We start from the raw sequence: 72,089 nt of genomic DNA on the forward strand, positions 1-72,089 counted from the left end.
TTTTCTGCTAGAATCATGATAGACACATTGTCTAACTTTGTTGTGACCTGCATTTGATATAAGGCTCCTATCCAGATTCTAATAGACTCTCCAGGATTGGATGAGTTATCTAGATCTAGAATGTAACCACTAGAATTTGTAGCAAATAGATCTTCTTCGATTCTAGGATACTTAACAACTTCTTTCAGGATGTGGGATTTATTTTGATTTTTTATTGATGGCATAATAAAGGATGGAAACTTTATTGCAGCTTGTTCTAAAGTCATGACTTCCTTCTTAGATTCAAAAGGTTTTTCTGCCTTGAACGTTCTAGATGATCCACTGGTTAATTTTCCAGTGTCTCTGGAAGTCCCTTCTCTAGCACTTGTTTCTGGTGCTTCTTCTTCTTGTTCTTCTTCTAAATCCTAGTAGTTCGGGGTTGACATATCTACATGAAATTTAGGGATTTTCTTGGCCTTTTTCTTAATTTTTCTTTTTCTTTTCTCTTCTCGTTCTCTCTTTTCTTCCTGTTGCTCTTCATATAACAATTTTAGATTTGCATTTATCAATTCTGCTTGTTGTCCTAAATTATCTAGAAGATCTTCGGCATGAGAACACCAAGTAGTCAAATAATTTCCTACTTGATAGACCTGCTCCAAGTCATTGGGATCTTGAGATTCATGTTCTAGTAAAGGTGCACAGTCTGCTCTTGTAGCGGGTTTTTTTGACAATGATGAAGAGACACAAAATTTTGTTTTTGGTGGCCATTTTCCCCCTCTAACAAACATTTTGTTAGCATACTTATATTCTTCCATAGGTGGAAAAGTATGTACATGAGTTCTAAACATTTTATTTACAGGTAAAAATGGTTTTTCTTCAGGTATATACAACTGTTTTTCAGACCAGGGTGTACTTGTGGAAGTAGAAGGTTGTTCCTCTGGTATGGTTAACTGTCTGTAAAAAGACTTTCTTCCACTTTGGACTGGACTTTCTACTGGTAATACATGTTTCTCTGGCAAGACTATTGGCTTAGGAATTCTTGGGTAAATAGACTGATTTGGAATAATTTTTACCCCTCCATCTTCAAGAGCCAATCTTTTAATTTTACTGCTTGCATTATCTGAAGCCAAAGACTTATATTGGATGTACCAGTGATCGGGTAGTGTTTCCTTATCATAATGCACACCTTCAATCTGTGCATTTCCTATCCCGACTGTCACACAATCTTTCAACACCGGCTGTTTTAGTTTAGGATGTACTGTATTTGTTAACTGAAAGGAAGTTTGAACAATTACAGACAAGAATTCACTTTCATCTGCCATAGACAATCCTTGTACTCCTATCAAGGCTTTCCAACATTCTTTAAGATGAATATCTATCAGACTAATAACATAATCAGGATAAATTGTTCCATACTGACAACCAGACATCAGATTTCCAAGTATTGTTCCTATTCTGGCATGATCATATTCGTCGTGCCTTGAATCAAACAATTCTGCTATGCAGGGAGTATTTAATCCATGTCTAAATAGAGGAGCCAAACCAATCCTTATTGCTCCAAAATGTAAATAATGAAATCTTCCTTCCTTAGCATATTTTCTAAACTTTTTTATTTCATCTTCTGAGAATATATTTAACCCTATTATCTGTACATGTGGACCTTTAATTCTGATCTTAACTTCAACTTCTTTGAAGTAATATTTCTTTGAAAGCTTAAACATCATTGGAACCAGATAGACTTCTTTAGTATCTAAGGTAGGAGGGTTCCAGCTTTCGGGATCTTCAACTTGTTCATGTTCATTTATATCTGTCTCAACAGATCTATTTTCTACTTCTGATATCGATCTTTTATCTATGGTAGAAAAGGATCTCAAAAATCTAGCCATAATGGACTGATACAATCTATTCCAGAAATCGACTGAAGGAGCTTTTATCTACTCAGCACAATGTAAAACAAAGATGCTTTTCAAAGGCTTCCTGGCTTTCTTCAGATTCTGTCTATAGAATGTATTTCGTCACAGAAATGTTTTCCTAGGAACGAGATATGGCTCTGATACCAAAATAGGGGGTGACCGTTCAACAAAGCAATTCAACAGAATATAAACAAGATGAAGCTATCCGAATCTTGGGGGGGAAGGCCCCCAATATCTAAAAAAATTGAAATGCCAAAAAAAGATGAGACTAATCCGGATCTTGGGGGGATCCCCCAAGATCTGAAAAAATGAAATGTTAGAAAAAGAGAGGAGAACACACACTAAACAAAATCGCAAAAAACTTTTCATTAAAATGGAGAATTGTAAAGGCTACAGTTGGTGGACAATATCTACTCTTACAAAATGTGACTTGTTACTTCTAGCCTTTTTTAGTTACAATACAAGGGTAAATTTCATGGGTGGGTAAATACCATGGGTGAATGAATACCATGGGTAGATGCCACTTCCAATACCATGGGTAAATTCTATAGGTGGACGAATATCATGGGTGAATGAATATTATGGGTGGATGCCACTTATAATGCTTTGGGTGGATAAATACCATGGGTGAATGAATACCATGGGTGAATGAATACCATGGGTAGATGCCACTTACAATATCATGGGTAAATACCATTGGTGGATGCCACTTTCCATTCGGATTAAAAACAACGCATAAAGAAAAATTACATTTAAATGTGCTCTTAATTTGACACATTGTAACTTTTCATTTATTTTTAGAAGGCGACAAAATCTATCATGACTAAGTGTCAAACACTAGTGAGGGCAACCATCACTAGGTGTTATCTATGTCTAGATAAAAACCACTTTCCCTGTAAATGACTAGCTAGTGCTTCTTAAGGTGACAAACTTCTACTCCTTATACATGTTTCCTTTTGTTCGAGGAAGATGACTTCTTAGCTAATTTAAATAAATTTTAGGTCTTCTTCGAGGATCAAAAAGTAGCTTTAACTTAGATAATATCCATAATAAAGCCAATATTCGTTGTGGTCATTGCTTAAGTTATCTTTAGTGGAGTTATGTACTTTCTAGTATCTTTTAGCCTTAGTCCCATATATGTGACTACTGACCACCTTTGGTTGCAATTCAATTTCTCATCCAAAAAATTTATCTATATTATCTTTTACATTTTTTGTTTTTAAGGGAAATGTATATCCCTAAAAAAATTATAAAACACTTCCCCTTATTTTATATGATACTTAAAGTAAACAATATTTTGCAAAAACTCAGAACTTTATTGAATCGAGAGGCGCTCTACAACCCAGTATGGGGTAGATGTGAAGCATAAATGTTTAACATTTAACGAATTTAATCTATTGAATTAAGACTTTTGTGATCCATACCAAGTTTTTGAGACATGTTTTTGGTGATAATGACATCAAAATTCATTTATCGACGTGTTTCAAACCAACAAGTGTGGTTCATCGTCAGGACAAGATGAAGAATCAGATCAAGACAACAAATTAAATAGAGAGATTGATCACTCGAACACCTAGAAAGAAACAACTACTTTTGACCAAAAAGAAACGACTACATTTGACTTGACTAATGTAGCCATTTCTTTTGGTCAAATGTAGCTATTTCTTTCTAGCCGTTGGAGTGATCGATCTCTCTATTTAACTTGTTGACTTCATCTGATTCTTCATCTTGTCCTAACGATGAACCACACTTGTTGGTTCGAAACGCATCGGCAAATGAATTTTGATGTGATTATTGCCAAAAACATGTCTCAAAAATTTAAACTAATGTTAATGTCGACCTAGTATAGGTAGATGTGTAATGTAAATGTTTAACATTTAACATTTATATGTCGGCTAATTTATTAAAAAAAACATTAAAAAAAATAAATAAAAAGTTAAAAGTAATATAAAGCCCATGTAAACATTTAAATGTTTGCTCAATTAATTATAAAAAGTTAAAGTTAAAGTCATTTTGTTATATTTTGATTTTGTTATTATATTGTGTATAGGCTTTGTTACTATACCATGAATCAATACCATGACTTATCAATACCACATGCCAAAAAACCATAACTTATTTCACAATCAAAATATTTTACAGCAATATGACACGATTATTTACCATGAATATTTACCCTCACTTTATCGTGGATATTATTTATATGCAAATAGGCTTTGTTACAATACCATGGACCAATACCACATGCCCAAAAAACACAACTTATTTCACAATCAAAATATTTGATAAATATTTAATTTCAATTCAATTTTATAACATTTTTTAATTAACTATAAAAGGAAAAAGGTTATCATTAGTTTTGAGATAACTTCTATCCTCATGACTACTAAAATTCCCATAGAAATTAAATCAAGGTTTCAATAAAATTAATAATGAGAATATTTTTATATTTAAAAATGTGAAATATATAATATAAATAATATTACTAAGAACCAACATAGATCCATCTTAATTATGGATCCACCCATGAGAGCAAACAAATTGAGTAACAAGAATAAAGGAAAAATAGTGCATGATTGTTTAAGGTTTTTTATTATTGTATTTTCTTTGACACGATTGATCCAAAATATAGGTCTAATATTTTGCAACCAATTGAGTTTTTTTTATAGATATTTTCTTAAATGCAATATCGTAAAATCAAATTTGAGAAAGAGGAGGAGAGAGAGGTAGGGAGAGAGAGATGGAGTTGGAGGGGGTGAGAGAGGGAAGAAAGAACAAAGACAAAGAGAGATGGAGGAGAAAGACATGGAGGGACAAGGGAGAGATGTGGAGAGAGCGAGGGAGAGAGGAGGGAAGAGAGAGGGAAGAGAGAGAGAGAGTGATGAAGGGGAGAGGTAGAGGGAGGTGGGAGAGAATGATAAAGAGAGGAATGAAGAGAGAGAGGACTCAATAGAGAGAAGGAGAGAGAGAGAGAGAGGGAGAGTAAGAGAGGGGGAGAGTAAGAGAGAAGGGGGGAGAGATAGATAGATATTGAGAGAGAGTGTGCATGTTTGAGCGTGAGATAGAGAAAGGGAATAAGAAAGAGACACATAAATACAAATATAGATATTATATAATATTATATAACTAGCATAGATCCATCTTAACCCCGAATCTATCAAGCACTAAGAGTGATCAAATCTCTCGAGGTGCAGTCATTTCCTCAAGTTTCGTATAAAAAAAGAGGTTTGCACCTCGAGAAATTTGATTCCTCTTGGCGCTTGATAAATCCGACATTAAGATGGATCTATGTTGGTTATATGGTACTATATAATATCTGCATTTGTATCTATGAGCCTCTTTCTTATTCCCTCTCTCTATTTCAACCTCAAATATACACACTCTCTCTTCATATCCATCTCTTTATCTCCCCCTCTCTTCATCTCCCTCTCTCTTAACTCTAAATCTATCAAGCGTCGAGAGAGATCAAATCTCTCGAGGTGCAAACCTCTTTTTTGAGTGCAAAACTTGAGGAAAGGTTTCCATCTCAAGAGATTTGATAGCTCTCGGCGCTTGATAAATCCGAGGTTAAGATGGATATAGGCTGGTTAAAAACTCATAGACTATTTCTACTAATATTATCATTAAAAATTCCACATGCCACTTAAATGAATGAATTTGAGATTAATGGAGAAAATAATTGCCCTCAAAGGTAAAGTTGTTGTAATGTTTAACATTTTGACTCCAGATAACATAATAATAATAATAAAAACTTTCTAGTCCATGGTTTTTCCCACAATATTCTTAATCCATTATTTTTTCTATAGTATTTTTTTTGATATGATTTATTTAAAGGCTAATAATTAAACCAACCTAGATTCATTGCGGAGAGATCAAATCTCTTCCCTTTCCACATTTCATAAATCCATAATTAAAATAAATCTAACTCATAACCAATTTTCCCACCGCTCTTTAAACCTAATTGAAAATCATGTATATAATTAAACCAACCTAAATTCATTACCGAAAAATCAAATCTCTTCCCTTTCCACATTTCATAAATCCATAATTAAAATAAATCTAACTCATAACCAATTTTCCCACCACACTATAAACCTAATTGAAAATCATATATATTACCTACATTCAACAAGGATACATTCGGGCCAGACATATATATATCAACTCAGAAACTTCTCTTCCTATCACTTCCCCCTCCTACTCCCATTCGCCACGGCAATGGTATGGTAGTTACCTTCCTATTCTTTACATAATTTTTGCTTGAGTAGGGTTTCATATCGTGATGCCAATCATTCTTGTTTTTGCTTGGCTAGGTTTTAATGTTGTATCACCAATCAGTCTGGTCTACCGCTCGAATCTGCTTCTACTTAGAACCCTGAGAACCAATGGAGGTAGGCTATGAAAAGCGGATCAAAGAGAACTCCCACTGGTTGATGGGTGCGGATTCGTTCAAAACAATAGGGTTTATAGCAGAGCAGAACAATGCTTCAAACCCACGGTGTTTGATATAGTGGTATCGTCCCGTAAGTGACAGTGGTTGCTCCAACAACATCCATGAGGTCATTTTCTCTTCGAATTTTTCCATATATTCTGAATTCAAATTTGGAGAGAGGCTTAAAGTTTGGAGAAAAGATGGCCACATAGATGTTGTTCGGAATAGTTCAGTTGAAGAGGAATCTTAATCAGGTGTTACGGAGAGCGACAAGGGTTTACAAAATCGACAGGAGTATCGTCCATAGGCTCTGGAAAAATGGTTGGAAGACCCAGAGGTTAGAAAGAAAGATCTAGGGTTTACAGGGAGTAGAAACGTTGGTCATGAAGGTTAACAAACTGGAGGAAGGTGAAGCTGATTAGCCGAATCCTATTTGGAACAGAGAAGGATGAGGAGGAAGAAACGTAGGCGTAGGAGGTCAAAGGAGCTACAGTGTGTTTCTTCGGATGGGGCCGACGGTGTATCTGCTGATCCTGATGATTGGAAGAGCAGACACGAGAGTATGGAGGAGGACTCTCTGATATCGACTCTGAGAAAACAAGGAGGATGATTAAGAGCAGGATGCAGTCAGAAAAAAGAGCTATCGGATGCATGATAGGAACCTAAGTCTCCTTGTTTTGAGATAGCAGGCATCATAAGCATGGCTGTAAGCATTTTTTCACGAGAAATATTTGAGTAAAACTGGATGGTGTCAGCACAAGAAAGCACAGGAAGCCGGGACTCCATTATAGAGGCATCCTATTCCAGGTATGAATTCTTAAACTGTGTTTAAATTCAACATTATTTAAGGTTCTGCATGATATCATAAACCATTCAACTTAAGTGCATGGTTGTCTAATCTTACATGTTCGAAAGTGTCTCTTTCAAGGTAGCAGCTGATTCATCTACATCGAAATATCTTGATAGGTATTTTATGCAATTGATATCAACTTGACTGCCTTACCTTATCATAGTTCAATATTAAATTTGCTTATAGTAATACATTGGTTGTAAGTACAGTCTAATCATTGTAAAGCTTTGAAGTTGATCATGAAGGAATGCTGGGCTGTTGAGACTAGCTCGTTCGATGTAATTTGCTTATACTTTTGTTTTGGTGTTTTTTTCCTTCTAGTTCGTTTTTTTGCGCAGCTAGAAAGATCTATATCTATATCAGGCCGACAATCTGGTACCAGTCTAGTACATACATTAATCCATCAGGATTTTGTTCAGGTTGTGTCCATGTCTGGGGTTTTCCCTACGTTTTATACACTTCAAATTCCTGGCTTCAGAATTGGAGAACTTCCTTGATCCTGAAACAGAACTTCCATGACAAGCAAAAGCATTTGAAGCAGAGGGTGAGAGACTGGTTTTGTGTTCTGATCTCCTAACAGGCTTTGATCCTATATTTATCATCATAAAAGCTACCAGTAAATAAATAGTGCAGATATTAGACCATACAGTAAACTGGCACTCCATGCAAGCTATAGTAGACAAGACTTGTAATCGTTTTGTTAATAGATGCACAGCTTCTCTCATCCGTTTTGTTTTTCATTGAGCACACGAGGTTTTCAGGGCAAATATCCTCATGTTTCAGTTGCAGCACTGGGCATTTCTGATCCCACAAGTCGTCAAGCTCCTGAGTCTCTGAATGGGGCTGCAGACAATCAATGTTACCCTTGTCAGCTGAGGGGTATGTTCGTTTACTGCACTGGTTTTCCTATCCAGTTTAGAACTTACTAGAGCAGACTTTAGTTCTGTTGCTTGGTTTGCAAATGAAGTGGTAATCTTTCTACTCCTTCTGTAGAGAAGTCTATTTCTATTGCTAGACCTTTGATCCAGTTTACTTTATTTCAGAGGAAGCAATCTTTACTGGATGCTACTTCATTCAATATATAAACTATAGTTTCAGACTCTCTTTCAATTACTATTGAACGGTGAATATTGGATCTGCAAAAATTAATTCCCTTAACCATGCAATCCTTTCTGCTTGGTTATTTGTTGCCTTCCCATTTGAATTTCAGATAATTGAAAATAAAATTTGGCCTTTATTATTTCTGTTGATAGCACCGCCAGTACCCTAACATGAGTTTGCCCTAGAAGCATTGTCAAATTTAAATTTATACCTCTTTGACACAGGTGGGTTCGAAGGAGACTCTGGACTGCTTGTACCCAAATCTGTCCATTCATGCAAAACAGAATCCGATCTTCTTGGAGTGGGAGATAATATTCTGTTCAAAAGGAGAAAGACACTCGAGGATATCTTGGGTATCGTGGGGGATGTGCTCCTGTGATTCTTGGATGGGTCTCATCTGATTTTAGTTCAAATTTGGACTGGATCCTATAGCTGTGCGTTAATTATTTTTGGGTTTGGTTTTTATTCTCTTATAGTTTTTAAATAGGTCATAAGTTAAATGACATGAAAAAACTCGTCTTTGCATCTGGAGATGGAACTTAGATAATTTATGGTCCATGGACCTTTTGGCCTTTTGCTCGAGGTTTCTTTAATTAGCCTATGGAAAAGTGCAATTTCACTAAAATTGGCTGTTCATTTTGACCATTCAAGTGCTGTTGGATGTTGAAACAAGATATATAGCTACTCTCTTTTGCTTTTCAATATCTCTTGGAAACCTGAGTTTTTCAATGATAACCAGATGAATGTTGCAATGTTGGGTCTAGACCTCCTTCCACAAAAATGCGAAATTCTTCTTTGAAAAGGTGTAGGTATGCTTGCTTGCTTGCCTTCTACTCTCCTCCTTTGTGTGGCCCAAAAGTAATAATACTAAATTCGTTTCTATCGTATCCTTTCCCATGCTATCCCTACATGGTTCCATGGAATTGTTTCTATGACTATATCGTATGCCACATATGTCACATTGTTTGTGAGGATTTGTCTATGATAAGCTATAAGCCCGAATATACTATGCTCTTTATATCAATGGGGTGTTCAGATGGGTAATGGCTCTCTTGCTAACTGTAATAGTTGATTGCTTGTGGGGCAAGTATGTTTACATAATTGACCTTCCCCTCTACTTTGTGGTGGAAAAACATTTAATTGGCAATAGTCTGTGCTATACCTTTCACATGTTATCCTAACATATTGTTGAAGAATTAATTGTTATTGATGTCAAAGGGATGTCTAGTTGAAAAAGAAAATTGCATAGGCTTAAAGAGGAGTTTAAGCCCTTTCCAACAAGTATTTGCATGCCTCCTAACTCCTCATTGAAGAGAAATTAAATTTTCAAGTTGAAATATATCTATTTCTGGAAGATAGGTTCATATCTCATGAACCTTGTGAAGTGAAGAAGCACTGGTTTTGATTTCTGGTTTCTTTGGGTTTTGGGTTATGGTTTTTAGTGACACCTTTGATCAGATTTTGAGGTTTCTTTTCGAGCTATCCTTGGAGGACATAAATTGTGTTAACTCTAGCACATGTCTAGTCCTAAATTTGGCTAGGCATTGGAGGAATTTTGGCCTATCTACAACTCAGAATTTTGGTCTCTTTTAGGCCTATAGCAGACTAGAGTTGGGCCCCTTTATGTGAATTTCAGCCCTGTGGAAAAACAAATTCTAAGGCATGCAAAATTTGACCCCGAGGCCAGAATTTTGGCCCCATTTTGTAGCCTTTGGTATCTCAATTTGAGACAGAGTTTCAGCCTCCTGTCACAGTTTGGTTCGTGAAGCAAAGAGGTATATTTGAACCTGGTTTTTAAACCTTATTTGGAGTAGGCTTTGGATAATTTTTTGAGGAGACCTTGGGTTAGTTTTTGGACAAACATTGGATCAGTTTTGAAGACCTTTGAAGCAGCCCTAGATGCGGTCTCTTGAATCAAAGTTGAAGAATCTTTGTGAAGTAGACTTGGAGTGTTTTAGAGCAGAGTTTTAAGTAGACTTGAAGAACCCTTTTGAACAGACTTTGGATCCTCTCTTGGAACAGATTTTGAACAGATCTTGGAGCAGAGTTTGAACAAACCTTGAAGATTTATTGTAGCAGCCTTGTTGGAGCTTTCTCGACCATTTGTTGGAGGAGACTTGAAGGTGTTTTTGGATAGAACTTGGTGACTTGTTGAAGCAAACTAGAAGACATCTTTGTGTAGCAGACTTTGGAAGAATTCCATCTTTGTGTAGCAGGCTTTGGAAGAATTCTTTGAAGGATTTCGTGCAAACCTTAGAAAAGGACTTGAAGGCATCCTTGGGAAAGTTTTGAAGCATCTTTGAAGCAAAATTTGGAAACCATTTTGGAGCATTTTTTTTCCATGGATGTCCTTTACCACATGAATTGTTTAAAGATGCTCTCCATATCATTGATCACTCTCTTTTGTGCGAAAACAATGGAACTTTGATAAACAAGCATGGTCGAGATGTTAGATTTAATGAATAACATTCTAAATTTCTGCCTCCTATAGGTAGTGATTTGTTTGCCCCATTGCTGATTCATTCCTTATTTTATTAGAAGCATTTATTTAGTTCTTTGCAGTATGTCTTTTATCTGATAGAGGAAATCTTAGGTAAAACGTATGCATAATATCTTCTTTTAAGTCTCAACGTCATCAGTATTTGTCTTTTTAGTCCCAACATTGTCAGGATTTGCCTTTTAAGTCCCAAGCTTACATTCAAGAAAGAAAATTGATTTATCTTTGTTAATGGTAGACGATTTGGCCTATGGGTCTCTTAAATATTTTGATGGCATTGTTTATTGCTTCAGGTTCTTTTGGATTGGGAGATCCTAGAAGTAGTGTATAATTCAATGTTATCAAAACCAGGCCGGTCATTGAATCGGTAGACCCCTCGAACTGGGAATCGGTAAACAAAACCAGACAAAAAAATAGATTGACCAAGCATACTTAAACTAATAAAAATAAACCATATATTTTCGTGTGCATCCATATAAATTGAAGCGATTTATATGCAAATATGATTTTTTTGTTTTGTTTATATAGCAAGATTGCATAATACTAAAATAGCACCAGTGTAATGAATCTTTGAAACAAAATACATCAAGATACAGGCTCTAAATGGCCTTTGGAGTCCAAAATTAAGCACAGTACTCAACCCCTATTTGCATAACCACTTCGTTCACAAGACGAAATAGTAATTGCGCATCCTTCACCTGATTAGATGCTTCTACAAATTTAAAAAACATGATGTATTTTAAGAGATTTAAAATGGTGCAGGTACTTGCATCAATCCATCCACCAGACATAATTGTGCAATGTGCACCTTATTTTGGTCCATGAGTGCTTGAACTCTATAAGGTACTCTTCTATTATTTGAATCTCGTTTTGTAGAAGTGACCCCCTAATATCATGAAAACTAGGGCCTTTGAAGCCTCAATTACATGTAGCCATAACATTAATTAGAGGTTGATAATATGGAAATTTAGCAACATTGAAAGGTATTATTGCATCATACCACCATATAGCAATGCATTCCCAATCAACTTCCATCTCCATTTTCTTCCGTTTGGCATCAATGGTGGGTTGGGCACCAGGGGTGGTGTGAGGTACGAAGAAATAGTCAAGATTCTTTGCACATGTCGTTCTCAAAGTAAATGAACTAAGGCCATAAGTTCATCTCCAAGTCTAATAGGGAAACAAGAGCAATCTTCAAAACCTGGGATATGTGTTTCAAGATCATGGTCTATGAAAGGAGCATCGTCTTTTTTACTTTTGCCGATGTCCTTTTTAACTTTATTGTTTTTGCTCTTGCTCTTTTCAGCCAGGTAGGCTTCCATAAAACCCATCTTATGATTCTTTAGGTCATCAAAGACTTTTTCACAATGTTCTACTTGGCCTCTGCAATGAGCTATGTGTTCCTTAATCCTATGGATCCCCCTACCTTTAATGACCTTGCCACAATAGTTGCAAATGTTTTTGAATTTCCCATCGTAATTCAAATGGCAATGTAACTATGTTGAATCATTCTTGCGTTTAGGGGCAATGACAACCTAAACAACAAAAAAAAAATCTGCATGCAAAAGCCTAACAAATCTTAATTTTTAGCGAAAAAATTAATAGGAATACAAGAAAAAATAAAATAGAAATTTGCATAAAAATCCCTAGCTTTCTAGGTTGAGAAAAACAATGTTCTAAGAGATACAAATAAAAATTTAAATAGAGATCTGCATAGAAAACCCTAATTTTTTTTAATTCATAAGGAAACAAACAACAATTTTTAACAAAAAAATAGAAGATGATTAGGTGCCTTGACATACTTGGAGAAGCCTTCCAAAAATTGAGAACAATAGTTGCTCCAAACAACAACAAAAAGTTGCTCTAAAAATCTACCCAAAACCCCCCTTCAGTCGCCTCCAAAAATAGCTAAAAGTCAGCCCACAATCTTTGAAATTTTTTTTGAAGCAACTTTTAATTTCTTCAACAAACTTTTCTAGCTTAGCCCTTCAACCAACTCTCCAATCTGCACAAAATCCTCCTAAGAACAACCCTACAAAATAGCAAATATCTCTCTAAAACCCACTCAAAAATCTCAACTCAAGATATACAAGAAACTTGAATGAATAGTGTGAGTGAAATAGATGGGGCGAGGGACTTCAAATAAGTTTGAGAGGGGCCGGAGTTTCCAGTTTTGTGGGCCAGTATCCAAGTAAGAGAAAAATTAAAAAAAGAAGCAAAACAAGCCCCTCATGTTGTGTTGTATGTTGCCTTATTGAACCAATTGGTTCAGTGAAAATGGCTAGTTTGGTACCAGATTTGCCAAGAATAGTTTGTGAGGCCAGTCCGAATCAATTTTGCCCTCCAACCAGTGGCACTAGTCAGTTTAGACCAGCTCGGTCCGGTTTTGATAACATTAGTATCATCTTCAAATTGAAAATTGGAAATAGGGCCAGAATTAGATGGCATTTTTGAACCTCCAATTGTTGTGATGATGGGGCATGAGAGATTATTTTGCTGAGTGTGTTAATTTTATTAACCTTGACGACTGGCAATTTATTACGTTGCAAATCACTTGTTGTAAATTTATAATTGTGGATTTGTTGAATAACAACATTGTTGGAATTTTAATAGGTAAATAAAAGATAAAAGCAACGGAAGCAAAATTTTACATTCTCATACACATGCACATACAAAATTATGCCTTTCACATCTTTTGTTCGTTAACATTAGTTTTATAGCATACAAGGGCTTTCCTTTTTGGGAAATTGTTAAATTTGGCAACTAGGGTCAAACTTCACATTGGACAACTCATATGAGGCAACTCATATTTTTCTTGGATTCCTCTCTCTGAGAGGTGTAGGATTGATCTAAAGATCATGCCATTCTGACATGTACAAATGAAGTTATGAATTTATTTTGATTATGGACAAATTGTCAAGGTCGGCCAGCCATCAAATTAGGCTTATTCCAGTGTTCAACCATGCATATAAATACAAGGAGCCTCCTCCTCATTTTGGCATCACTCTCATTCATCTTTCTCTCTCTCATCTTGATTGGGTACGGGTTTCTGGTGCGAAGGGAAGACTAGTTTTTCTAGTTGTTACGTTGACCAAATTCGACCGAAATTTCAAGAGGCTGACTTTGACTAGCATTGGCTAGCATGGAGCCTATTTGACTGTGGATTTGTGAGGGGACTTCTGTTTCGGCAGGCCGAAATTCTGGGCACGAAAATCGAGGTTGTTTGACTGGTTATTTTCAGATTGTTTTGGGCTGCATTATCTTGCTGTTGGAGGCCGAGTTGACCAAGGTTGACAAAGGTTGATTGAGCTATTTTGGAGGTTTATTTCAGCCCTGTTGACTAACGCTGACTTTCTGGTTAGGGCTTTTTGTTTCTATTGTTTTGACTGATCAGATTGGGCAAGTGAATATTGTAAATTGTACTCTCTCTTTCTGTTGAAGTTTTGAAGAATTATAAGAAGAATTGATCAAGGGTTTTCCCACATTGGGTTTTGTCTCTCGCTGGTGCCATATCTTGTGTCCTCTTGTGTTGGCTTGTCTTCTACTGCTATTGTTTATGTTCTATCTGCATTTTACCTAAGTCACCTGACATGGGGATTTGGGATTCGTAGGATACAAGGATTCGAGTGTCGGGTTCGGACACGTTGAGCCCCCGGAACGTGACACTTAAGATTCGTTATATATATATATTAAAAATTAGATAATTCTTACACAAATTCTCATTAAAGATACAAATTCATTGATTTCAAACATAGATCTTCATCTAGATGTTAGTTTTACTGTTTACAAAGTAAGTTAATAACATTATAGCATGCATAGTACACACAAAATTCAAATATCTACATAAACCCTCACAAACCTCACAAATCCTCCCAAACCTCATAAACCCTCATAAACCCTCACAAACCTCACAAACCCTCCCTCATAAACCCTCATAAACCTCATAACCCTCCCTCATAAACCTCATAAACCCTCACTTTTTTGGGATTCGAATCCCAAATTGAGGACATGACCGGGATTCGATGGTGTCCTGTTAGGACACGTGGTGTCCCATTTTAGGATTCAAATTGCCATCGAATCATGTCAGATTCGTGGGATTCGGACATGTGGCTTGTTTTGGTTTGGGATTCGAATCCCAAAATCACGACACAACTGAGATTCGATGGTGTCTTGTTAGGACACGTGGTGTCCCATTTTAGGATTCGAATTCCCATTGAATCGTGTCAGATTCGTGGGATTAAAACACGTGCTCTGTTTTGGACGAATCTAGTTTCATAGCATTTTACTATCATGATGATGTCATTGTTGAACTTGATATTGATATTGGGCTAATAAAGAATTTGAAGTAAAATTGATCCAAGCATAGAACATACCATTGCTACCTAAAATTAACATGGTATCGGAGTTGAAGTGAAGATAAAGCCCAAGCAAGAGTGAGAAGAGCAATCACCAAGAAGAGCAATCACTGGTCAAAGACAAGATTCAATGGCTTCCACATCCTATTTCAAGTCTAATGATAAGCTTCATGATAAGTCTGATTATCATGCATGGAAGATGTCTCTTGATTTGACATTAGAAGAGCAAGATGTGATGGATTATGTGCAAGGAAAGATTTCAGAACCTCCTTCTAATGCACCGGCTGCTAAAACCAAATACAAGAAGGGTGAAGTCAAAGCCGAGAAGATGGTCAGGGATTCTATTCATAAGCGTTTAGTTGCTTACATTTCCGATTTGAACACATCAAAGGAGATATATGACAGGGTGGTTGGCATGTTCAAATCTAGCAATGCAAATCAAATTCTTTTCCTCAAGAACAAGCTGAAGGATATAAGGAAAGGAAGAAATGAAGATATTCAATCCTACTTCATGAGGATTACAGAGATAAAAAATGATCTTCTTTCGATTGGAGAAACTATTTATTATAGGGAGCTTGCCCTCATTGCCCTGGGAGGACTCCTTTGTGAATGGCACGTGTTCAACACTACTATTCTTAATAACGACAAGATTCCAGGTTTTGAAGAATTGCTGACTAGATGCTCTCAAGAAGAAACAAGGATGATGGAACTAGATATGCCTTCAAATAAGAATGATCCTATTGCATTCTCCGCTCATGCTAAAAAGAAGAACAATGCAGGTTCAAAGAAGCAATGTCAAGGAAGACTGGGTTTCAAAAATGGAAGGAAGGGAAGATGCTTCATTTGCAACAAGTTTGGCCACTATGCTAGCGAGTGTCCTAATAGAAGGGATACACCTTATGATGATGACAACCACAACAAGAACAATTTCAAGGGCAACAACAATCAAAGGAATTGTAGATTCAACAACCAAGGAAAAAGGAATGCTCCCGCTTCTCATCAAGGAAATGGTCGCCCTCCCAAGAGATCAAGAAACTCTAGGTATGATGAATCTAATGTTGTTGATAACAAGCAAAAATAATTCTATCTTATATCTGCCCTTTCTACTGCATCTCGTCTCGACACTTTGGGAAATTGGTTGATTGATAGTGTTGCCTCAAGGCACTTCATCGGGTATAAGGAAGCTCTTTCAAATTTGATTGAAAGGGATACAAATTTAGAATTATCCTTGGAGACAATGTCACCTATCCTGTGAAGGGAGTTGGGAATGTTACTCTTCAATTGAATCAGGGTAACACCATTCATCTACAAGAAGTACTTTATGTACCTGATTTAAAGAAGAACTTGGTATCTATCTCGGCAATGGAGGACAAAGGATTTAATGTGGCACTCATCGATTGAAAGGTACGTGTGTGGAATAAAAATTTCAAAGATGCATTTACACTTGGCTTCAGGGTTGATAGCCTATATAGTTGGAGGAAGCCCATTGGGAGCTATGTCTTGCGACACATCACTTCAATCCGAATTGTGGCACTGGAGGTTTGCTCATCTACATTATAAGGCTCCACTTGATGCGAGGAAGATGGTGACATGTATGCCCGAATTTAAAGTAGAACATGAAGGTGTTTGTCAGGGGTATGCCGAAGGAAACCATACAAGGGGACCATTCCCCTCAAGTGCTAGCAAGACTACTGACATATTGCAATTGATTCATTCTGATCTATTTGGTGCAATTCCCGTGAACTCATTGGGAGGATATTTATATTATGCCATCTTTGTAGATAATTTCTCTTGCAAGACTTGGATATATTTCTTGAAGAAGAAGGACGAAGTATTCTCATGGTTCCCTTCTTTCAAAGCTTTGGTTGAAAATCAAACCGGGAAGAATATCAAAATATTGAGGACCGAGAATGGAATTGAATACAAATCAAATGAGTTCAAAGATTATTGTAGAGAAGTTGGCATTAAGAGGGAGACTACTCCCGCATATACTCTTGAGCAAAATGTTGTTGTTGAAAGGATGAACCGTTCTATCATAGAAGCCACTCGTGCCATGATTCATGATCAAAGCCTTTCAAAGTTATTATGGGCCGAAGCTGCAAACACTGCCGTGTATGTTCAAAATAGATGCCTTCATCAAGCGTTGGACTCCAAGACTCCTGAAGAAGTTTTCACTAGTCAGAAACTTGATGTTTCTCACTTTAGAATTTTTGGTAGCCCTATATATTTTTATGTGCCGAAAGAAAAGAGAAGCAAATTGGATGCTTCTGGGGAGAAAGGAATATTTGTGGGCTACGGTGAAACATCTAAGGCATATAGAATCTATGTGCTTGGTCAAAGAGAAGTGGAGGTAAGTCATGATGTCACTTTTGATGAGGATGTCGCCCTTGGGAAGATTAGTAACCTTCCTCTTCCAAGGAAGGACAAAGAAGCAGATTATGGAAAGTAGGGAGAACTGCAGGAAGAGCAATGGATCCCATTGATCCATTGCTGAAGGACCAATGGATCCCATTGATCCATTGCTGAAGGACCAATGGATCCCATTGATCCACCCCCTCATGAGCTCTCCTCCTCGAAAAGGAGACCCTCATGGCTTAGGGAGACTGTCGAAGATGCCAAGAGACATGTTGCACTTTCGGGGACATTTCGTGAAAGCAAGACGCCGAATAGGTACCATGGGTACTTAATTGCAATGAGCACCATTGTTGAATTCGAGCCTTGCACATTCGAAGAAGTTGCCAAATACCAAGTTTGGAAGGATGCAATGAATGAAGAGTGAGTTGATTATGAAGAATGATGTCTAGTATGTGGTCCTTAGACCCAAGGACAAATCCATTGTCACCTCGAAATGGCTCCTCAAGATCAAGCATGGAGCTAAAGGAAGTGCTAAAAAGTTCAAGGCTAGATTCGTTGCTCAAGGCTTCTCTCAAAAGGATTGTGTAGATTATGATGAGATATTTGCACCGGTTGCCCGCTACACCACCATCCGTTCGATTATAGCCCTTGTTGCGTTGCAAGGATGGAATCTTCACTAGATGGATGTCAAGACTGCCTTCTTGCATGGTTCACTTAAGGAGGAAGTCTTTGTAGAACAACCTGAGGGGTTCGAAGTTCAAGATCGTCAAACACATGTATGCAGGTTGAAGAAAGCCCTCTATGGATGGAAGCAAGTGCCCTGGGCTTGGTATGAGAGGATCGATAACTATCTAATGAAGCTGGGATTTACAAGAATAGAAGCTGATCTGAACCTTTATTTTAAGGTTGAGAATGATAGACCTTTCATTTGGTACTCTGTGGACGATCTCTTTCTGACAGGTGCAGACCCTCTTATTCATCAATGTAAGAGGGAGTTGCCTTTCGAATTCGAGACGAAGCACCTAGGTCTGATGCATTACTTCCTAGGGCTGGAGGTCTAGCAAAAGCCAAGTGAGATTTTTCTTTCTCAAGGAAAGTATATTGTGAAGATACTTGAAAGATTTGGGATAGTGGATTGCAAGTCCGTGACTACTCCGATGGAACTTAACTTTAAGAAGTTATGTGGAAGTGTTGCTGGGCCCGATTTGGGAAATCCTTCTGAGTATCGTCAACTTATGGGGGCCTGGCGTTCTTGGTGAACTACCGTCCGAACATATGTTTTGCAGTGAATATATTGAGCTAGTTTATGGTTGAGCATGATCACATACATTGGATTGCTGCCAAGAATCTCTTGAGATATCTTCGGGGTACAATCACTTATGGACGAAGATGCATTGCTGGGAATGTGAGGCTCCATGGTTACTGTGATGCAGATTGGGTTGGCGGTGTGGTGGATCGTAAAAGCACATCTGGATGTTGTTTCTCTCTAGGTTCTGCTTCGATATCATGGATGAGCAGGAAGCAGAAGTCGGTTGCCTTGAGCACCACTGAGGTTGAATACATTGCTGCTAGTTTGGCCTCCTGTGAAGCTGTATGGTTGAGGAAGCTTTTTATTGAGCTGTTTGGACATGTGCTGGATACCACCGTGATCTTTTGCATCAACTAGAGTGGGTTTCGTCTTTCGAAGAATCCCGTGTTTTATGACTGCTCCAAGCATATTGATATTAGGTAACACTTTATCCGGGATATGGTACAATGAGGAGCAATAAGGCTCCAACGCATTGGGATTGATGATCAGGTCGCCGATATACTTCTGAAGCCCCTGGGGAAGGTTAAATTCTTGACCTTCTGTGAATGACTTGGAGTCATTCAGAGACCCTCTTATGAGGGTCTCGTATGAGATGTATGTTGAGTTCTGGCAGTTTCGGGGGGCTTCGGTACTTCTTGGAGTGATGAGCGACCATAGGGTGAGTAGTTCACCTTCCCCTATTGGTGCGCGACGTACAAGGTGAGTGGTTCACCTTCCCCTGTGATACCCCATGGTGGCATATGCATAGGATGAGCAGTTCCCCTTCTCTTATGGCATATGAGCAGGATGCGTGGTTCACCTTCTCCTGTTGGCACATCCTACCCATGTAGTCTAGGACTCATGGGAAGTACCTCTCATCTGGCCAATGAGTATGGAAATGAGGATATGGACCATATTACTACAGATGGACGCATCGTGTTCTATCTTACTCCCTATGCTAGGATGTTGATATTGACTTGGGATCAATGGAAACTGACTTCGGGACGGTTAAGAGTGGTATGACACACTCTCTATTTTTGGAGACTAACTTCGGGTCAATGGAGAATGGTATGATACATTCTTGATCATTTCTTCTTTCTTCATAGTTCAACAGAGCAGAGACAATGATGGTACAGATTGTCAGACAACTTGGCAAGTGAAGTTCTCCCTAGTTGAGAGGGTGTTAGATTTGGCAACTAGGGCCAAACTTCACATTGGACAACTCATATTTTTCTTGGATTCCTCTCTCTGAGAGGTGTAGGATTGATCTAAAGATCATCCCATTCTGACATGTAACAAATGAAGTTATGAATTTATTTTGATTATGGACAAATTGTCAAGGTCGGCCAACCATCAAATTAGCCTCCTCCAGCTTTCAACGTTGCATATAAATACAAGGAACCTCCGCCTCATTTTGGCATCACTCTCATTCATCTTTCTCTCTCTCATCTTTATTGGGTACGATTTTTGGGCACCTCTCTCTCTCCACACGTACGAAGGGAAGACTGGTTTTTCTAGCTGTTGCGTTGACAAGAGTTGATTGAAATTTCAGGAGGCTGACTTTGACCGACATTGACCAGTGTTTTGTGAGGGAGACTTCTGTTTGGGCAAGCCACAATTCTGGGGCACGAAAACTGAGGCTATTTGACCCCAACGTTGACTGCCCTAGTTCTGTTGCTGAATTGACTTTTGTTGACCAACTTTGATTGGTTATTTTCAAATTGTTTTGGGCTGCATTATCTTGTTGTTAGAGGCTAAGTTGACCAAGGTTGACCGAGCTGTTTTGGAGGTCTATTTCAGCCTTGTTGACCAACGTTGACTTTCTGGTTAGGGCTTTTTGTTTCTATTGTTTTGATTGATCAGATTGGGCAAGTGAATATTGTAAATTATACTCTCTCTCTGCTGAAGTTTTGAAGACTTATAAGAAGAATTGATCAAGGGTTTCCCCACAGTGGGGTTTGTCCCTGGCTGGTGCCATATCTTGTGTCCTCTTGTGTTGGCTTGTCTTCTACTGTTATTGTTTATGGTCTATCTGCATTTTACTGTCATGATAATGTGATTGCTGATTTGGATATTGATATTGGGCTAATATAGAAATTGAAATAAAATTGCTCTAAGCATAGAACATACCATTGTTACCTAGAATTAACAAAAATTAAATGCCCACTGAGAAAATTACAAACAACAAAGCTGGGAAATTTTCCAACTAATAAAACCCTTTTACTGCTTAGTTCTTCTGCAAAAATCTGCAAAACATGTCCTTCAATCTTGTTGGCTGCTCGATTCTTTTCCCTTGTTGCCCCTCTTGTTCTCTTCTTATGGAATCTTTTTTAAAATTGGCAACTAGGGCCAAATTCCACCTTAGGACAACTCATATGATGGAGATGATTAGTGCATTGGATTCCTCTTTTTGAGAGGTCCAATTTCGATATAAAGATCATCTCATTCTGACAAGCAGAAATGGAATTTTGGTTAGGGCTTTCTGTTTCTGCTGCTTTAATTGGCAAGTGAATAGTGTAAATTGTGCTCTCTCTCTCTGCTGAAGTTTTGAAGAATTATAAGAAGAATTGATCAAGGGTTTCCCCACATTGGGGTTTGTCCTTGGTTGGTGCCATATCTTGTGTCTTCTTGTGTTGGCTTGTCTTCTATTGTTATTGTTGATGTTTTATCTGCATTTTACTATCTTGATGATGTGATTGTTGATTTGGATATTGATATTGGGCTAATAAAGAAATTGAAGTAAAATTGTTCTAAGCATAGAACATACCATTGTTACCTAAAATTAATAGAAATTAAATGCCCACTGGGAAAATTACAAACAACAAAGCTTGGAAATTTTCCAACTAATAAAACCCTTTTACTGCTTAGTTCTTCTGCAAAAATCTGTAAAACATGTCCTTCAATCTTGTTTTCTGCTAGATTCTTTTCTCTTGTTGTCCCTCTTGTTCTCTTCTTATGGAATCTTGTTAAAATTGGAAAGTAGGGCCAAATTCCACCTTTAGGACAACTCATACGATGGAGATTATTATTGCATTGGATTCCTCTTTTTGGGAGGTCCAATTTTGATATAAAGATCATCTCATTCTAACAAGCAGAAATGGAATTTTGAATTTATTCTCTCTCATGCACAAATTGTCAAGGTCGGCCTCAGTGAAATGTACGCTCAAAAGTCCAATATAAGTGTCTTCTCAGCCTCAACGAAGTGTATAAATAGTAGTGACCGCTCTCCTCATTTGGACATCACTCATCTCATCGCATATCTCCCTCTCTCCTCTCTTTATTGGTTCGTACAGCTTGGAGGTAGTGTCTCACTACTTTGCATGTGTGGCACGAGGCCAAATTTCTAGGATTGTTTGCTGGCTGAATTTCAGGAAAACATACCAGCATTGACCAACGTTGACCAAGGCTCTTTTGACCAGCGTTGACTTCGTTTTTGAGGGCAAAAATTCGATCTTTGGAGGCCACATTTATTGGCACAAGAATCAAGGTGATTAGGACAGTTTGACTAAGGTTGACTTCGGTGTTGACTTTGGATTTCGCTGCAGAAATTATAGCAATGTTTTCTCTCTTTTGATTGGGTTGACCGAACTGTTTTTTGTTGACTTTGACTCTCTTGGAAGGCCAAATTAATCTGCTGTTGACCGAGCTGCTTGGAGGACATTTTGGTGTTGCTTTGACCAACATTGACTTTCTGGTTAGAGCTGCAGTTGACTGCTGATTTTGACATGACTGTTTTGGTCAAGTTAACTTGATATTTGTACTCTCTCTCTGCTGAACTATTGAATAATAATAAGAAGATTTGATCACAGTGTTTTCCCCATATTGGGGTTTTTCCCTGGCATCCACCAAATCTTGTGTCCTCTTGTCTTGGCTTGTCTTCTGCACATGTTTTATGTTATATCTGCATTTACTGTCAATGTGATTGCTACTGGAAATAATTGTGAATTGTCATTGCGTTGATAAGGAACATTGAAGTAAGTTGTGCCAAAGCATAAAACATATCATTATTATCTAAAATTTAACAAATTTTCACACTTGAATGAATGTCCACCCAATCACTGAGATCCTCACTATTTCACTATCTTGTGATCACTTGATGTGTCTTTTTCCTTATCCTTGCCTTGCTTTTGTAAGTTTTGAGTTATTGTTCAAATCCATAGCTATAATCTCCAAATGAGTGATGGTTGAGATTTAGATCTCAGCTTTATTTGAGATTTATCTAATCACTAATGTAAATAACTTTGCATTGCATTAGATTAATTCACTTTTTCTTGTAAAAAGGGAATTACTTCAATAATTCCTTTAATTAAAGTAATGTGCTAAACGCTAAGATTAAAAGTCCTTTGGAGGACTTCCACTTGTATAGATGCTTAGGCCTATGTGGAACTACTTATGCGATACTATTATCATCAACAGTCCCTCTTAGCGAGGAAGGGACTTCTGGAAGAACCCTTTGGAACTAGCTTTTTCTTCGGTTTTGGCACAATGTCCCATGCATCATCCTTCACCATGGCTTTTTGTTAAAATTGGCAGCTAGGGCCAAACTCCATATGGGTCATCTTATTTATGGTAGCTGATATTTTTCTTTGATTCCTCTTGTCGAGAGGTGTAGGATTGATCTAACGATCATCCGATTCTGACATGTATTTATGGAGATATGAATTTATTTGTATATACTTCACAATTTGTCAAGGTCGGCCAACAAGATAAAGTGTGTGGCACACCCCCAGCTTAACCTCAACGATTCATATAAAAGGAAGATACCTTGTGGCATTATTCACTCATCTCACCACACATCCTCTCTCTCCCCTACGCATTAGAAGAGTCTCTCTCACACGTGTGGCTGAAGAAGGAGGATGCAGATCAAGTTTAGGGCAGCATTGAGTTAGGGTCGAACCAAGACTGATTAGGTCTAAATGAATCAGTTTAAAAGAATACATTAAATAATTAATTTTTAATGAAAAAAACTATTTTTAAGATTTAAAACCATGATTCCAAGCCAATAGGAACAAAATATGCAAGGTTTTCTCATCTATATACCATGTAAAGGTGAATATATGAAAATGGCATAGAGTGCAAGACATATCTACAACAAAATACATAATCAATGAGGCTCTAAATGACCTCTAGATTTCGAAAACAATGCTCTAGGGTCATTGAACTACTACAAGTCTACATATCAGTGATCAACAACATGATCACTCCTTATCATGATCAAACTCATCACCACTACTAGACAAGAGATCATCAACATGAGCTACATAAATAATATGCCTTCGAGTTCGAGGGCTCCTAAAACTCCTCTCCAACTTTAGTAGTAGTAGCAAAAATAGACATCAAAACTACAAATAGCTGATCAATATGGTCACTCATGAAACATCATCAACATGAGATACATGAACATCATGTAGCTCAAAGTCTTCAGATTTGGATTGCTCAACCTTACAACATGATAGAAATTGAAAAGGTTTAACATGCCTAACCAATGATTTTGGTTTGAGTGAAGGGTTCATCTCCTCAACCTTATAATGTGTTAGAAAAAGATTAGCATGCCAAATCAGTTGTTTTCCTTCGAGTGAAGGGTGTATTCTTGTTAAGGCCGTGGTAGAGGAGTTCGACAATCAGTACCACCAACATCAACACAGTTCAACAATCAATGCCACGACGATCAAGGTTCTTAAAGGGTTTCATGCTCTTGATCAAATGCCAATCTCATACTCTCACACATGATAGAATCAAATGGAAACATTGCAAATCCCCAAACCATGAAATCTTGAAAACCCATAAGTCATCTGAATTTTGAGTGAAATCTAAAATTCTAGTTTCTCCATATGAAATCCAATGAGGTCAAGACTCAAAACCACTCTCAAACATCCCGAGTCATTTCATGGTAATGTTAAAAATTTAAGTAAAAGTGACATTTCCTTTAATTCTCATTTTCATCCTTTTACTTTAAGAATTTAACATTACTAGTAACTTTCAACATTGTTGGGGTTTAGATGTGTCAGGAAAATTAGAGGGTAGCCATGTTTTTCTCGGAGGGGCTACTTTTTGAGGAAAACAACCCCAAATTTCCCTCAAAACAGCTTCAAAACTCATAAAAATGCATTTTTTGGGGTTAAATCGGTCGGTTTGACCGTAAACCAGCTGGTTTGTCCACTTTTAGAGCTAAATGGAGGGTCAAACCAGGTTTTTCTGTCGGTTTGACCTGGTGGGCTAGCTAACCGGCCGGTTTGACTAGTTACTGGTTCAGACCGGCCGGTTTTTAAAACACAGGGTTTGACTGCGTTTTTTGGTTGGGCAACCTCTCCTAGGGTAGGCGCATTGCTGGGCAGCGAAACGCTAGCCTGTTTGACCATGGGTTTGACCAGTGTGGACTGATTAGGGTTGACCGCAGGGATGCAATGCATTCACTGCTCTTTGACCACATTTTGTGGACTGTTTTGGGCTGCTTACTATTGCTGTTGGAGGCCGAGTTCTCCTAGGTTGACTTGAGGTCAATTTGGGGTTGATTTGACTAGCCTTGACTTTGTTGGTTGCTGATATAAAATATCAGATTTGTGATATTGTACTATCTACCTCTCTCTCTTTGTGCTGAATTATTGAAGAATATAGAAGAATTGATTAAAGGGTTCCCCACATTGGGGTTTGTCCCTTGTCTTGGCTTGTCTTTTGTCGATTTATTTATGTTCTATCAACATTTTACTTTATGTTAATGTGATTGCTAAACTGTGAATTGACATTGGGCTAATAAGAAGAAATTGAAGTAAATTGCTCTAAGCATAGAACATACCATAACTTAACATGGTATCAGAGCTGAGGTGAAGACAAAGCCCAAGCAAGAGCAAGACCAAGAGCAATCATCGAAGATTGTTGGAAAGAGTCTTAAGACTTCATGGTTCTCATCACATTTCCCCGCCAAAGACAAGCTCCATGAGAAGTCTGACTATCACGGATGGAAGATGTCTCTCGATTCGGCATTGGAAGAGTTGGAAGTGTTGGACCATGTGAGAGGCAGAATTACAGAGCTTCCATCAAATGCATCGGCTGCTACAAGGAACAAGTACACTAAGGGTGAAGTCAAAGTGAAGAAGATCTTCTGGGACTCTATTGACAAGCGCCTGGTGGCCTACATTTTCAAGCTGAACACCTCCAAGGAGATCTACAATAGACTGGTAAGCTTGTTTAAAGTTAGTGATGCAAATCAAGTTTTGTTCCTCAAAAATAAGCTAAAGGAAATTAAGAAGGGCAAAATGAGGATATGCAATCCTACTTCTTAAGGATCACTGAGATCAAGAATGATCTCCTATCAATTGGGGAAGTCATTCCTGACAGGGCACTGACTATCACAACTCTTGGAGGGCTCCCATCCGAATGGTATGTATTTAGAACCGCTCTTCTCGATAGTAATGTAATTCCGGGATTTGAGGAATAGATGACGAGATGCATTCAGGAAGAGACAAGGATGGAAGAGCAGGAAATGCCTTCATTTAAAGGCAACCCCACTGCTTTCTCCTCTCATGCTAAAAGGAGAAATAATTCCGGGTCCAAATGCAAAGGAAGGGCCTAATCGAAAGGTGGAAGGAAGGGAAGATGTTTCGCTTGCAACAAATTTGGCCACCATACGAGGGAGTGTCCAAATAGGAAGGACAGATCTCATGACGATGAACAAAATCACCCCTGGGGCAATTCCAACCACAATCAAAGGAATGGCAGGTTCAATCGCAAAGGAAAGAGGAACGCTGAAAATCAAGGAGATCATCAACCCTCCAAAAGGCAAGGAACTCTAGGTATGAATCTAATGTTGTTAATAATAAGCAAGATGAATATTATTTGATATCGGCCCCCTTTACTACTTTTCCTTCGGACTCGTTGGGCAATTGGCTTATGGATAGTGGTGCCTTAAGGCACTTCACTGGGAACAAGGAAGCTCTCTCTAATCTGATAGAGAAGGAGACCAACTTGGAGATTATTCTTGTAGATAACTCACCTATCCTGTAAAGGGTGTAGGGAATGTTACTCTTCAATTAAATCAGGGTAACACAATTCATTTGCAAGAAGTCCTATATGTACTTGATCTCAAGAAGAACCTGGTGTCCATTTCGGCAATGGAAGACAAAGGTTACAAGGTGGCCTTCATCAATGACAAGGTATGTGTGTGGAAGAAGAATTTTAAAGATGCTTTCACTCTTGGGTTTCGAGTCGACTCTCTATATCAAGTTGCAGGAAGTTCGTTGGGAGTCATGTTTTGTGACACATCTCTTCAGTCCGAACTATGGCACCGAAGGTTTGCCCACCTTCATTATAAGGCTTTACCCGATGTGAGACATATGGTGACAAGGATGCTTGAGTTCAAAATAGAGCATGAAGGTGTATGTTTGGGATGTGCCGAAGGAAAGCTCAAAAGGGGACCATTCCCCTCAAGCCATAGCAAGACCCCCAATATTTTGAAGTTGGTTCACTCCGACATATCTGGTACTATGCCCGTGAAACCTTTAGGAGGTTATTTACAGATGACTATTACAGTTGACTATTCTCGAACGACGTGGATATACTTCTTGAAAAAGAAGGATGAAGTGTTCTCTTGGTTCCGTCTCTTCAAAGCCTTGATCGAAAATCAAACCGAGAAGAAGATCAAGATCTTACGGGCTGATAATGGGACCGAGTATGAATCCAATGAGTTCCATGACTTTTGCAAAGAGGCTGGTATTAAGAGGGAGACCACAACACCATACACTCCTGAGCATAATGGTGTGGCAGAAAGGAAGAATTGTACGATTGTGGAAGTTGTTCGTGCTATGTTCCATGATCAAAGGCTTCTGAAGTTTCTATGGGCCGAAGTTGCCAATACCGCCATATATGTTCAAAACCGATGTCCTCATCGAGCATTGGGTTCCAAGACTCCCAAAGAGATGTTCACTGGTAAGAAACTTGATGTCTCTCATTTTAGAATTTTTGGAAGTCCCGTATATTTTCATGTGCCAAAGGAGAAAAGGAATAAATTGGGTGCATCTGGAAAGAAGGGAATCTTTGTGGGCTATAGCAAAATTCCAAGGGCTATAGAATCTATGTGGCTGGTCAAAGTGAAGTAGAGATTAGTAATGACGTCACCTTTGACAAAGATATGGCCTTAGAAAGGTTGACAATCTTCTTATACTAAGGAAAACTAAAGAAGCTGACACTAGGAAGCCGAATGAAAAGGAATGATGAGAGGATGCCCAATGTGTAAGAACTTATGGATCCTATTGATCCCCCTCCGCAAGAGCCTTTCTCTTCTAGGAATGAGGCCCTCATGGCTTAAGGGGACACTTAATGATGCCGAAGGACACATTGCACCCAAAGGGACTTTCCGTGGAAGTAAGAAGTTGACCAGGTATCAGGGATACTTGACCATTATGAGCACGATCATTCAAAATGAGCCTTCATTGTTCGAAGAAGCCGTGAAGCATCAAGTATGGAAGGATGCTATGAATGAGGAATACGAGTCCATCATGAAGAACGGTGTCTGGGATGTGGTCTTCAGACCCCAAGACAAAACAATTGTCACCTCAAAGTGGCTTTACAAAATAAAGAATGGAGTTGATGGGAGTGCTAAAAAGTATAAGGCTCGCGTTGTTACTCGACGCTTCTCTCAAAAGGAAGGTATAGCCTATGATGAGATATTTGCACCTGGTTCTCGATACACCACCATTAACTCGATCACAACCCTTGCTGCTTCACAAGGATGGAACCTACATTAGTTGGATGTCAAGACCGCATTCTTGCATGGTTCAATTAAAGAGGAAGTCTATTCGGAACAACCCGAGGGGTTTGAGATTCATAATCAGGAATTTCACGTGTGTAGGTTGAAGAAAGCCCTCTATGGGCTGAAGCAAGCACCCCGAGCTTGGTATGAGAGGATCAGTATCTACTTGATGAAGCTGGGATTCACTAGGAGTGAAGCCGATCCAAACCTTTACTTTAAGGTTGAAGATGATAAGCCTCTCATACTGGTGCTGTATGTTGACGATCTCTTTCTGACAGGTGTAGATCCTCTCATTCACAAATGTAAGAGGGAGTTGGCTTCCGAATTTGAGATGAAGGACCTAGGACTGATGCACTATTTCCTAGGGCCGGAAGTTTGCAGACGCTAGGGGAGATTTTCCTATCTCAAGGAAAATATGTGGTGAAGATCTTGGAGAGATTGGGTATGGTGGACTGCAAGCCCGTGACTACCTCGATGGAGCTTGACTTCAAGAAGTTATGCGGTGGTGCTGCGGGACCTGCTTTGGGAAATGCTACTAAGTATCGAAACTCATAGGAGCATTGATGTTCTTGGTGAACTCCCATCTGGATATATGTTTTGCAGTCAACACATTGAGCCAATATATGGTTAAGGTTCACCACTCACATTGGATTGGTGCCAAGAATCTTTTGAGATATCTTCGAGGCACAGTCACTCATGGGTTGAGATACACTGTCGGAGATGTGAGGCTACATGGATATACATATATGATTGGGCAGGTAGTGTGGTGGACCGAAAGAGCACTTCTGGTTGTTGTTTCTCTTTGGGTTTTGCCTCGATATCCTTGATGAGTAGGAAGCAGAAGTTGGTGGCTTTGAGCACTGCTGAGTCAGAGTACATTGCTATGAGTATGGCCTCTTGTGAGGCTGTCTGGTTGTGGAAGCTCTTTAGTGAGCTGTTTGGACATACATTGGATACTACTGTGATCCTTTGTGACAACCAGAGTGGGATTCGTTTATCCGAGGATCCCATATTTCATGATCGCTCCAAACATATCGATATCAGGTACGACTTTATTTGGGATATGGTACAACGAGGAGCAATAAGGCTCCATCATATCGGTATAGATGAGCAGGTTGCCAACATTCTGACGAAGCCCCCAGGAAAGGTCAAATTCTTGACTTTTCGAGAACGACTTGGAGTCGTTGAGAGACCTGAGGGTCCTCTATGATGCATGCATTGAGCTCTAGGAGCTCCGGGGGGCTTGGGGTACTTCTTGGAGCGACAAGCGACCATAGGGCGACTCACCCTCCCCTAGTGGTGCACTGTCTACAGGGTGAATGGTTCAACCCTCCCCTGTGATTACCTCGTGGTGACTTGTGGGCAGGATGAGTGGTTCTCATGCGGAGGCATCCTACCCATGCAGTCTGGGACTCATGGGAAGTACCTCTCATTTGGCCAATGTGTAGGGAAATGAGTATAGGGACCATAGTAGTACCGATAGACACGTCGTGTATATACTGTACTCCCTATGCTAGGATGACCGGCATTGATTTGGGATCAATTAGAACTGACTTCGGGTCACTAAGAGTGATATAGCTCACTCTCTCTTGGAACTGACCTAAGATCAGTAAGAGTGGTATGACACACTCCTTGGAACTGACTTCGGGTCAGTGAGAGCGCTATTGAGCACTCTCTTTTATCTGGGACTTACTTCAGGGCAATAGAGGATGGTATGATACATCCTCGATCATTTCTTCTTCTTCATAGTTCAGCAGAGCAAAGCCAAACAGTGCAGGGCAATGCATTTGATGGCAAAGATAGTACCGACGATTAGATGGATTAGCAGAAGGAGTTCTCCCTAGTTGAGAGGGAGTGTTAAAATTGGCAACTAGGGCCAAACTTCATGTGGGTCATCTTATTTATGGCAGCTGATATTTTTCTTGGATTCCTCTCGCCGAGAGGTGTAGGATTGATCTAATGATCATCCAATTTCGACATGTATTTATGGAGATATGAATTTATTTGTATATACTTGACAATTTGTCAAGGTTGGCTAGCAAGATAAAGTGTGTGGCACGCCCCCAACTTAACCTCAACGATTCATATAAAAGGAAGATACCTTGTGGCATTATTCACTCATCTCACCACACATCTTCTCTCTCTCCTACTCATTAGAAGAGTCTTTCTCTCACACGTGTGGCTGAAGAAGGTCCACTGATCAAGTTTAGGGCAGCGTTGAGTTAGGAATGAACATGAAGGACGCATATTTGTTTATGCATGCGTTGACCAGCATAGTGGAAGGTTTGACTGCATTTTTGGGTTGCACAACCTCTCCTTGGCTAGGCACATTTTTGGGCAGCCAAACGCTGGCTTGTTTGAGCACGGATTTGACCAGTGTTGACTGGTTAGGGCTGATCGCAGGGCTGCAGTGCGTTGATTGATGTTTGACCACATGTTGTGCACTATTTTGGGCTGCTTACTATTGTTGTTGGAGGCTGAGTTCTCCTAGGTTGACTTGAGGTCAAGTTGGGGCTGATTTGACTAGCCTTGACTTTGCAGGTTGCTGAAATAAAATATCAGATTTGTGATATTGTACTATCTCTCTCTCTCTCTCTCTGCTGAATTATTGAAGAATATAGAAGAATTGATCAAACGGTTTCCCCACATTGGGGTTTGTCCCTGGCTAGTTGCCACATTAGGTGTCTCTTGTCTTAGCTTGCCTTCTGTCGATTTATTTATGTTTTATCAGCGTTTTACTTTATGTTAATGTGATTGCTAAATTGTGAATTGACATTGGGCTAATAAGAAGAAATTGAAGTAAATTGCTCTAAACATAGAACATACCATAACTTAATATGGTATTAGAGTTGAGGTGAAGACAAAGCCCCAGCAAGAGCAATCACCGAAGACTCTTGGAAAAAGTCTTAAGACTTCATGGGTTCCTCATCACACTTTCTCGCCGAAGACAAGCTCCATGAGAAGTCTGACTATCACGGATGGAAGATGTCTCTCGATCTGACATTGGAAGAGCAGGAAGTGTTGGACCATGTGAGAGGCAAAATTACAGAACCTCCATCAAATGCATCGACTGCTACAAGGAACAAGTATACTAAGGGGGAAGCCAAAGAGAAGAAGATCATCCGAGACTCTATTGACAAGCGCCTGGTGGCCTACGTTTTCGAGCTGAACACCTCCAAGGAGATCTATGATAGGCTGGTAAGCTTGTTTAAAGTTAGTGATGCAAATCAAGTTTTTTTACTCAAAAATAAGCTGAAGAAAATTAAGAAGGGCAAAGATGAGGATATGCAATCCTACTTCTGAAGGATCACCGAGATCAAGAATGATCTCCTATAGATTGGGGAAGTCATTACTGACAGGGAACAGACTATCATAAGTCTTGGAGGGCTCCCATCCGAATGGTATGTATTTAGAACCACTCTTCTCAACAATAATGTAATTCCGGGATTTGAGGAATTGATGGTTAGATGCATTCAGGAAGAGAGAAGGATGGAAGAGCAGGAAATGCCTTCATTTAAAGGCAACCCCACTGCTTTCTCCTCTCATGCTAAAAGGAGAAATAATTTTGGGTCCAAATCGAAAGGAAAGGCCTGATTGAAAGGTGGAAGGAAGGGAAGATGCTTCGCTTGCAACAAATCTGGCCACTATACGAGGGAGTGTCCAAATAGGAAGGACACATCTAATGACGATGATCAAAATCACTCCCGGGGCAATTCCAACCACAATCAAAGGAATGACAGGTTCAATGGCAAAGGAAAGAGGAGTGTCGGAAATCACGGAGATGGTCAACCCTCCAAGAATGCAAGGAACTCCAGGTATGAATCTAATGCTGTTAACAATAAGCAAGATGAATATTATCTGATATTGGTCCTCTCTACTACTCTGGACTCGTTGGGTATTGGCTTATTGATAGTGGTGCCTCAAGGCACTTCACTGGTTACAAGGAAGCTCTTTCTCATCTGATAGAGAAGGAGACAAACCTGGAGATTATTCTTGTAGATAACTCCACCTATCTCGTAAAGGGTGTAGGGAATGTTACTCTTCAATTAAATCAGGGTAACACAATTCATTTGCAAGAAGTCTTATATGTACCTGATCTCAAGAACCTGGTATCCATTTCGGCAATGCAAGACAAAGGCTACAATGTGACCTTCATCGATGGCAAGGTACGTGTGTGGAAAAAGAATTTTAAAGATGCTTTCACTCTTGGGTTTCGAGTCAACTCTCTATATCAAGTTGGAGGAAGTCCGTTGGGAGTCATGTCTTGCGACACATCTCTTTAGTCTGAACTATGGCACTGAAGGTTTGCCCACCTTCATTATAAGGATCTACTTGATGTGAGACAAATGGTGACAGGGATGCCTGAGTTCAAAATAGAGCATGAAGGTGTATGTCCGGGATGTGTCTAAGGAAAGCTCAAAAGGGGTCCATTCCCCTCAAGCCATAGCAATACCTTCGATATTTTGCAGTTGGTTCACTCCGACATATCTGGTATGATGCCCGTGAACTCTTTGGGAGGTTATTTATAGATGACTATTACAGATGACTATTCTCGCAAGACGTGGATATACTTCTTGAAAAAGAAGGTTGAAGTGTTCTCCTGGTTCTGTCACTTCAAAGCCTTGATCGAAAATCAAACCGAGAAGAAGATCAAGATCTTAAGGACTGATAATGGGACCGAGTATGAATCCAATGTGTTCCATGACTTTTGCAAAAAGGCTGGCATTAAGAGGGAGACCACAACACCATACACTCCTGAGTATAATGGTGTGGCAGAAAGGAAGAATTGTACGATTGTGGAAGCTGTTCGTGCTATACTCCATGATCAAAGGCTTCCAAAGTTTCTATGGGTTGAAGCTGCGGATGCCGCCGTATATGTTCAAAACCCATACCCTCATCAAGCATTAGGTTCCAAGACTCCCGAAGAGATTTTCACTGGTATGATACTTGATGTCCCTCACTTTAGAATTTTTGGAAGTCTCGTATATTTTCATGTGCCGAAAGAGAAAAGGAATAAATTGGGTGCATTTTGAAAAATGGAATCTTCGTGGGTTGTAGCGAAAATTCCAAGGGCTACAGAATCTATGTGGTTGGTCAAAGGGAAGTCGAGATTAGTCATGATGTCACCTTTGACGAACATATGGCTCTTAGCAAGGTTGACAATCTTCCTATACTAAGGAAAGCTAAAGAAGCTCACACAACTTTGATATTCTGGATTAGGGAAGCACCTTTCCATGCATGTCATAAGTCCTCTGCCAACCTCCCCATCCTCATTAAATTTGCTCTTATCATAAAAATATTGCGGGTTTAAGAAGTACCCAGCAGTATGTAAGGGGGAATGCAATTGCCTATCCCAACGTGCATCTCTAATGTCCCAAAGAGGCATATACTTTGTCTCATCATCCCCATATCTTCTTTTGATGGCCTTCTTTGCGAGATCCATCGCCTCAGAAATGCAACCCATAGCAGGTTTGTCACCGTCAACCATCTTGAAAGTTCAAGCATTCAAATTTAAAGAAATATGAAACATTGTAAATAAAAAGAACCTTGAAATGAAACTTAAAAAATGAAAAATTTAAAAGACTTGAAGTACCTGAGGACTCTAACAAGGGACTCCGTCACAACAATAATCTCTTCGGCATCTTTCCAGAAACCATCATTAAACACAAGTGCAACAATTTCGATGCCTTCAAGGGTCTTGGAATGTTTAGATGCCATCCATGCAGGTCCCAAGAACATCCACTTCAGATTTATCTTTTGCCACAGATTGCAAAGATATGAAATTTGTTGCAAATCTAGTCATTGCAGGTCGAACAATTTCTTTACCTCCACTGTATTTTCTCATCGTGTTTAGGACAATAGTGTGATTGTATAGGCATTTGGTTATGGATTTTGCCTTCTCCACAACCTCATGTATCCAATGAAGCTTACCAATGTCCTCAAGCATTAAATCTATGCAATGGGCAACACAAGAGGTCCAAAAAACAGTGGGGTGCCTAATCTCAAAAAGTCTACCAACAACCATACAATTAGCTGCATTATCGGTGACAATTTGTACAACATGTTCTTCTCCCACTTCTTGAATGACTTCCTCCATCATTCCACAGATAAGTTGGGCAGTATTAACCTTGTCTGAAGCATCCATTGATTTGAGAAACATTGTGCCCCGGGACAAGATACAAGGAAATTTATTAAAGTTCTATTCCTTTGATCTGTCCATCCATCACTGATGATGGTGCAACTTGTTTCTACCCATGATGAATGAAACTCAGCTAGCACAAGCGTGACATCTTCAACACTCTCTAACAACAAATCTGTCCTAAGGCTCTCTGATGTAGGGGCTTTGAACCCTGGACCTGCAATAGCAACTGCATCAATCATAGCTTGCCAATAAGGACTTCTGGCACAGTCGAAAGGTATGTCAGAATAGTACCAAAAGTTAGCAATGGCCTTCCTTGCCTGACTATGGATATTTTTTTCCAACCAGTGGCATCCAAGGTAGGTTGGGAACCGGGTTTTGTGCGGGGAGCAAAAAAGGTGTTTATGTTTCCACCTCCAGTGTTGAAGGAAGGACTCATTTGGCCTTGAGTTTGACTTGGACTTGGATGCATGTGTGGGAAACTTGGGAACGACATTGAGGATTCAACAGAGCGAGGTGACAAGGGGGTAGTGGTAGAAAAACCATCAACTCCAAGAGTTCTTATTTCACTATTTTGCTTTGCTTTCTTGGCATTATGCTGACACAACATATCAATGGCCAAGGTGCTTGGTGTTTGACATTATCATCAACCTTTTTGCAAAGACCTATATCATGGCCAGGAATTTGTGCAAGGTGGAACTTGAATCTATAAATGCCTCCACTACATTTCGCTTTGCAAAATTTACAAACGAGCTTGGGGTCTTTGGGAATCTTGTCACAATAAGCCCAAGCAAAGTCCTTCTCCCTCGACATTGTTGTTGTTTTGGAATTGTGTTTAATTTGTGGCTTTGTTAAGATTTGGAGTCGTGGCTTCTATTTAATTTGTGGCTCCTGTGAAAGAGAATAAAAAATTAAATTTAAAAATGATCCAATTATTTAAAATATGCCAAAATCTAAGAAATTAAATGAAGATAGATGTCAGTAAACATATATATTATAGGGACTATGCAAAAGGCGAGTGAAGATCACTGTTATGGATCAGTATTCTAATGTACTAGGAGATAGATAGGTGTGAGGATCACTGTTATGGAGCAGTATTGAGGATCACTGTTATTCTAAAAAAATAGAAATGTTGCCTTTCAATAAAACCAGAAAAACTTATTGCTTGATACATGAAATGCTTTATCTTCTCAGTATACTAAAAGCATTCCAAATATAACCACCAAGATTGGAGTCTTGGGAAGCCTATGCCCTCCTCCAAGGGCTTCTCTGTGTTACTTCTCTCAAACTGAATAGAATAAAAATTGTGGGTGACTCTCATAATATAATTCAACATCTCCATTTGGCCTCTTTCCCTCAATCTTAAATTAAAATCCATGTTCAAGAGAATTTATTCATTGCAAAATTGTCCAAGGGCTCACTCAGTTCATCACGCGGGAAGAGATAATTGGGTTGTGGATCATCTTGTAAACAAAGGGATCAGTTTGGATAAGGCACCCTTATGGTTAATAATGGGGGGGGATATTGACCCATTCCTTAATCCCCTTAAACCATGGTTTATAAAATAAGGCTGGGGTTGTGGGAGCTCCACTTGGCCCAGAATTGTGTTGGGCACCTGGAGGCTCCTTTAACTAATTAAGGTATATGGAGATGTAAGGACATAGGTTACCTCACGCAAGTGTCAGAGTTATATCATGGCAGGCTGGTTCACTTGAAGTTTGAGTGATGCAACTAATTCAATGCCTCATATCATGGTAATGGATTGTAGTAAAGAAAGATGTGTGTCGTATCATATAGTTCTACTTGTGGTGTAGGTCACATCAAGGTTTATGCCTGATGTATATCATTGTATTATGTATATAGGCTAATATAGTGATCCTCATAGTTTGCCCGTTTCATATTCCTGTCGGCTTCTCTGAGAGTCTGCACCGCCGTGGACAGTGGAATGGCTTTGTGGCGTCGTGGACGGTGGAATGGCTCTATAGCGTCAACGGTGGAATGGCAACAATCCTATAAAGCGACAATCCGAAAACCGATAAACCCTAAACCCAAAACTGGCGGGACTCGGGAAAAAAACGCGAAATCAGCCCAATAGCAGACTTGCGAGTCAAACTCGCGCTGACCACGTGTCAAGCTTGGTCAACACGATTTGACTCGCAGAGTTTTGACTCTGCTTGTTTCACGGGCGATTAGATTTTAACTCGAGTACTCGCCGATTCATGTTACATTGGATCAAAGGGTTCCCCACATTGGGGTTTGTCCCTGGTTAGCCGCCACATTTGGTGTCTCTTGTCTTGGCTTGTCTTCTGTCGATTTATTTATGTTCTATCAGCATTTTAATTTATGTTAATGTGATTGCTAAACTGTGAATTGACATTGGGCTAATAAGAAGAAATTGAAGTAAATTGCTCTAAAGCATAGAACACACCATAACTTAACACTGTCCTTCAAACTTCCTGGTCTGTTGCCTCTTCAATGATGCTATTGATTAATGCCATCTAAATCAAAATTTATTCGAAGGCTTGCTCTTTTTTAATGTGCTCGTAGGAGCATCACTCAATGTTTGCTCAAACCACCTACGTCTCCTGACATAATTGGAAAGAGCTAATGACTGCTTTCTACTTGAGGTTGACTTCTGAAACTGCAAGTGTCTGATTGTTGTTCTCTAGCTTCATCCTCTTCTCCACAAGCATATGGATGTATATTGGACAAGTAAAGTTTCTCAAGGTTTCTATCTCTGGCTTCAACCTTGTGAAAGGTTTCTTAGGAGTTTTGTCCCCCATTATCCTGTGAGGACTCCTGTTTGGCACAAATATTTGCAGTGTTACATGCTTTTGCCCAAAGAAACATAGGCAGATCCTGGTTATGTACCATTGCGTTGGCAAAATTAATGATGGACTGTTGCTTTCTCTTTGCACTCCCATTCTAGTGAGGGTTGTATGAGACTATCATATCCTTCTTGATCCTAGCGTCCTTGCAGAAATTCTTGAAGTCATTGGAGGTGTACTCATCCCCATTGTTTGACCTCAAGACCTTGATCTTCTTGCCTATTTGGTTGTCTACCTGGGCCTTGAAGACCTTGAACCAATTGGAGGCCTCATCCTTAGTCTTCATGAAGAAGATTAAGATTTTCTTGGAATAGTCATCATTAATTTGACATAGTACAACACCCTTTACAGTTACACCACCAATATTGGTCCACACACATATGAATGGATAAGATCCAAGATCCCCTTTGACTTACTCTAGCTGCTTTGAAAACAGCCTTGGTATTCTTGCCAAGTGCACGCCCTTTGCAATGCTCTGCTAATCAATACTGTAATTTGGGAGACCAGTGACAATCTCCCTTAGGATTGGAAAAACTGTGTAGCGCAAGTGTCCCAACCTCCTGTGCGACGACTCGCACAAGTTGTCACTCCTATGTACCAATGCCTGAACAGGTTTGCCTTTCGACTTGTATAAGTTGATCTCTCTAACCTCGATGTTCACTACTGTGTCTGGACTCTGGGCTAGGATCTTCTTGATGGATGAGCACGTGTCCACACCCTAACATGACCACATATCCTTTGTCCTCCATCACTAAGACTGAGAGGAAGTTCTTCTACAATTCTGGTACAAATAACATGTCCTTGGCTTCCAACGTTCCTTCCAACTCCCATGCTTTTGTCATGTGGCATGATGCAGTAGTGTCCAAGTACCAAGCACTTTTGGTGATGTTGCTGGTAGATAGACAAGAGACCAATGAGAAGTCCTTCTCGAATTTTGCTGCAAATTCATCAAGTTGTACCTTTATTGATGTTGCTGTTTGTTGCGACTTCCCCTATCCCTTCTTATGGGGACAATGTGATGCATAGTGCCCATTCATGTGGCAAATGAAGCACTTCAGCTTGATTAAGTCCTTCCTTGGTTGTGACCCCTCTTTATTGCCTTTGGAACCCTTCCTTTTGCTCTTCTTGGCTTGATTGAACAAGGCCAAGTTCTTCTCTCCATCTCATTGCCTGCTGGCCTTAGACTCCTCCCAAACCTCTTTTTGGATGCAATCATCCCAAAGCCTCTCCTAATTGGGAAGCTTCTCCTGAGCATAGACTCTCTTGACAAATGGTTCCGGTGGCTTGGTGAACCCATTCAGTGCCACATTGACGAGTTCTGTCTCATCCACGATATCTCCAATGGCTACAAGCTGGTCTAGTATCTGGTTGATCTTCATGAAATAGTTGGCAACATTATCGAATGTCGATATCTGGATGGATTTGAGCTTGTTGCTCAACATCATCTTGCTATTCATGTTATCATAGTAAAGGTTCACTAGATCCTTAAACATCTCTCTGGCCGACTGCTTCTTTTCCAAGTGTGGGATCAAATGATCCCTTGCAGTATCCATAATCAATTTTGGCGCTAATGTCCTCATGAGTTGCCTTGAGTGCTGCATCTGTTCAGTGTTGGTACAGGAATAACTTTTTCTGTCATCTTCCGAAAGTCATGTTCTTCTAACGGCAAGGTCACCCTCACTTTACAGGACTAGAATTTATATGCTCCATCCAACCAGTCTTCAACTTTGAGATTAGTTGTTACCATTCTTAGATTTGATAAAATCAGCCGTGCTAAGTTCTTTTAGCACCCACAAGTTTAAAAATGCTATTGGTTTATAGGTCTGCTAAGATCTTTTTACAGATTCGATAGATTTGCTACAATTCTCTGTGGATCTATGTTTTTGGCTCTTTAAAAAAACCCACAAAAATTGAAATCCTGCAAAACCTTTGATTGGTATGCCTTCCTTCTCTCCTTCTCAAGAATGACCACCAAATAACTGTTGGGTGATCTGATCTGTGCTGTGCTATATGGACTGCTCCTGCTTGCTAATGTCGCCCTAAAATGTTTTGTCCTCACCTGTCAAGTCATATGCTGTCTTATCCTACTTTTATACTTGCTGCAATCTCCTGTACTTGCTGTCATCACTGTCTCGTGCTGTGTACGTATGGCTCTCACACGCACAGTCATCTTTCTTCTGGTCTGTGTCTTGTGCGTTACAGTGATTGCCGTCTACCTGTGCTGTTCAGGTACGGTTGCTGTCATCATCTGTTACCCACATGTGTGCATATTCGGACATCACCTGTATGGCCTGTCCCACTGTATGGACTGTTGTGGCTCCTGTATGGTACCACTGTGTCTGCAACCTTGAGTTTCTGTGGATTTTTACGCAGAAAATAGTACAGCCTCGCTTGCCTCCACAAATTGACTGAATCTGGCTTATTTGCAATACTTGAAAAATTGGTCTCCTCCTCAGAGACAATTCTGTGATACCATGTTAATTTTACTAGCCCCAGCTACTGGCAATTTATTACATAGCAAATCACTTGCTGCAAAATTTATTAACAGCAGATTTACTAAATAAAAGCACTGCTGGAATATTATCAGGTAAATAAAATATAAAAACATTGGATGCACAATTGACCAATCTCATACACATGCACACAGGAAATTATGCCTTTCAAATCTGATGCCCGTTAACATTAGTTTTGCAGCATACAAGGGCTTCCCTTTCTGGGAAATTAAATGCCAACTGAGGAAAATTTCAGACCGCAAAAACTGGATTTTTTCCAGGTGGCAAAACCCTTTTGCTGCTCAGTACTGCAGCAAAAATCTTCAAACCTGTCCTTAGATCCCGCTGGATGCTGGATTCTTCTCTTGGTGCCCCTTCTTCTCTTAAAATGGAATCTGGACACTTGGATGAATGTCCTTCTCCATCCAAGATCCTCACTATCTCACTGTCTTGTGGTCACTTGATGTGTCTTTTTTGTAAGTTTTCCTTTTGTAAGTTTGAGTTATTGATTGAATCCAAAACCCTAAACTTCAAAGTGATTGACAGTTAAGATTTTCAACTTCGCTTGAGATCAATGGTTGAGATTGATTTAATTCATTAATACAAATAATCTTTGCATTTCACTAGATTAACTCCCTTTTCTTATAAAAGGAAATTACATAAATAATTCCTTAATTAAAGTGACTTGCTAAGGCTAAAGGTCCTTTGGAAAACTTCCACCTGTCTAGATACTTGGACCTGTGTGGAACTACCCATCAGACGCTACTATCATTGTGATGGGAATATACAAGGACAATGGAGAGGAAAAGGGAAAGGAGAAAGTCTTGTTTTAATCCCCTAGATGAGTTAAAAATGGAAGAGAGTTCATCATTTACAAGGAAAACAAAAGGTGCTATTGAATAAGCATTCTTTGATTTTGTTCAATCAATGTCAAATAAAAAACTAGGGTTAGAAACTTATAAGGCTTTTTGAGGAAACCCTAGTTCATTTTATCATAAGCTTTTTCCAGCTCTAATTTGAGAAGCATACCCCTCTTTTTTGATTTAAGAGATTGGATTGTTTACCAGCTAGAAACTGGTTTTGTTCTTTTGAGGTGAGGGATTGGGGGAGATGCCTGATCCTTGTGCCTATGATTTTACACAATGTTATGAGTGGTGATATGGGTTTCTAGGTCCCTAAATCTTCTGCAATATCAACTTTTGGAATGAGAGAGCGATAAGTCGTTTTTGAGCTTTGCGAATTTCACATGAGGATCTTGTTTCTGCAACCACTGTTAGTAAAGTTTGTGTGGATGATGTGCCACATCTTTTAAAAGATGCTCACTGGGAAGTCATCTGGTCTGGGGGGCCTGGCCTTTTTCCATATAAAAAAGTACAGATCTGAGTTCCTACATCTTGATAGGTTCCATCATCACGCTATTGTCTTCTTGAGCGATGGTCTTGTGGTTTATGGAACCTATCAAGATGTGGGAACTCAGATCTGTATGGTTGTTCTTGAGCGATGGATTTGGGGATGATGGATAAGACCCAATTTTGCTCATTTGAAAAATTTGACCCCTGATCTGATAGGAGGGACTTGAGAAATCTAGACACTTGTGTTTTTGTAGATGCTTGGTCTTGTATTATGGAGTTGTTGGCTTTTTTATACTAGGAAATTTGTTTCATCTCTTATACTATGTGGATTTATAGAAAGAGTTTGTACTCCGATCTTCTTTTGGGATCTTTGTTTCAAATATTCTCCTCTAGCATAAATTTTATTCATGGCTAAAAATTTTACTGCTGCTTTTGTTGGAGTGGGTCAGTGAAACTTGCGTTTTCAAATTCACGTTGGATGGTTTTGATTGCTTTTTGAAGAACAAATTTCTGCCTGAAAGTGTTCCTAAATCTGGATTTGTTTTTCAGGGACGAATTTTTGCTGCTGCTTTTTCTTGGAGTGAGTTAGTGAGACCTTCATTTTCAATTTCATTTTCGATCGCCCAGAGACTGGTCTCAATTTCAGGGTTGCCCTTGGTTAAGATACTGGGAGACTGGTTTCTTACTAAGAGATATTTCACATTCAGCAGCATCCCTGAAAGATTGTGGAGAGACTGCAGCCATACTACACAAAGCCCCCCTCAGCTCACCCCTCTTTGCTCTCAATAATCATATATGTATTCCTTGAAAAAGCGACGATAAAAAAGATTCCCGTGACTAAAGAAATCCTTTTCACTGCGTTATTGCAAAGGCTGTCTTTTGAATTTTCACATTCCAGATATATTAGAATCGTTGCTCCCATGGTAGCATAATAAATAAAGATCATTGTTCAGCACAAACAATAGCTATCCATACTTTCATCTGCATGGGAAGAGTGTAAATAACGCTTGTTGGTTAGTTGTCTGCTGAAGGATTACCTTTATCGATATTTTTTTTAATTCTCTGTAAGCTACATGATTTACCTGTTACAAGATGTTGTTGGGTGTTGACATCTTGCTGAAGGAAAGTGGCACCAATGATGTAGATATGTAGATTTATTCTTTCATGTGTATATCTAGTGAAATACATATATGGGGAAGATCTTGAAATTAGAGGCATATAACCATTTCCAAGGTAAACACGAGATTGTTGGAGATCATTCTTGTGAACCTAAACTTCAGCTAAAATGTCACAGTTCCTGTCTCTAGAAGTTAGCAGTTATCGGCTAAACACACATGGGAACCCTAGCATGAGTAAACAAGAGAGCTTAAGTTGGTTGGCTTGCTTTTATCAGTTTCTAATTCATTTGTCTTGCATGAATGCGACAGAAAGAGCATCGTTTGAAGAAGAAGCATGTCACGAGACTTAGCAACTATCTTATTGGTAATGGAACAAACTAGAAAAAACAAAATAATTAGGAATGGAAAGTTGGAAAGACATTTTTTGTGTAGGTACTGTCAGCACTGTTGTGCAAGGCTGATTCTCTAAGGTCAGAAGGGATCATGGTCTAATTGGTTACGTTCAAAAGGAAGCTCACATTGGCCGCTTTTTCTTTTTTTCCTTCTATCCCGCTTTCTATCTATCACCCCCAGTGCTCTATTTTCTTTCTAAGCCCGACATATTAAACCCCTTTGGCCTTAAGCCCTGAGCGCAAAACCACAAAGCCACCTTAGAACCTCACCAACATGACCTCGTGCGCTCATGAACCCCTCGTTGAATCCTCGCCATTGATTAGTCCCCGCCAATCCGATGGCTTTCATCGAGCCCGATAAAGTTACATACTCGATCATTTCCCACTGTCCGATCATCTCCATAAAGATCCAACGGCATTCGCTCCCATCGCGTCGGCAATATGGTCGAATGTTAGCGCGCGATGAGAGCAGTTTTTCTCCCTCATCCGTCGATATGTGTCGATCGCTGAATGGAATTGCGTGACCCCGAGCTTTACCGCTTAGTGCCCAAAAGCAGTGTGATAAATACCATTTACCACCCGACCTATCCGTCCCGCCCGTTAAACACCCGTGCGACTCCGTTTCCCGATGACTGTACGATCTGTCCGCTTCAGATCTGACGACCCCAAATCACCCCGATCTTGCCTCGGTTGGTAGCCTTCGCCGAGCCATTTCCGCTGTCCATTTTTTTGATCCAACAGTGATCCTTCCCTCTCGTCTCGACTGCCTGTTTGCCAATTCATTCCACGTCCTCGACTGCTCCGTTGCCCGAGGAAGGAGATAACCAGTTGGCTAGTACTAGTCACAGTCAATTCTCAACAACCATATTTAACATAAGACATGGCCAAAGGGAAAAGGACGCAACATGACTCTGTAACGGAATTTATCAGTTATGGACTCCACTGGTACGAGCACTCCAACAGCCAAAAAGCACATCACAGTACCTGAGCAGATTAGAGTCACTCATTGAAGCTAGCAAATATGTTTAGAGACTCCATCAGGCGGTTAAATGCAATTGGTGGTCAATTATGACCCCATCCATACCTAAATGGCCAAGTGCCCTTGTAATGTAAATCTATAAATACTCAGAAACAAGATGTAACCAAGGTTGGCATTTGATGTAAGGGTTCAACTTCTGCAGACTGTAGATATTTTGTCACTTGTGGCGTCTCGTATTCATTTTCAGCTAATACAAGCTTCTTTTGCTGTTAATTGTTCACTCTCCATTTTTCTTTGTTCTAAGCTTGTGCCTGATATGCTATGTTCTTGATCTTTTGAGGTTTAGCACTAGATAACTGTCATCTTATGTCTGTGTTAAATGGTTGAATGCATCATTGAATAGGATACTCAGGTTTCGTTCTATCTGATGCAAGAGCGCTGTCATCCTGTCTATGCATTAGTAGATTAGATTCAAAGGTTTCTTTACTAGTTGCATCCAGCCTTCACATGGTCTTATGCATCTGCTGGTGTGGTTAGTGTTCTCCATGTTCACTTAATATCTAAACTGTGAGCCTTTGGTGGTCTAAAGCCTTGTAGTCTAAGGGTGTTCACGCATGTCTGGAGTGAAACAAAGTAGAAGTGGTTGTTTGGCTTGAACCAAACCATCATTTCTTTCATTAAACCTACAACAATAGTTGAATTTATATGTTACCAAGCATCTCCTAGCTACAACCTAGGAGAGTTTCCTGGAATCTTAACAGGTACAACTAATTTTTACATTCGATATAAAACATGCTAACTTATCTTTTCAGGAACCCTTTCAAAACATAAATTTGTGTTTTGTTTAACCCCCGGTACTATCATCTGAAAAACTTACAACCATCTTTGAAATATTACTGCTCATAAAAATATTTGTAAGAGCCCATTCACGTACTGACGTGATTTCGAAATGGCCTATCACTAGTGACAAAGTGTTTTATGACCATATAAGAGTAGCTATTGTCATTGCCAAATTGAATATAAGGAATTGTAGTGTCCTAGGCCTTTATAGGCTGAATCTGGGAAAATGCATTTAAAACCTAACCAAGCAAATGATGAAGGGACTTGAGGAAATTCTTCACCATTGTCCATAAATGTTTGAAAGGAGGGCATATATCACTAACTGATAAGGTGGGTGTTGTGGTTGGAAAAGAAAAAACATGGCAAATCTAGTATGAGCATAATTAAATCTCTGAATGAAAAGATGAGAAATAGAAGTTGGTGATAATTGAAGGTTTAAGAATGAAATCAGGTATGGAATTATATTAAGGGGAAAAGAAGACACAACGAAGATGATTTTATCAATGGAGAATGTCAATCAAGGGCTCCCATGACATGCCCAGTACAAAGTCTATCTTAGATGCAATGTGAAGAACTCTAATGGAACCAAGCTTTGGTTCTATGTAATCTATATTTGACTGGTTTCTAAGGAACAACCACCAAAAGAATTTTAACAATGTTCATTTGACCTTTGATGAGGTACATGTGAAAATGGTAATGTTAAGATTAGTGGTATCACAACAGAGTGCATTAAGGGTAATGTTAAGATGTTGGAAGTATAAGGAATAGGCATCGCAATAGAGTGCATTAAGGGTAATGTTAAGATGTTGGAAGTATAAGGAATAGGTCCGTTGAAGTCAATATCTTCCACATCAAACTACGACAATATTATTATGAAATTGGTGTCCAATGATTCGTTTCTCAAGAAAGTACTAATAAGGAGCAATAGCAATTGGGGCTTCATGTTACGTTGGGATGGAAATAAAATAAGTGCAGAAATAATAATGGATGTGGTGGCAGTGACAGTTACGACAATCCTTGAATCATTAATATTAATAATAATAATATTCCACGAGTGTAAAGAATGACTAATACGCAATGAAGATTATGCCTACACAAGTTGTAGTTATATGGATGATTATTGCTTAGACAAATAACAAGGATCATTTCTTTTCTTGTTTTTTTTTAATGAACAAGGTTCGTATTCTCACGAATATCCAGAATAGTTGAAATATTTAATTATCTGTTATACTAAAAGTAATATTTATATATAGGAATATTGAATGTACAAGAGCAAGTACTAAGATGTAAAAGAGCTTAAGGTTAGCCTTAGCCATTGATTAAATCATAAACATTAAGCAAAAACCCAATCATCGTTAACAAAGCCTGGGGCATTTGATATTCTATTCGATTTCTCAAAATTCATAAGAAGACCAAGAGTTTAATTTCTCGAAATTCTATTTGATTTAGTCGAATGACTTTGTCAAAATCCTAGACTAACATCACAACCCCCTAATTATATCTATCAACCCACCCATGACTTGTAATCTTTGAATTTTGTTTTTGAGAAATACTTCCAGAGTCTCTTTGGCTTAGATTCCATGCTATGAGGAATATACATATGCTTTAAATGTTACTTAGGCTTTGGACCTATCTTCATTTGCACCGACTCTGAGGGTTTTGAACCCTGGTCTTCATGTTAATACATGCATGATCTGCTTGCTGCTAGCCCACATGCATTTGGGCAATCCTTGAATTCTTTCAAAAATCCCGTTTGATTTAGTTGAATAACCTTGTAAAATTCCTAAATTAATATCACACTCCCCTAATTAGATCTATCAACCTGCATGTGTTAGAATTTCACCTCATAACACGATTCACCGGATTGAGAACCTTTCATTATCCTCAATAATTGAGCTGACAGGTTGGTGGACTGCTCTGTTTGTTCATCGAGAGTCTGAAGTCTTCTGAGACATACATCAAAACATTAGGTCTGCAAACACCAAATGTTGAAGGAAATATTCAAGAGTGGACACTAGATATCTAAAGGTTAGATAATTCCAACAGTGGCCAAAGACTAGATCTAAATAATAAAATTCTAAAAATGCAAGTTGTAAACTCAATTAACTTGGCGGCATCTCAACATTATACTAATACATCATAACCTAAAAGTTGGACGAGGATGCTAAGCCTAGTCCTAGCCCAATTATGTGTTAAATTAGTATAATGAATTGGCTGAACAATAAAAAGTCAAATCTGTGTGCTAAATCAACAGTGAAGGAAATATATATGATATCTGAAAAAATGAGATCCAAAGACTCATTGGCACCGTAAAGCACATATTTTCTATTACTCAAGAAAGAAGATTACACAACAGTGAATTTGCATCTCCAAGGTGGCGAATGCGAAAGAAAACAACTAGCTATCATAGTGACTTTAGTGTTAGCAAACTAGCAAAAATTAATGTACTAAAGTGATGCACTCTTCCATCCTCATATAAAGGAGGACAAAACTACAAGTAGATGGTTAAACCCTAGAGTAGGTCCACTTAACTCTAACCAAATCATGTGCTCTTCAAGAGAATCTTCCCCCAATTGTGTGCCAAGTGGGTAGGTACATGCTTTGATCCAAAGTTCATGCAAATGTCAAAACTAGGTGAAAAGGGTCTGAGTTGAAACACTACTATGAAGACTTTTTTCCATGAAGCGCCTCACATCTTGTAAGGAAATAGGTCCCAAGCAACATGTAAACTAACATTATCTCTTTGCGAGGAAAGTATTTTGCGTTATTCCAATATTCTTTCTCAACATCTCAACTTCCCTTTTTATGGTATTCGATAAAATATCCAACAATGTGTAATACCTGGAGTCTTGCCCAGGGATCTCATATCCTGCTGCAGTCGGAGAAAAAGGCTTATCAAGGTTAACTCTTTCTTTCTGAGAGAATCTTGTGCCAACAAATTTGGCCCCGAGTTTTTTCATACTTTGATCCGGGGCATGCATGAAATCAATCACATCACTAATTTTTTAGTAGGCTTTGCAGTTGTACTCCTTTGTCTTGACATTCTTGAGATTGGAGTTGTACTCTTTTGTCTTGACATCTTGCCATATTTGATTTGCATTTCCCGCTGAAGTTGGAAGGCTTTATATTAAGAATGAAAAACATTAGTGTAACATAAATAGAGAACTTCTAGACAAGTGACTTGAGAAGTAGATTTTTGTGCTCCCATGTTCATGTGCATTTTTTATCCCTGAGCTTGTTACAACTTTCCATTAGAACTTGAGGCTAATGAGGCCTTTGTTTCTTTGCCAGAACCTTGTTGATATGAATTTGATTTTCCCTTTGCTTTTTAGAGTAGAGTTTGGGACCAACAGGTCCATCTTTCCTCGACATTTGAGGGAGGCTTTTGTGGCAACTTGAGAATCTCTCTCGTTTTCTGCTCACTTGATAGAAATTTAGCCTTTGAATGTTTGGTCAGTCCACATACTTTGCACACCATTCTTCTCATTCTTGATGTTTGACAATCCTTATATTCTTCAAGAAAGGAAGTGCTCCATAGCGCAAATGACCAAAATGCTTGTGCCATAACTTGCACTTGTTAATATGATACATTAGAACATCATACTTCACCTGCATGTTTGCATCTTGAACTTAAAATTTGTTGAAGCTATTCTTGTAGAAGGTCATGTGTCAGGATGATCCGGAGTGAACATACCAACCAACACCAGAAGTGGTATTGGTAGACATGTTTAAAGTTGGCAACTAGGGCCAAACTCCATGTGGGTTATCTTATTTATGGCAGCTGATATTTATGGAAAGAAAATTTACATAAGCTTTTCTCATAAACAATTAACCTACAAATGACCCTCCATGCTCTTTAAATAGAGATCATGGACCAATCAGGTGTTAAGCCACGGATCAAGTGTTGGTAATACCGAGGAGAGAATGAATCGTTAGATAACTTTATGTCTAGAACATATCGTAACCGTCAAATTGTAAGTCACAAATGTACATAGTAAAGAAACACACTTTACCTAACTCTACACTAGACCAAGTTATACTTAACTATTTCATATGTGTCGGAATATCCTATTGTGTTGGAATTTGCACAACTAATTGCTTCTGTCCAAAAATTAAGACTAATTCCTTTAGATTGAAGCATACAATTAGTCATTTTCTTTAAGGTGCGATTCTTCCTTTCAGCTACACCATTTTGTTGTGGAGTGTATGGAATAGTATGTTGCATTTGAATTCCATGCTCATTGCAAAAGTTGATGAATTTGTTGTTAACATATTCTCCGCCATTATCAGATCTTAGCTTAAGAATTTGATGTCCACATAGCTTCTCAACAAAGGCCTTACAGGCCAAAAACATGTTAAATACTTTACTCTAGAGTTTTAAGAAGTATACCCAAGTGCGTCTGAGAAATCATCAATGAAAGTTAAGAAATACGTGTAGCCAGAGAATGAAACAACTGGAAGTGGACCACATAAATCATTATGCACAAGCTGTAAAGGGGCTGAGGCATGCCAAGAGGCATGTTTTTCAAAACCATCTCGATGATGTTTTCTGAGTACACATCCAGAACAAACAACATCTCTGCAAGATACCATAGGAAGACCTGTCACCATATTTTCTTTACATAGAGTTTGAAGGGAGCGATAGTTTAAGTGACCAAATCGCTCATGCCAAAGTTTGTTCACTTCATCATATGAGCAACAAATATCGAGGGAAGAGTTGATGACCCAAAGTTGTTAAAATTATACAACCTCGTAGAATCATCAGCAATGCCAATAGTTAAAATTTGTCTAGGATCTCTTGGGTCCTTAATTACAACATCAGGAGGTGAAAATTCAACGATTTTACCTTCACTTGAATAAGTAATTTGATATATAGAGAGAAGGTTGCAGGATAAGGTTGAAACACATAATACATCATTAACTTGACCATTGTCTAGATGAATAGTTTTAGTCCCTACAACATTAAGAGATCTATCATCACCAACATATATATTTTTGGTGTTACAATCATTTAAAGAAGAAAACATGGCTTTGTTTTTGGCCATGTGACAAAAAGCTCCACAATCAATGAGTCACGCATGAGAATGAGAAGAAGATATATTTAGTGCATAACCATACCGAGATGCTTGACAACCACATGTAGAAAGTGCTATTCCTGAAGATTAACTTTGAAGTTGAAGAGTGCCCCAAATGGATGTTATGATTTTTCATTGCTGCTTCTAAGGCTTCCATCTTCTTAAAGCATTTGAATTCTAAGTGGCCATCTCGATTACAAAAGTTGCAATGTCTATCAGTTTTCTTCTGTTTTTATTTGCCTTATCATTTTGTTGAATTAATTTTTCATTTTGACACTGAAATTGCTTATGACCATTCTTTTTAGGATAATGCTTCGTAGGATTCTTTGAATTTGGTTGTTGTTGGGTGGCTAAAACTTAGAAGGGTTTCCAAGATTAAGAAGACCAAGATGTAAGAGTTTTTCTTGTTCTCTTATGAAAGAATCACAAAAGACATCAAAAGAGAGGGACTTGTAGTCTTGTCCTTGAGAAATAAATACTTCTCTAGTAGAACGGAAGGTGGAAACAAACACAGAGTAGGTTGGTTCCAACTTAGTAAGAACGGAATAGATAAGGCTACCATCTTCTTTCTTAACCTTAACACCTTTCAAGTGAAGTCTAAGGGTCTTGAACTTGGACAAAAAATATTCAATGGAAGAAAAATTATTGGGGTCCAACGTAAACAACTTATGTTCGAGTTGATGGGCTCTAATTTAATTTTTAATTCCAAAAACTTTAGTGAGTTGTTTCATTGCTTCATTAGGGGTATCAAGTTTTGCGATATGGAATCTAAGGTTTGCAGAAATAGACATCCCTATCAATCCACGTGCTTGATCTTCCCTATTTTCCCATTTTGCTACCTTATTTTCATCTTTAGGTTTAGTTTATTGGCCTGAGGCTATTCTATAAAGACCTTTACTTCTAAGTAAATCCATAATGTAGGACCCCCATTGGAAGTAGTTGGTGCTGTCAAGAATAACTTGGCATGAAATTTCCATTTTAATAGAAACTGAAGTTGTAGATGCTGAAACTAAGTGTTCCAATGGAAAAATCTCTAAAAATTAGGCCGATTAAATAAAAACGGCTCAAAAAACTGTTTTCGGATAAAGAAGTTGTTGCTTTTTGAAGAAAAGTTGTTAAAGATGTCGATGAAGTGCGTGAATGCGTGGAATTGAATGATAATGTTATATTAAAAAAAAAAATCCGCCCCATCCCCCGCCCTTCAAACTTAATCTAATTTAGCTTACTTAAGAAAAGATTTTATGTAACCCACTTTTATAAACAAGTGAAAAACACTTTTACAATGGTACTTTATGAGCTACCCACTGAATTGTAACTTAAATAAAAGATAAAAAGACTTTAGAATTATAGGTGACTCACTTTTTATAATGGATGAGAACACTTTTACATAAAGTAACTTTAAAACATAAGTTACATGTGCTTTTTGAAAAGTAACTCAACAAAAAAAAGATTTAAACTCAAGACCTCTATTCTTTATAAATTAACTTCGGACCAAGTGAGTTAGTGTAAAAGGTTAGTAATTTTTGGAAAATAGGAAGGGGTTTATTTTTTTTTATTTTTTAGTCACTGAAGCTTTGGAGTGCGTGCTTACTTGGAAAAACTCTTTTTGTCTACAAAACAAAAAAAACACACAACCCAACACGGACATGCAAAAAAAACCGAACCTTATAGCTTGAAGTTAGTTTTCGTCGAAAACTAAATATTTTACTCAATGTTTCTGATTTTCCGAGATCACACTAAAGCGAGGCGGAAAAGAGCATACGCATGAGAAAAATCCTTCCTTTCTGTTTCTGATTTGCCCAGATCGCACAGAGTTGCGAGCCAAAGATCATATGCAGAAATGAAAGGCATAGATTCAGTAATAAAATCCAGAGAGCTAAACAAACCGTAATAAATAGAGAGATGAATAACTAAAACTGCAAATAAAGATTATATACCTCCAGATCTTAAAAATGACGTAGTTAGGGCTACCAGAAACTTTTTCGCGTGAAACGAAAGGGGATTTTCACTGGAATAGATGCTCCTAACACAATAGATCAATCCTCTCGTCCCAAAAGCAGTCAGAAATAATAAATCTAGGAAACGACAGTTAGATGCGGTTGTATCGACTTCAGATTTGGATCACCAACCTATGCGACGCTCAAATAACTCTGATACCATGTAGGAATTTACAGGGTAAGTTCCTCAAAGAAAACACCAAAGGACACCACTCACAAATAGATCACAGATCAATACGCCAGTGTTCTTGACGTAGTTAAAAAACTCAAAGAGGGAAACAGTCCACGACCTGAGCCAACACAACCACTTCAAGGAATTTATTAATAAAAGAAAGAAAATTTATATAATCTTATCTCATGAACGGTCACCCTACACATGACTCTCCATGCTCTTTAAATAGAGATCATGGACCAATCGGGTGTTAAGCCACATATCAAGTGTCGGTAATATGGAGGAGAGAATGAACTGTCGGATCACTTCATGTCTAGAACATATCGTGAACGTCAGATTGTAAGTTACAAAAGTACATAGTAAAGAAACACAGTTTACCGAACTCTACACTAGACCAAGTTATACTTAACTATTTCCTATGTGTCGGAATATCCTAACATACGTTAAACTATAGTATCTACAATATAGCCCTTGTTCAAATGTGGCAATTGGTTTATACCTTTCAAAGTTCAATAGTGAAACGAAGTTGGTTTATACCTTTGAAAGTTCAATAATTAAACTAAGTCGCAGGGAATGCTAACATACTGTTAAATTCGGATACTCTAAATTGTTTAGAGGTGGGTAAATTTTTTAAAAACATTGTTATATCATACATTGAATTTAGATCATGATAATATTTTAACTAGTTTTGAAATATTGTTGATTTTGGGATATCAATTCATTTTATTATAAAATTTAAGAAACACTTCTTACAACAATAAATTTTTAGAACATATTAATTATCAAATATTTTTGTTTTTTTTTTAATAATTCTATTTATATATTAATTTAATTAGAAATTTCAAATCTCTTGAGATATAAATATTTTTTAGAATGAAAAGAGATTTGATCTCTCTTGGCATTTGGTAGATCCAAAATTAAGATGGATCCAAGTTGAATAGAATAATTTTTATTTTATTTTGACCAAGTCAAAATATTTATAAGACACTACTTTACAATGTTTCTACCATATGTCAAAGCATAACTACTTTAGCAATGACTGCTATTAGTTTACCTTTTACTTAGCACAGAGTTGCGAGCCAAAGAGCATATGCAGAAATGAAAGGTATATATTCAGTAATAAAATCTAGAGAGCTAAATAAACCGAAATAAATAGAGAGATGAATAACTAAAACTGCAAATAAAGATTATATACCTCCAGATCTTAAAAATGACGTAGTTAGGGCTACCAGAAACTTTTTTCGCGTGAAACGAAAGGGGTTTTTCATGTGGGTACTCTATTATGGAGGCATGTTATCCTAGGTATGGATTCTCAAATTGTGCTTTGGTTTGACGGTACTTTTAGGTTCTCTATCATGATATCATAAACTATTCAATATAAATCCATGGTTGTCTGGTCTTATTAGCTATCTTCCGAAGTGCCTCTGTCAATTTCTTAGTTGGATGCCTCTGCATAGATATCTTGATGAATTTTTATGGTGATGATATGAACTTGAGATGTCTTACCTAATTCCAGTTCATTATTAGTTTTGCTTATATTAGTAATTGGTTTTTAAGTACATTCCAGAGTCCAAAAATTGTAAACCTTTGTTGATTAAAGTAAAGGCTACCATTTTCTTTCAATGGAAAAATCATAATCTTTCATTATGTGGAAAAATTACATGTAGTAGATGCCCAAGGCATATGCAAGTCTATTGGCCCATGGCCATTTCAAAAAACTGTATCAAAAAAATATAGATGGCCTAAGCCATTTCCTGTAGGTTGTTTAGTGTGATAAAACCTATACATATTCCTCGCAGAGGTATACAATTTGTTTGTTTATATATCATCAAAAAAATATATAAATGGTTTTTGAGAAAAAAGACTAAGCTAAAGCAGCAAAATGTATATTTTTAGGGCCTTTCCACCCTATGGTACTCCCGATATATATATGGCTTGTGGTGATATTGATATTAATCTATTACTATCTATTTAGAGATCATCCACAACCCTCGGCGTAGTAGTGTGCCCTCCTTGGAAAGCCTGTCAACATCTTCATTATATTCCCTATATATATGATGACAAGAGATTGTGTTAAAAACTACTTTGAAAATGTTGACTTCATCAAAAATATTTCGAAGCGAAATAGCATGACATTGATTTTTGTTGTTGAACCAGTTGATAATGATTTTTGAATCCCCATCGATCTGAATGGTGGAGCAATCTTGAGCTAGTGCAAAGTGGAGCATATGTCTGAGGGTGATTAGCTCGGCATAATTGTTTGTTCCCTCCCCCAGTCCCAATTGGACCTTATAGAAATGTTGATCAGAGATATATAAAATGAAACCCCCTCCGCATCCATGAGATTGGGTTGCTCCATCGAAAAATGCCCATGGCCTAGTTTTGTCAATCCGTCCGGGGGCGGCAGATCTACAAATGTGGGAGTTTTCAATTTCAAGGATGTCATGATACGCTGCCACAACCTTTGCAATGATAAAAGGCCATCGGGTAGTGGCATCATTGAAAATTATGTGATTCCGGGTGACCCATATAGTCCAACAGAGGATGAGAGGAAGGCATTGTTTCTTGGAGCCCCGATGTGCTGCGTTCCAATTGTTCTAGGGTTGTAGTATAGAGGGGCCCTGCCATGTATTCTGAATAGAGAGTTGCTGAGTTGTTGTTTGCCAAAACTGGGCGGTAGTCGGACAGAGCAAAAACAGATGCTTGTTTGTTTCAGAGTCTTGTTTGCATAATACACACTAGATTGGGCCATGTATGGATCTGTGCAAGAGGGCTTTGCCTGTGGGGGTTTTGTTGCTGAGGACAGTCCACATGAATAAGCGCGCCTGCGTAGGTGTTTTCAGTTTCCAAATCTGTTGCCACCATTCTTTTGAAAGTTCAGGTTTGCGATCCGAGAGAAGGTGGGTGTAGCCCAACTTTGGAGTATATTTTCCATGCTCAACAAGCATCCATATAAGTTCATTTGGATCGTCATTTATATGCACATGAGCTTCAGTCAATGCTGTTAGATATGTTTCCCAGGATTGTTGCCACTGTATAGGAATGCCCAGTTCAGGGGCTGTCCTCCATTTCTGGTTGAATACAGTGCTGCGCTCACGATCAGCAATATGTGCGATCACTGTGGTATCTCTATGTTGTAGATACTGTATCAGGTTAGGTGGCAGCTGATACCTCTTTCCTCCCCCATCCATGGGTCAATACCAATGCACACTAAGTTACCATTGTTTATGCGCCATGCCAGACCAAATTTGATGAAAGGCATAGTTTGCAGGATTGATTTCCAGACTATAGAGATGCCCAAACGTGGCTAGTCTGGTAGGTGAACCCAATCCAAGATTTGCTGCGGCCAAATGTATTTATGGTATGACACAGTGGTCCATAGATTTTGTGAAGTGAGTAGGGTCCAGCTCATCTTGGCTGCAAGGGCTTGTGCAAGAAATTTTCTTCTAGCTCACCCAAGCAAAAGTTTTTCCTTCCTTTTGTCCATTACATAGATATCTGCAGCATATCTGTTGAATGCGACCAAGTATTCCTCGAGGAATCCAGGCAAGTGACATCCAGTATACAGGTGTGGCTTCCAGCACAAATTTTATAAGGACCAGACGCCTTGCTCTGGACAGGAATCTGTGATTCCAAATTTTCAGTCTCTTCTCAGTTTTAATTACTAGCCAGATCCAGTCAACAATCCTGTAGTTGTGGGGTTTGATCCAAAACCCCAAGTATTTCAGGCCATCCGCGAGGTTATGCATTTGATAATGGAAGTAATGGAGAGTTGTTCTATCCTCTTGAGGGGAGATGTGAGACAGAGTGATAGTAGACTTGGATTGATTTGCGACCATACCTGTGGCTTTTTCAAAGAGTGTAAGGATGTCATGGAAGGAGGTAGAGTCCCTAATGCTACCATCTAGGAAGATCATAACATCATCAACGACAAGGAGGTTGGTGAGGTGGCAAAGTTCATTCATTTTTAGTACTTTGAGTTTGCCTTCCCTTTCTGCAGTGCCAGTGAGCCTACTGAGTCCCTCCATCACTATAAGGAACAAAAGGGGAGAAAGAGGGCATCCTTGCCAGAGTCCTCGCTCGACATGGAAGAAATGGGATGCAAATCCATTTATGAGTATACTGAAGGATGCCGAATTTATGGAGCACATGATCCATTCTGTGAAAGCGAGTGGGAATCCTAGATGGATCAGAATCATCTTAATAAAGAGCCAGCTGACACTATCAAAGCCTTTGCGAGGTCAATATTGAGAACAATGTTTTTCATATTTCTTGTTTTGATAGAGTGAATGGCTTCTTGTGTAGTGCCTATGGCCTCATGGATCTGTCGATTTTGAAGAAAGGTGAATTGCTCTGGAGATATGTGATGGGAGAGTATAGGACGAAGCCGATTAGCTATGATCTTTGCGATGATTTTATAGAGGGTATTGCAGAGAGAGATTGTTTGGAAATCATTGAAGGATGTAGGGGAGTCAGATTTAGGTATAAGAGCGATGAAGGTAGCATTGATAGCCTCATACATCTTCCCAGAGTTCCTGCACTCTTCAACTACATTGAGAAGATCATTCCCAATGAGGTCAAAAAAGGCTAAGTAGAATTCAATGGACCATCCATCTGGGCCAGGGCTTTTATCTTTGTTGAACCATTTTTATGTCCCTTCAAGTTCTTCTCTAGTGATAGGTGCAGTTAGCTCAGCTGCAACATCTGGATCTACAAAACTTGGGAAGTGCCCTGCTACTTGAATGATATCGGCAAGGTTTGAGGCTGGGTTTCCTTATATAGATGTTTGAAGTGTGAAATGCCCAACTGAGATAGTTGATTGAAAGTTTTGGCAATACCTCCATCTTGTGAGGGCATTTTCCAGATGGTGTTGGAGGCTTTTCTCCCCTTGGCAAAATTCTGAAAGTAACTTGTGTTCTCATCCCCTGCTTTGAGCCAGAGCACTCCGCTCTTGAGTAGCCAGGTTTCCTCTCTTTCCTCCAGAATTCTGGCCCTTTGATTTTCTAATTCGATTAGATGTGACTTGGATTTTGTGTTTAAGAAACCCCTGCTTTGGTCATCCATAAGATGGGCCAAGGAGGATTCAACAGAGGCGAGGGTATGGTCATCCCTTTGAGTTTTTTCCTTTGCCCATTTGATAGTTAGTTTGTTGAGATGCAGAAGGTTATGATAGAACCCTTTAGCTCGGGTGAGACCTTTAGTGGGAGGGTTTTGCAGCCAGAAATCTGAGACCAGTTTGGAGTAGGAGGGGTCCTGAAGCCAAGATGAATTGAATTTGAAAGGGGCTTTGGGCTTAATAGGATGACCAAAGATTTCGAGGTAGATAGGGGAGTGGTTAGAGATACCTTCGGATTCGACCCACTGCCTATAATGGGATAAGCTCTGTAACATCAGGGTTTTGAGGATGAAACGGTCCAGTCTTCTGGCTAGTGCCGCCTCTCCAACTCTTCTGTTCCTTCATGTGGGCAGGGGTCTATTCATGGGGATATCCGAAAGATGTGCTTGATCGAGTAGGTTTTCCATGGTATCAGAGAGTGGGTCGATCTGTGCCGATGAGCCCTAGGACTCACTAAATCCGATAGAAAAATTTAGATCACCCCCCATAATGAGATTTTCATATGAGGTAATAGAGAGGTTTAGGAGCTGATTCCAGAAAGCCTCCCGCCCCTGACAAGGCCCATATACATTCATGACACGGAGATCCGTTCCCAACTCAACAGAGAAGATGTCGATACCAATGAAGCCCTTTCCTCCCTAGGCCGATGATAGGTTTATGGAGTGCGGGTTGTACCCCAGATCCAATCCTCCAGATCGTCCAATTGCATCTAGGGTGAGGAATTCCCATCCTGGGTTCAGACTCCTCAAAATATAGATAATGTGTTGAGCTTCACCGAGGGTTTCTTGAAGAAAAATAATGTCTACATGCTCAGATTCAAAAAGATTGTGGAGGGCTAACTTTTTGGGTGAGCTAGCCATGCCCCTGCAGTTAAATGATAGACACTTCATGGGGGTAACATGTCAAGGGTGTTCTTTGCTCTAAGAACCCGATGTAACGAAGATTGCTTTCGCGAGGCCACCTCAGCACCAGCTCGAAGTATAGCATGTGAGAGATAAGATTTGCGCCCACGAAGGGGTTTAATGGTCATCGAGGGGAGGGACAGGCCGAGGCCAGAATGTATTGAATGTGTATCCACAGTGGGGGGCAGGATCGCAGATTGTAAGGGCGGGGGGAAACCAGGGGAGTAGGGGATGGGGTGGAGGATGCCTCCGGAGGGAGGGATGGGGAGGTAGTAGAATAAACCAGTTGATGGGAGAGCAGGGGGCAGGGGATAGATGTAGGGGTGGGATATATTTTGCTTATGATTTTTGTTTTGTTGTTTTTTCTCTATTATTGTTTAGTCCAGTATTTACATTAATCCATCAGGAGTTTGATTCAGATTGTGTATCTTTGTCTGGATTTTTTCCTACAGATTATAGATAACATATCCCCACCTTAAGAATTTCAGAACTTCCAAGATAATGAAGTAGGATGTAGCAATTTCAGTCCTAGGTGACTGCCATTCATATTATCTGAATTAAACAAACAAGTTGTTGAATTTATATAGTGCAGAAATTGAATTTCAGAACTTAGCATCAATCACACAATAGTTGGTAAAGTAAATAGTGAAAGCATAAACAGTTTCACACTTACATAGGTATTTTCTCCTTCAAAGTCAGCATTTCATTTCTTGTTGGAAGCTTACAAGGAAACCTCCTCAACCTGCTAAAACAACATTGGTTACTAAAAATATCACCCCAAACTAAGCTGTACTGTTTGCTGAGAAAAGTATGGCCTTCAAGAAAAGGACAACCGCTGTATGGCCTTAAAAAAAGGACAGTGGCTGTATGGTTTTGTACAATAGTATGGACATGCTACACAGATCGGCATGGCTGTACGGATCTCCTATATGGGTTCATAAAACTGTGCAGATCTGCTGTTTGGCTGCCTTTTCAACCTGCTGAAAAGCTGCAAGCCAATCCTCTTCCTGCTGTGTGCTGTTTTTTCTTGCTTGGTACTCAACCTGTTCTATTTGACCTGTCTTTATACTTCTTGTTGTATGCCTAATATACCAAATCTTAATCTTTTGGTGAGATCTAGGGTTGAGGTTAATCCCAATCTAAGCTGTTAATGCAATAAATGCACTTTATTAGACTTCACAATTCAATATAAGGCATTTCACTTTTTCCTATAGTGAATTACAAAAGAGTTATGTTTTGAAAGGTCTTGAACTACTTTAGGTTGTTCTAACATGTTTGCATTTAAGTTGTGTGAAAGTTCTTGTCCGAACATGTTTGCTCCAATGCTCTCTTTTGAGTCTTTTTTGATACGAGGTCATAGTTGATCTTTATGAGCTCGACTTTGTTATGAAAAATTGGTTTCTTAGAGGGTTTGATGTCTTTGAGTATCCTAATAAATGACTGTGGAGTTACTTCTAATAAACAATTCTACAAGTAACTTGCAAACCTAGATGACTTAACAATTAGCAATATAGGTTACCATGTGTTACATACCCAATCCTTGGGATTATGGTAAGTTGCAAATATTTATCTAGGAGGAATATTGTCTCATAGGTGGATAGCACGAGTCATTTGGATAGGTTAGGAAGAGCCATTTGGATCTCTTGGAAGATGAAACCAAAGGTCGCTTTCAATTGTATTTATAATTGGTTCAATTTAATAGAATCCAAGCATGTAGTTATCCAATGACAAACTTGACAATAGTATTAGAACATAGGGTTTCTTTTCTTCCTTCCTTGAATTCTTCTTTTTAATTCGAGGTATTAAGGCCATTGGATTTTTAATGCGAGGCGAATGTGCGACTGTATTTCAAGAGGTAGAGTTGTTTGGTAGAATTCAAGGTTTTAGACTTCAAATTGTGTGCATGTATGCCCATTCTTATGGAGGCTCAAGTTCAAGTTGAGCAAGAAGAAAAAAGTTATATTTTGGTATCAAGTGCTTATTTTCTAGAGCATGGGCATGTTGTGGTTTTAATTTACGTTTACCTAACTTGAATCTATTATGTAATCTAACAAGAGGTATTGAATTTAGGTTTTATGTAATGAGAATGACAACACAAAGTAGCAACAATAATCTGGTAGTCATGTCGGTGAGTGAGCTGTATTGGAGATTCGTGGAGATGGCTAGCACTGGAGGACGAACAAGGGTCCATGGTTATGCCTGCTTCATTCTTGTCCATGGGCTAGCATCTTAACTAGTTTGGATGTTTGTTAACGAATGTCGTCGATCTCTTTAAAGATTCTTATTTTCTTTTATGATAATTCTTTTGAGTTGTTAGAGGACCAAAATGCCAACTTTGACAGTGCACATGATCATGCAGCTCATTGTTTTATTTGAAAGCATGAAACCAATGGCCATGGTTGACAAAGGTACATTTGTAAGTGGTGTGTTGAATGCTTAATTGCTTACAATTCTTGAAGGAGACAAAGGATGATTTGGTGAATCTCTTGCTCCTTCTAATTGCTCCCTTATCGCAAGTAATGATCATCTACCACCTCATCCTTTGGTGCATCTTCAACATCTCATTCAATTCTTCATTTGGACAAAAATCTGCATTTGTAGTAGCGAGAAGAATTTTGTGGACAAGGGACTTGGGAAGAAAAATTTTAGAGGCAGGGTATACACAATTAAGGTGAGAGATTTCATCTTCATTGTATACACAATCAAGGTGAGAGATTTCATCTTCATTGTATCTTGTGGCAAGTATGGACATGAGGCAAAGAGATGCAAAATCCCATGGGAGAAGAACAAGCAAGATAAAATAGGAGGAGGCAAAGGTAAAGCATTAGATTTGACAAAAGTTAAAGCATTTGAATTTGCTCATGAGATGCAAAATCCCATGGGAGAAGAACAAGCAAGATAAAATAGGAGAAGACAAAGGTAAAACATTACATTTGACAAAAGTTAAAGCATTTGAATTTGCTCATTGTATCGCTGTCCATTACATCTTTAGAGTAAATGAAGATTTTTTTAATACTTCGTTTGCTTCTTGGAGAGATGTGTTGCTGCTTGACATAGCGGCAACATGCCGCATGACCTTTTGAAGGCAATTCATTGAAGATTTCAATGACAGTGTGGATGGTATAGTTTATTTTGTTGATAAATCAAGTCTCAAACTTTGGGGAACTAGCATTGCCTGGATTCTCTGATTTTCTTGTGCATGATGTGCTCTATCTTGCTAAGTTGTGAAGGAATTTGTTGCCTCTTGTGCACGTTTGACAACAAGGTCTCAAATTTGTACAATGTCCTTGCACACGCCTTGATTTTGGGCATCTCTCCCCCCTCTTCTTGCTATCTATTCTCATATCGAGATATCTAGGAAGTTGTTTGGGAGATAAGCACTAGTGAAGCTACAAATGAGGAAGAGTTTTGAGTAGAGTTCCTCAAGCATGACATTTATTCTTTAGATTTCCTCTCGGTTGGCTTGTTTAAGAATGTTATTTGTATAAGCTTTCCTCATGTGTGGTTACATCACACCATTCACTTGGTCCATAAATCAAGCTCCACTGCAAATCCAAACAACTATAGGACAATCATCTATCTATAATATTCCTAGAGTTTGTAGTAAGTGACCATCAGAAAGTGATTTATATGGGAATTTTGGGTAACCTTTTCCCCTTCTAAATAGAGTCCCTTGCAAATTGTTAGTACTACCCAGAAAACAATGGAAATAGTTGCTAGATGGAAGACTAACTCAACCTTCCCTTGTTAGTCAGAAGACACAGAAGATGCCTCAAGAGAAGTAAGGAATACCTCGGAATTCTTCTCAAGTGAAACCATGTGTTTGTCTTTCAGGTAGCATCACATTGTTTCAGAATCATCCTGCCCTTAGACAAATGATATTAGCAAAGTGAGAAGAGTGGAATGTCATATTCTTGGGATTTTTTGTTGTTGTTGTTTTCCTTTACTGTGCAAGGAATCAACTGGTATAATGACAAAAGATGATGATTGATTGTATCTATCATCCGATCATATTCTTCTCTAAACAACTCACTGATTCGGATCTTGGGGGGAGGCCCCCAAGATCTAAAAGATTTTAATGGATCTTTTGGGGGAGGCCCCCAAGATCTGAAGAATTGCAATGCTAGAAAGAAAATGACAGAACACATAGTAAATAAAACCACAAAGAAACTTTTTATTAAAACCAATAATAACTATAAGGGCTACATTGTGGCGGAAAATCTGTCTTTTTACAAAATGTGACTTGTTACTTATAGTATTTTCAGTTACAATACCATGGGTCAATTCCATGGGTGAATGAATACCATGGGTGGATGTTACAATACCACGGGTCAATTCCATGGGTGAATGAATACCATGGGTGGATGTCACAATACCATGGTCAAATACCATGGGTGAATGAATACAATGGATGGATAAATACCATGGGTGGATAAATAGCATGGGTGGATGCCACTTACAATACCATGGGTGGATGAATACCATGGGTTGATGCAATTTTCCATTCGAATCACTCACATGACAAGGATGTCCACCAAAGATAGGTCCTTCTTGAAGATAGGAGGGCAGATTTGCAACACTTGAATTTGCTATTCGTCCCCAAGCAATGTTGGGGAGGGGGGGGGGACTGTAATGATCCCCTATGGATTAATTGCCAAGGGTGGATGTAGGCTATAGTCTTGATAAAGGGGGAAAACCTAAACTTTCCAATGTTTGGGGCAATATTGGGAAAATATAGGGTTGGTTAGGGCAAAAAAGCCCAAATTGGAAGTTGCGTTACAACCCCTTACATTCGAGAAACCCTTGAGGGAATCTATAAATATAAGAGAGTTGGAATTATTTTGGATGATCAATTTGGATTGGAATATCTCTAATTTTCTTGAGCCTGAGGCTCTAAGGGCTTTGAGGCCCTTTCCTTTTGATTAGCTTCGATGGAGTTGCCCTCTATAAATCCTTCTATCTAGTTTCAATGGAGTTGATCGCACCCTACCTAGACACTGATTTTCTTGTTGTAACACAACATTTTCTCTTAAGCAAAGGAATCACACAAATATGTGGAAAGCTGGAAAGGATAATCTGCATTGTATCTTGAAGTTTTGTGGTTGTCAAAGTGTTGGTAAAGCTGCAAGTCCCTCTTGAATCAAGTAAGGCCTAACCTAGTTCAAGGAATCAACTCGTTGGTGGTTGAGGAGTTCGGTTTGGAGCAAACGTCAAGGGTTTAAGGTCAAGCAAAGTGATTTAAAGTATCAAATTTATTTGAAGAATTCTGAGTCACAGGGCTGCATAGTTGAGCCCTATTATAGTTGAGGAAACAAGGAAGAAATTGTTTAGTGGAAGTCAGAAGTGAAGGGTTGGCATAAGCAGTCCCTGTTAGTAGACCACATAGCTAATGATTAGTGAGTTATAAACTAGTTTTTAATTACATAATTAAATAATTCTAGTACGATCTATTGGTCTATTACATAGTGACAACACTATTATTAAATTATTGGTTGAATGTTTTTTGGTCAGTTAACCCTAACTTCCTAGGTTGTTGAAGAATCATATTGTTGTGAGAGATATTCATTGATGTTGTAGAAATTGAATCGCTGGTGTAATGAGCCAGGAGCAATGGATATATTGGAGTTGTTGTGAGACATTGATGAATGAGTTATTGCATAGTTTACATTGTTATGCATTATGTGTTGCCTCTACCTAGAATTGGAAGAAATATTGTGAAATTTAGTATGATTCATCTTGTGATTGTTTTACCCTAAGGGAAAAATTACCCTAGGAATTTACACTTTCTCTCAACAACATTTTCGGTTATGGTTATCACTCTACTATGAACTCATCAAAGCGATCCACATCTCATTGACACTCGTCTTTCTTGATATGTGAGGGATAACATGATCCTTTATTACATCAACGATGATTTGTTTGGCTTTCACATTTTTCAAATTATGGATGACCAAAGTTTTAACATCTATAGGAGGTGTAACTTGAGTTTTTACAAACTACTTTGGATTGTTCTCCATGAGAATCAAGACCATTCTCAACTATGGACTAGAGTTATAGGCACCCTCCAACCTTTCCTCAAACCTCAGATTGACTGTTGCCATCTTCTCAAAACATAAATTCAATTGAAAGGTTATGTTATTACACCCTTGAATGGTATTGTCTCCCTCTTCCTCTATGAGGGATGACCTTTGCCAATCATGTTGTCTCTTTTGTTGGCCTGGCAAATTCTCAAGGGGCTTGACCATGCCACTGTGTTGCTTTCTACGGATCTATTTTCCATAACCCAATCCTAACAACTGTTGTGTAGGGTTATAGTTTGTGGTTATTGTGGCTATTGCCAAATCTTTCCTAGATGATTGGCTTGCGCAGCCCTATCTCTATTGGTAGCGCCCCTGACCTTGTTTTCTTGCTCTTCACCTCAACTCACCTACAAATTGTGCCAATGATGATTCTTGATCTACAAGGGCCTATTCTTGGTAGACCCTTGACTCATGTCCCATGTTCGAGCATTATCCTTGTCAGCCCTAATTGCACTGCGGACCAGTCTGCAACCCTTGCAACCACCTGCAGTGTCTTGACTTTATTTCGTGGCTGTGGCCGATTCTCCATCCCTATGACTTATTTCTTTTCTACTCTCTGACTTCTCGGCCAACGTGTCCACCTTGTTGCAATAACCCTCGTGTGCGTTTGTTGCGTTATTGCAAACTTGTGGCATGTGTTGCCTCCTTAGCCTGACCCTATTGCATATGCTTCAAGCTTAAGGTTCCAACAATTGTTGTAGTCACCCTGAGAGTGTGAAAATCTCAGTGTCAACCCTCTCTATTTGGTTGTGTTGGTTATAGACTACAATGGCAATCAACACCTTTACCCAAATTGCGTCTGCAATTGTTCAATCGCCGCACTAACTTGTGTTGATTGTGAGAAGATTGATCACCATGATCTATCTCTCTGTTGATTGGGCTTTGTGTGTTTGACTTGTGCACGGTTCACTGGAGTTGGTTGGTAGCTGCTGGCCACCACTACGATCTGTCTTATTGTCGGGTGTGGGTGACTTGCCAACCACTTCGGCTGACGAGCTACTCAACTGCGAAGCCTCCCCCTTTCATTGATTTATTTTTTTAACTTTATTTTTTTTAACTTCAATTGTAGTTGTGTCCATACATTATGCAAAATCTTTCTTTAAGCCTCTATGTAGATTGATCTTGCACTGCAAAAATTAAAGCTAGCTACTTATATGGCTGCTTCGTTGAACCTAGCCCACTTTTCAATGCATGGAAAAACCTAGCTTCCTATGTGATTCGTAGATCGATTCTCAAAGTTTTGGGCTTTGATACCATGTTAATTTTTTTATGAACTTAGCACATGACAATTTATTGACCTAGCAAATTGTAGATCTACTGAATAAATGCATGATTATGTTTTTTACACATTTAGCAAAAGCAAAAATTTTACCAACCTCAGTAAGAAGAGACAAACAAATTCTGCTCAATTAATAGTTCTTCATTAAATCTAGACCTACTTGGGCTCTTGTCTTGGGATAATGACCCAAATGAAGAAGATACACTTACAACATACCTTAGATTTGACCCAAAAGACAAGGCATTAGGTTTTTTCTTTAATCTCCTTTGTTGCTCTGGATCTTTAATGTTGCACTTCCACACTTCCTCGGACCCAACATATTAGACTATCATACTCCTCACTTGAGAAAATCCCTCTTTCAAAGGCTAGTATTGTTGTATGGTGTGTCTTTCTCCTTTTCTTAGCTTTGTTTTTATAACTTTCAATGAGCTAAATCCTTAAGCCTAATCTCCAAAGTAGTTGATGACCTAGATTAGATTTCATCTCATTTGTATTCAATGATGGAGATTAAAACATAATTACTAAAGTAATTTACTTTACTTTTCCTAAGTTTCTTTAGCTCAATTAGCCAACATAATTAATTATGTGATTTCCTAAGTTAAACATAGGTTAAGTTACATTAGCAACTTGCTTACACTTGAAGAAATCTCCTAAGGAGATCTCGGGCGCTTAGGTCTATGTAGAAGTACCTGTCGGAGCTATAAACATCAACAAAATTGTCTTGGATATTCCAATGATTAGTGCACCAAAACAAGAGCAAGTTTCCTAAGGAGATGTTGAGCGACTTTTGCATGCCTAGACACTTAGGCCTGTGCAAAAGCACTTGCTCGAGTTACAAACATCATCAAAATTTCCTTGGATATTCCAATGATTAGTTCACCAAAGCATATTTATAACTACATTGACTATAATGAGAGTATCCTTGATTGTGCAACTATTCTTTTATGCATTTTTAAAGATTTAAACAAGGGGAGTAAAATTACATCACCAACATTATTTGATCACTTTGACATAACTCATACATGGAACATAAGATTTTCCCTAAAAGTGTGATGTAGTAAAGCTAACAAGAAAATGAAGGAATGTGCCTTTTATTTCTTATTTTATGGAGATTACAGTTCATATTACAAAACTGACCCAAGATTGTTTTGAAGATATGGGACACCATATTCTATAGTGTTCTATAATATGCTTCTCTCTCTTCTCTCCCATATGATATTCTATAATGTTCTATAATATGCTTCTCTCTCTGTTTTGTTTGTGTCTCATCCACTCTCATTGCCCCTTTCTTGGAACAATGTTGGTGGCTCAAGAAAGTGAACTTATTCCCCCCCGCCCCCCCATGCTAGAGTTTTGCAACTCAAATTAGTGTTAGGTTTATGGTCCCAAAACCCTATTGGAATCTCCATGATGCTTCTAGAAGTATCTATTAGATTCACATACGCAATTATGCCACTAGCTCCACGTGGGAATTATGGTGAGCTAACACAACTGCGACATGGACTTGCATGGAATAATTTGGTAGTTACCTTGCCAAGGGCATAACTTTTGCATATGGATTATGTTTGACAATATGCAATTGGAAAGCTATTAGCATGTAGAATTCAACGAGGACGTTGAGGATCTATGCCCTCAACTTATGAGACCCATAATTCCACTACCTATACACTGAACCATAGGGTTCAAGGCAAGTCCATTAGAGTTGTTTTTTTGATGTTTCCTAAAGTGGCCCTTCTTGGTTCTAAATTCAATATTCTCAATATCAGAGCATCAATAAAGTTGGTAATAATGTTAATCTATTTTGGATAAGTGGATTGGTTTGTTAATGATATTGAGTTTATGTTTTATAAATATCACTCTTTAAGGTTGTGATCTAGATCTTTTTGCCTTCCACTAATATCCTTTGTTTTTTTTTTATTTTTATTTGTTCAATTATACATAAATTGAATGCCATTTTTCGAACTTGAGTTGTCATCGTTGCAAGAACTCCAACTTAACACTCCAATATTTTTTTTCACAAAGGGCTTTATTCTTTTGCTCTAATTGGTTTGCTTTCTATATATTTGGTCACTCCTTTGGTGCCAAAACATAGCCAAGAGGGCATATTAAATGAAGAAATTCTATTTACTAGGGATAGGGAAAATTCTTTTTGATCTTATCAATAATATCTCTCCAATTTTTTACAATATGTCTTCCATCTTCCATCTTCCAACTTCTAGGAGAAACCCAAGAATAAAGTAGGAAGAGTATCTTCTACAAATCCTAGCATGGACAATTTTTTGTTTTGTTTTGGTCCCCAAGCAAAATTTATTTTTATTTGTCTTTGTTGAGGATCTAGCTTGTGGCTTTCTCCAAGATTTTGATTATATGGTTTATTTCTTTAGCCTTTACACTATCCAATTTTAGTAGTGTATTTGTATTACCTATAAATTGTAGATATGAAATAGGACCACAATCTAATGTGATTTTAAACATTCCAAATTCTACGATGATTGTGCATGAGAGATGATTTTGCTAGGGAGTTTGCAAGGATGATGAGGAAGAAAGGAGAATTGAGACAACCTTTTCTTAATTCCCTAGATGATTTTAAAAAATTAGAGGGTTCATCCTTTAGAAGGACAACAAAAGAGGTTGTTAGATTGCAATCTTGGGTCACTTAACCAATTTTTGATCAAGCTTAGAGTTAAAAGGAATTTTTTGAGGAATGCAGTTTCACGTCATTGTAAGATTTTGCAAGGTCTAATTTAGAAGAATATCCATCTTTTATGGCCTTGAGGGAGTGGATAGCTTGTTGAGCAACAATAAATCTAACCATGATCTACTTACCAACTACAAACTTGCCTTTTTCACAAGGTAAGGGATGGAAGGAGATGTAAATAACTTAGATGAGTATCTTGTTTTCTCTACAACTGCTAATAAGTATGTGTGGATAATGTGCCATCTATATTCAACACAACCACAAGAATGTTTTTTGAAGAGGAAGTTCACAACAATGAGTATGCATAAATTCTAGAGTTACACAACAAATGCACCAAAGAGTGAATCTCAACCCATAGTGTAGATTGCTTCATCAGATGGCAACGACCTTGGCTAAAATCTTCATGTGAGCAATTGCATTTCAAAAGATGTGATTTTGTATTTATCTAGGATAAAGAATCAAAGGTATTACAGACTCATGTGCATGGATGTGCTTATGTTACTTATGAAATGGATCGATAAGATTGCAAGACTACATAGACACTGAGGCAATCAGAGAAAACATAACTGTCAAACATGTAAACAAAACAAGTTTATTAAGGAGTTCACCCAATGCTCCTGAGCTACGTCTCCTGGTCCAGCCTTTAGTGGTGGCCTCTCTATTATGTTTTCAAGCAGAGTTTTTACAACAGTGAGCTTGATTCGAGTCTCACTAACAGATAACAGTCAGTAGGAATGGAGTGCATAGACTCTCCTTACTGAAACTCGACCTCTGAGGGTCACAGTAGTATGACAGGCCTATACCGAGGAGTTTGCTTGAACCTCTCAAGCCTTCACTGGAGTACACACTCTCTGACTCTCTCTGGCTCTCTCTAGCTCGATGTTGCCTTCAGGTCAGCTCGACTTCTACTCTCTGTTCTCTGCTATGGGCTTTTTGTGTCCCTTCGTTGTCTGCCTTTGTGTGTGTGTCTTGCTTCTGTCAATTCATGGCTTTAAAGCCAGTTTGCCTTCGACTGCTCGTTTCTGCTTCCTGACCTTCTGGTTTCCCTGTCCTCAGTCCGTTCAAATCCCTCTGCTTTGCGTCATCATCGTTGGGTGATGCCTCGTAGGGAGGTGGCCACGTGTTTGCTAATGAACTGGGTGTCAGATTCCTTGAATCATACTCGAATGGCCGATAGGTGTGTTTGCCAACTCATCGGCCATGTTGGACTTCAAATCCTTTGTCATCTTGCTTTTTAACCTGTCAAATCTGGTCAGTCATCGGGACGAATCTCTGCCGTCGATCTGGGCCCCCCAGATACTACAGTCGTCCTTCATATCGGGCGGACAAGTCGCACAGCGTTTACTCGTCCGATGTGGGCGGTTTTCTCTCTCTTCCGTTGGACGCGTGTCGCTCAGTGTGTGGCATCGGGGGAAACGCAGCCAAAACTGCTTACCGCCTCAAAGCCTTCCGATATCTTGTCGGTTTTGGGGAATCTCGTGCTATGGAACTGGAACTGTTACTTTTATGAATTTTCTAGCGTTTTTGGGTCCGGGCGCTTGGGGACTTTCCTTCGCTAAGGGGGACGCCTTAGCGCTAATCGCGTATTAGAAACTACCCCCGTTTCTTGATTTGGCCTCCCGTTTTGCTAGTTTTGTGCCATCGCTCGTTACCATGGGCCAACGATTTGCGCGCTCGACCGAGGGTCCTCGTTGCTCCACTTTGGCCATAACTGCAACTGTCACGAGGATTCTTTCTGATAGCTTTGATGATTTTAAGACTTGAACTTTTGTAATATAATTTGAATCAGTCATGAAAACTTAGAGAATGTTTTAGGATCCAATTCGGATCACGGCCTTCCCACTGAAAAAGATTTTGGACCACCAAAGGTTGGCTTTCTTTTAAGCATCAATCAAGTGAGGGTATTGCTTCCTTGCTTGCTCAATTTCTATCCATTTCACACTGCTTGGCTTTGAACTTTTGAGTCCAATCCTGAGGTACTCAACATATCCTCTGCACGTGGTTCTTACCTTCCTGTCCAGAATTGCATTTTCCTGCAATTCATTAAGATATTAAGGTAACAGACCATCAATAGAAGGCAATTGACTTTGCTCTTCCGGATCTTCAATTAATGAAGGTTCAAAATGTCTCAAGTTGTTTGCATTAACAACTGAGTAGATGTGCATGTAAGCGGGTAGATCAAGGCGAAAAGCATTCTCACCAATTTTCTCAAGTATCTTGAAATTCCATACCTTATTGGCTTCATCTTCTTACCTTCACCTTGCATTCTGTCTTTGTTGATATACAACTAGACTTGATCACCAACTTGGAAACTATGCTCCATCCGATGGTCATGCCTTGTCTTGTACTTAGCTTGGCTCTTTTCTAGCTGTTCCTATACTGCCTGGTGAATCTCTTGGATTTGTTCAATGAACTTGGTTGCCTTGTCCACATTACTGTGTCCATCAACTGCTATGTCTTTACCAAAGACAAAATCCAAGGGAGACCTTGGTGTGAAACCAAAGCAGGTCTCAAAAGGAGATCTCTGTGTAGAAGAATGTTTTTCTCAGTTATAAGCATGCTTGTTATGAGACCAGCTCAAGAAAAGATAGAAAAGATAGATCAACGCCTTAGAATTCAGCCTCTTCGAGGGGGCAACCTCTTTTACATTACATAAATGAACAATTCTTGGATGATTCAAATGACAAAACCTCCTTTCTATATATAGGAGTCTAAGGAGTCACAATATAATCCAGCCGACCTAACAATAATAATATAAAGCCACAAAAATAACAATAGAGGGATTCTATGGGGCACAGTAATAAGAATATGGGGGCAATAGGGGCACAACAATATTAATAAGGGGTATAACTATAATAATAATGGGGTAATCACTAGTATTATAGGGACCCAACATGCCCCTCTCCTTCAAAAAAGTGTTGTCTTCAACGCTTGAGTAGTTCTGGATACTTCTGCATAAAATTCTCATCCTCCCATGTGGAATCTTCAGCATATAAGTTCTTTCACTTGATAAGATACTCTGAAATTGATCGATTTTGTAGCTGTCGAGTTCTTGTTTCTGTGACTGCTTCCGGTTCCAATATAATTTTTCCTTCCTCGTCAAGTTCTGGAAATATTGTTTGAACTGGGAGCTTGTCGCCTATAACCTTCTTTAAAAATGAAACATGGAAAACTGGGTGCAATCGAGAAGCTGCAGGAAGCTCCAATTTGTATGCCATAGTACCAATCTTTTGCAACACCTTGTACGGACCATAATACTTTGGTGATAATTTATTATCCTTCTTAGCTTGCTTGAGGGACATTTGCTTATATGGTTGTAGCCGTAGGAATACCCAATCACCTACATCAAAACTTCTTTCACTGCGATGTTGATCTGCCTGTTGTTTCATTCTATTCTGTGCCAACACGAGGTTATCCTTTAAGAGTTGGAGGACTTGTTGTTGATGTTCGATGTGATGTTCCACTGCCTGAACCTTAGAATTTTCTCTTAAATATGATGTGATGGATGGTGGTTGATACCCATAAAGTGCCATAAATGGGGTCATTTTTGTTGTTGTATGGAAGGAAGTGTTATACCACCATTCAGCCAGAGGCAACCATTTGACCCATTTTTTCTGTTTATCAGATACAAAGCAACGAAGATATCCTTCCAAACATTTGTTTACTATCTCAGTTTGCCCATCAGATTGAGGATGATAAGATGAGCTATGAGCTAACTGAGTACCAAGACAAGAAAATAATTCTGTCCAAAAATTTCCAGTGAAAATGGGATCTCTGTCACTTACAATAATCTTTGGGTTTCCATGTAGCTTTTGAATTGTTTCCATAAATGCAGTAGAAAATGTACTGGCTTTAAATGGATGTGATAATGCACAAAAGTGTGCATACTTGGTAAGTCTGTCAACTACCACCATGATGACACTCTTTCCCTCAGACTTGGGTAAACCTGTGATAAAATCCATTGAAACCTCCTCCCAACATTGGCTTGGAATGGATAAAGGTTGTAATAGACCCGGTGTCTTAATTGTTTCAACTTTATTTTGTTGGCAAACCAAACATTCTGCCACAAACTTTTGAATATCTGATTTAAGGCCATCCCAAAAAAATTCCTTCTT

General features: G+C 38.8%; 1 protein-coding gene across 7 annotated transcripts; it reads left to right on the plus strand.

Annotated features, from left to right (window-relative positions):
* Window positions 1–6,024: 6,024 nt before the first annotated feature.
* LOC149216030 (uncharacterized) lies at window positions 6,025–42,287 on the plus strand. Of its 7 annotated transcripts, none has more exons than XR_016250522.1 (4): window positions 6,025–6,113; window positions 6,206–7,131; window positions 7,496–8,053; window positions 8,500–9,681. XR_016250522.1 is itself a non-coding variant. In XM_089391132.1 (4 exons), the coding sequence occupies exons 3-4, from the start codon at window positions 7,882–7,884 to the stop codon at window positions 8,652–8,654; spliced, it is 327 nt and encodes a 108-aa protein (XP_089247258.1). In that variant the 5' UTR covers window positions 6,025–6,113; window positions 6,206–7,131; window positions 7,594–7,881; the 3' UTR covers window positions 8,655–9,689. The 7 variants fall into 7 exon arrangements, 3 of the variants coding, with proteins under 3 accessions (XP_089247258.1, XP_089247259.1, XP_089247257.1); XM_089391132.1 differs by having other exon boundaries at window positions 7,594–8,053; window positions 8,500–9,689; XM_089391131.1 differs by lacking the exons at window positions 6,025–6,113; window positions 6,206–7,131 and adding exons at window positions 7,228–7,290; window positions 7,384–7,452 and having other exon boundaries at window positions 7,594–8,053; window positions 8,500–9,689.
* Window positions 42,288–72,089: the final 29,802 nt, after the last annotated feature.

Source organism: Pinus tabuliformis, chromosome 1_1 (genome assembly GCF_031772625.1).
Source record: "Pinus tabuliformis cultivar Carrire ecotype Pingquan chromosome 1_1, CPIR1, whole genome shotgun sequence".
Lineage (NCBI taxonomy): Eukaryota > Viridiplantae > Streptophyta > Pinopsida > Pinales > Pinaceae > Pinus > Pinus tabuliformis.

Bases quoted from the DNA above. Each gene is read 5' to 3' on its own strand.
- LOC149216030 (XM_089391132.1), top strand. From the start codon at position 7,882: ATGCACAGCTTCTCTCATCCGTTTTGTTTTTCATTGAGCACACGAGGT. The intron at 8,054-8,499 runs GTATGTTCGTTT...TCTTTGACACAG, and splicing joins TTACCCTTGTCAGCTGAGGG to GTGGGTTCGAAGGAGACTCT.